Source organism: Gastrolobium bilobum, unplaced genomic scaffold (assembly GCF_033153095.1).
Source record: "Gastrolobium bilobum isolate Gb01-03AN ecotype WA unplaced genomic scaffold, APGP_CSIRO_Gbil_v1 utg33541, whole genome shotgun sequence".
NCBI lineage: Eukaryota > Viridiplantae > Streptophyta > Magnoliopsida > Fabales > Fabaceae > Gastrolobium > Gastrolobium bilobum.
In genome coordinates, this window is record NW_026899266.1 from 642 (window position 1) to 72,730 (window position 72,089).

The 72,089-nt window shown below is 35.9% G+C and overlaps 3 protein-coding genes, 1 non-coding gene and 1 pseudogene across 4 annotated transcripts; 3 read left to right on the top strand and 2 right to left on the bottom strand.

Annotated features, from left to right (window-relative positions):
• The first annotated feature begins 1,243 nt into the window (after window positions 1-1,243).
• LOC133289017 (small nucleolar RNA R71) lies at window positions 1,244-1,350 on the top strand. Its single transcript, XR_009748438.1, has one exon. It is a non-coding gene; the product is annotated as a small nucleolar RNA R71 (small nucleolar RNA).
• Window positions 1,351-15,336: 13,986 nt separating this feature from the next.
• On the bottom strand, window positions 15,337-15,588 carry LOC133289015 (uncharacterized). Its single transcript, XM_061486864.1, has one exon. It carries the CDS (start codon window positions 15,573-15,575, stop codon window positions 15,342-15,344), a length of 234 nt encoding a protein of 77 aa, XP_061342848.1. The 5' UTR covers window positions 15,576-15,588; the 3' UTR covers window positions 15,337-15,341.
• Window positions 15,589-21,192: 5,604 nt separating this feature from the next.
• On the top strand, window positions 21,193-31,603 carry LOC133289012 (beta-amyrin 11-oxidase-like; annotated as a pseudogene).
• A 12,479-nt stretch (window positions 31,604-44,082) lies between these two features.
• LOC133289016 (uncharacterized) lies at window positions 44,083-44,808 on the bottom strand. Its single transcript, XM_061486866.1, has 2 exons — window positions 44,524-44,808; window positions 44,083-44,442 (listed from the first exon to the last, which is right to left on the bottom strand). Exons 1-2 carry the CDS (start codon window positions 44,806-44,808, stop codon window positions 44,083-44,085), a joined length of 645 nt encoding a protein of 214 aa, XP_061342850.1.
• Window positions 44,809-55,241: 10,433 nt separating this feature from the next.
• LOC133289014 (uncharacterized) lies at window positions 55,242-56,165 on the top strand. The gene is made up of 2 exons (XM_061486863.1): window positions 55,242-55,806; window positions 55,895-56,165. Exons 1-2 carry the CDS (start codon window positions 55,645-55,647, stop codon window positions 55,997-55,999), a joined length of 267 nt encoding a protein of 88 aa, XP_061342847.1. The 5' UTR covers window positions 55,242-55,644; the 3' UTR covers window positions 56,000-56,165.
• Window positions 56,166-72,089: the final 15,924 nt, after the last annotated feature.

The window sequence follows — 72,089 nt, forward strand, 5'->3', positions numbered from 1 at the left end:
GGAGTCTGCCTAAGTATTGGCAACTCTCTTGTGTCATTTTTACAGTCTTATATTTCGTTATTCCTCTTTTTTTTAGAGGACATCTTTCATGAATTTTACGTACCTGGGCATCTGTTCTAGTGTGTCCACCAGAGGAATGTTGATGTGAAGTTGTTTTAAAATGTCCAGGAACTTTCCAAAGTGTTTATCCTCCTGTTGCTTTTTTGTTCTTTGAGGGAACGGAATTTTTGTTGATATTTGCTTGCTTTGAGTTGGACTGATTGGTTGGTTGTTGGCTTCCTTTTCAGGTTCCGGGTTCTGTTCATCTGTGACTGGTAATTGTTGCTGTGCTTTTGGGGCTGCTTCAGGTGTTTCAGTTTGTTCCTTTTCCTTTGGTTGAACTGTGGGCTGTGCTGTGGCTTTCCCACTTCTTAAGGTTACAACCTTGATTTGCTCTGAAGGGGAGATAGGTGTAAATTTTGGCGAGGTTGTTGAAGGAACGTCAGTATTCCCTGCTAATGATCCTTGTGTTCTGGTTTGAAGGTTGGCAGCAATCTTCCCCAGATGGGACTCAATGTTCCTGACCACTGCATCATTCCTGGTGACATATTCCTTGACATAATTTTCCAGGGTGTTGATGCGTTGGTCATCTCTGTGGAACGGAACGTAGTTGTTTCTTCTTTGTTCAAACGTTCCACTACTGCTACCTTGCTGATACTGCTGCTGATTGTTGTTGAATGGTCTCTGGTTAATGGGTGGCCTCCATTGGGTGTTGTGGTTCTGATCCTTAATGATAGTTCCTCCAGGGCTTGAATGTGTATTTCGTCGTGCTTGTTGATTGTCTCTGGTGAAGTTCCTATTGCCAAAATTTTCTGTATAACACACCAATGCAGTGGATGGGTAGTCTGTTGAGTCATGAAGGTCACCACAGGCTGAGCATGGTTCTGTTTCAGTTGCTGTGAGTTCTAAGACTTCCATCCTTGGTGCTGCTTGGTCAGCTTTCAGGTTCTTCACTTCATTCATGAGTGATGCCAGCTGGGCTTCCATGGCTGTTTGTTTATCCAGTTCTAGCATGCCTGGCTTCCTCACTGGGCTCACTCTGTCTATTGGCCATTGGAGACATCTTTCAGAAGTCCCTTCTATGATTTCGTATCTTGATTCAAGTGTTCCTTTAAAGAAATATCCTCCTGCAACAAAATCTAGGTGAGATTGAGAAGTATGGTCAAGTCCTTTATAGAAAGATTGTAGCACTCCCCAACTCTCTACCCCATGGTTTGGATATTTTCTTATGATGTCCTTGTATCTCTCCCATGCTTCATAGAGATTTTCTCTATGAAACATTCTGAAGTTAGAGATTTCAGCTCTAACATCAGCTTGTCGAGACATTTGGAGCAACTTCTCTATGAACTTGTTAGAGAGTTCTTCCCATGTGTGAATTGATCCAGGGGTGAGAGTTTTCATCCATGTTTTAGCTTTTAAACCCAAGGAGTGAGGGAACAACCTCATTCTCATGCTCTCCTCTGTTACACCCTCAGCTTTAAAATTATCACAAATATCTTGGAATGTTGTGAGGTGTGTGTAAGGGTCTTCTGCAGGGAGTCCATTGAAGACCCCTGCTTCCCTAATCATGTGGAACATGATAGGTTTTAGTTCAAAATTTGGTGCTACAGGGGGAAGGATTACTCCCCTATCTGGTCTGTTCCTGAAAGGAACAACCAAAGTTCTGAAGTTCTGTTAAGCGGAAACCTCTTCATTGTTATTATTGTGATCAGCCATGTTTTCAGGAAATCTTTCCCCGAGGTTTCTTCTTCTCCTACGGAGTGTACGTTCTGGCTCAGAATCAAAGAGAAACTTAGGTACTTCAATGAAGTGGTTGGAGTCTATTTCAAACTCTTCACTCATAAACCAATAGCACAGGGTATATATATGCACAGCAGATTCAGTGATAAAGAAAAAAAAATATAAAAGTAAAGGCAGATATACAGTATATGTGTTAGAAAACAATGATAAGAACAAAAGTTAGTGTTTCTATCCCCGACAACGGCGCCAAAAACTTGTTGGGTGGTTTGCTGATGGTGGAAAAATATAAGTTCTGATAGGGGACGTTCTTCTGTTCTTGCAGAACACAGATTCTTCCCTCAGTTCCAACCCAAGTGCGCAAGTGCACGCATCAAGTAATAAAAGGAGTATTAATGCCCAAATTATCGTTCCCACGAGGATAGAGTGCTAATTATTGTTTTATCACTGTTTATAAAGAGTAAAAATGAGAAGAAAAGTTAGTAAATGAACTGTCTGGTAAAACATTCCCTATTGTCTTGACTATGTTCCTCAGGAACAGTAGGTTCAACCTGATGGCAAAATGTTGCTCGCTGCGTTATGTATGTGATCCTTCCCGTTTAGAAGAAGGTGAGATAACAATCATTGGAGTTTTTATAAGTACTAAATAAAATAAAATAAAATTACTAAAACAGAAATAACTATAATCAAGAGACAACAGGGTGGTGGTTAAACAATTTAACAGAAGGAACGGATTCACTGCTTCACTCTTAAAGGGGCTGTTTTCTCTGCTCAAGACTTAGCACCTTTTGGCTTTGTCCCAGTTTCTTTGCCTGCCAACTCTGATTACTCAGCTCATGGTCTAGATGGCTCACAAGTTTCCATATTCCTATGGCTCCCTTGACTACAACAGGTACTTAGTTCAGAACCTTAAAATGGACGAGTTGGCCCCTTATTCCTAAGGTGACGAGTAGCATTTTTGCTATGACATCTACCTTCCCCCAATGGCTAAGTTGTCTGAAATCTTTTCCTTATGGAAGTTCCTTTCTCAGTATGTACCCAATTTCCATTGGCGCACAATGAATATAGCTTACTTAGCCAAAGGAATACAAAAAGCTTCGGTCAAGAGTTTTGAAAACAGTTCTTTAAGAGTTTCACAGTTTACCCGTTCCACAGATAGTTCAGCTCATGGCTGATAGTTTAAACATAATTATTCTCAACTGAGATCACATAGACCCGAGATTCAGTCAAGAGATAACGATTGGAACGAAGAGAAAAACACTTATATTAATTTAAAAGAGAGTTTACAAAAAGAAACAGAAATTGGAGAAAGATGGGTATTTGCTCGTGAGGAGTCTTGATGGTTGTTTACAGAGAAGGGAAGAGGGGTTGTCGCTTAACTATAGTTAGAATCGAAAATGAAACTAAGTTACTAACTACTACTAAGTGATCTCTTCCTTTCGGACTGCAAACCTTCCAGGATTCGATGATCTTTTTGTGAGGGAGGTTCTATTTATAGCTGGAAGAGGAATGGCAAGACTGTAATTCCCTTGGAGCTAGTTGCTTGAATGAGGGGACGGGACTGTGGCAGCAGAGTGCGAAGCTTGCGTGAATTGCTGAATAGAACAGGATTTGGTGATGATTAGCCGTTGTTTGCAGGCCTTCCCATGTTTTGCTTCTGTTTTCAGCCAATGAGAACTCTTGATTCTCTTCTCTTCACGTTTGCAGCTGCTCAGTTGGTGCACCACCTTGCTTTTTAGAAGTCTTTAACTCTACGTTACCTGCAAAGTGTACAGAAGCATTAAATGAATGGAGCAGGTGCATTAAATGCGTCTCAGTCTGTTCCCCTTGTAATATATTTTAAAGGAATACGTTACCATCCGTTCCCCCACTGTGTTTTTGTCACAAATGTGTAAAACAAGTGATTTTCATGCTGAAGTTGCTCATCGGATGAGGGAACGTATGGTATTTTGCCATTAAAATGGGCTTAGATGGGAACGAATTTACGTCCCATCACTTAGAATCACATGCAAGGCTCACTTAGGTAACTTAGATTATTTTTAACTCATCCAAGTCAAATATATGATTATTATAAGTTACTAAGGGTTCTCATAAGCCCACTTAGCTTAAATATCACTTTTTACGGTTTTCCCATAACTGTACATGCTTCTGTTTTCGTGTCACTGACCGCAACTCACTTGTTATAAAATTCTCATCTTTTATTATGTTAATATAGACTGAATTAAATTTCCAACAAGGTATCACATACCTCATTTGTAGTTTCCTTGCTCCGGTTATCACCATTTGAAGTTGGACAAGCAAAGCTGTTTGCCAGCTCCAAACAGAGCCCTAAACATCCTTTACCATTTTCGCGATTCTAGAAAATCCACTAAACCAATTGCTCTAAATATTTTATTTAGACAACTTGACACCTTTATCTTTAATTCGACATATTATGAGCCTAATTTTAGTAAGCATAGAGTGAGAAACAATTCGTGGGAGTTGAAGCCATGTACAGCCCCTACACATCACCCGCAAATAGATGGTCAGACAAAGAGGACCATTCAGAAACTGGAGGACATGCTGAGAGCATGTGTGCTAGAGCAGGATAATGTTTGGGACAAGTACCTACCACTGGTTGAGTTCTCCTATAACAACAGTTATCATGCTAGTTTGGGCATGGCTCCTTATGATGCCTTATATTGCCGTAGGTGTAGAGCACCTACTTGTTGGACGGAGATTGGAGAAAGACAGTTAATGGGGCCAGACTTGGTCCAAGAGACCACAGAGCAGATTGAGATGATTAGAGATAGGCTAAAGAAAGCCCAAAGCCGTCAGAAGAGTTACTACGATGCCAAGCACAGACCCCTCGAGTTTTCTGAAGGGGATCATGTATTCATTCGATTATCACCCACTACCGGTGCTGGGCGTGCCTTGGGAGTGAGAAAGTTGAGTCCACGGTTCATTGGTCCCTACCAGATAATAAAGAGGGTCGGACCGGTGGCGTATCAACTTGCTCTACCTCCACACTTGGCAAATTTACATGACATCTTCCATGAGAGTCAGCTTCGCAGATATATATCTGATGATTCACACATTATACAACATGATGACATAGAGGTTAAGAAGGATTTGAAGTTCGTTGTTGGACCTTCTAAGGTTCTTGCTCGAGATGAGAAACGCCTTCGCAATACAGTCATTCTCATGATCAAGATTCAATGGGAAGGATTGCCACCTGAGTATGCCACATGGGAGCGGGAGGATGATATTTTCCGGCGATATCCCGATTTTGATAACATGTATGATCTGATTTTGAGGACAAAATCTTTTTAAAAGGTGTGGTGAATATAATAACCCTAATTGCATCACTTTTAAATTAGAGGGTTATGATGAGGACATTATGGTCATAAATAGAATGAGAATGAAATTCTAAGAATTTAGATTCCCATATTGAAGGTATTCCAGTCAGGTGAATTTTCATCTGTTGTTTTTGACTGCTGACGCAGTAATAGACTGTAGAATAGCTCCAGTACAGTGAATTTAAGTTAGAGAGCTATCCTAATGATATAAATATCATAAATGATGTAAGCATAAGATTTAATGAAGTTTGATACCCATATTGGGGGTATTCTGAACAATTGAGTTTTCAGCTGTTGTTTTTGACTGCTGACATAGTAACAGTCTGTAGAATAGCTCCAATCTAGAAAATCTGAGTTAGAGAGCTAATCTAATGATATAAACATCATGAATGAGGTTAGTATATGAAATGGTGAAGATTGATACCCATATTGGAGTATTTTTGAAAAGTCACTTCTGCCGGATATTTTGTACTACTGTAGCAGCAGCCGGTAGAATCTCGGAACGGGAAAAAGATGAGAAATTGAGAATAAAGACCAATATATGCCTAACAATTCATAATTAGACCAAAAATGTTAAAGTTAATAAGATTATGAAATCCGGGTACAGTTAAGAACACCGGTAAAGACTACAGTGCAATTAAACAACTGTTAGTGGATCTGTGATCTACTAATCAAATTTTTAAGTTATGAACAAGATAATTAGAAAAAATTAATGTTAAGTACTTAAAGTTAGAGTCTCGGGGGTTTTCGGGTAAAAATTTGACAGCGATTCAGATAAAAATTAAACCGGGTCTCACTAAAGGACGAATGTCACTAAAGTGACATGTCACCCCTAATTAGAGCACCCTTCTCCTTTCCCCCCATTCTGAATCAGCAGCCCCTCTTCTCACTTCTCTCTCTAAAATTCAATTTTGAATTTGCTCTCACTTCTCTCTATGATTCCATCACGTAAACCTCTCCAACACACAAAATCTCTTTCATCAAAGTTGTTCCTCTCACTCTCCTTTTCATAACCATACCATTTTTATGGTGTGGAGCCAAAATTTAGTGCCCCTTATCATCCGAAACATCCACAAATTTTTGAAGATTTAAGGCGTTGGAGTTGTGTTCTTAAGCCCTCTTGAAGAATCACACTTGCTTGCTTGTTTCCCTTGATTTTTGGGTAAGTGTTCTTGAATGTTTCATGATAAATCTCATCTTTTCTTCTTGTGTTCTTGAGCCTAACTCATGAGCATGTTCATGAAGGTTTGTTCTTGCTTAAAGGAGGGTTCTTGGTGGAAAAAGGTGGAGACTTGAGATAAAGGAGGAAGCTTGAAGATGTAAGCCTCCATTTGAGAAATATGAACCAAAAAGTCTCTCTTTTCTTGTGTGTGTGCCACGGTTTTGTTATGTATTGGAGAAATATTTTTAAAAAATTTTAATGCCATGGTTTGATGATGATCCTTAAGGGTGAGTGTGTTTTGAACCATGAAATGATGGATTGGATGACTAAAGGGGCACCAAAAAGTCATGTAAAAAGATGACTATGAACCCTAATATGGACTATGTATGATTCATCCAAGTCAAGGATGGATAGGGTTTGATGACAAAAAATGTGTTTAAAGTTGTTAAGTGGGAAAAATGATTAGAAAGATTAACTAGGTGGGTTAACTCTAAATAAAACTCACTAATCATGATTAATAATGGCTAAAAACCCTAGTTAAAATAGCTCATCAAATCTGCCCCATAAAGTATATAAAGGTTTAGTTGTGTTAAAATTAAGGAGATGATGAATTAGGGGATTAATTAAGGGTAGGATTTAATTAACAAAAGTAATTAAGGATTTAACTCTAAAATTGGACTAAAGTAGGGTTTAGGTACACTAATTAAGTAATTAGTAAAATTTAAGTAGCATGACATAATGGGACTAAGGAGATTTCATAATGTGACTTAATAATAAAAAAAATCCAAGAATTAAAGTGAATTATAATTTATAAGCAAAAATAATTAAGGTTTGTTAAGTAAACACATTTAAGGCTAAGTAACCAATTTTTAGGCGAAATTGGGTAGAGCATATCTCCCTCCACATAGGTCATATAGGGTTGTGCCTTATATCAAATTTAATTTTGAGATGTTAGCTATGTGGTGTCAAAATTTGGTACCAGTTGAAGATGTATTCCATTCTGTATGTTCATTTTAGTGAGGACTGCCCAGGGAGGCCATGTGCAGGGGCTGTATATGGCTGCAACTTCCACGAATTGTTTTTGCCTATGTGCTTACTCAAATTAGGCTCATAATATGTCTAATTAAATCTATATGTGTCTAGTTGTCTTCATAAAATTTTTAGAGAAATTGGTTTAGTAGAGTTTCCAGAATCGCAGAAATGGTAACATATGTTTAGGGCCCTGTTCGGAGTTGGCAAACAACTTTGCTTGTCCAACTTCAAATGGTGATAACCGGAGCTAGGAATATCTAAAAGAGGCATGTGTTACCTTGTTGGAAAGGTAATTGAGTCTAGATTAACATACTAAAAGATGAGAATTTTATAACAAGTGAATCGCGCTCAATGACTAGAAAACAGAAGCATGTATAGTTTTGGGAAAACTGTAAAAGTGATATTTAAGCTAAGTGGGCTTATGGGAACCCTTAGTAACTTATAATAATCATAAATATGGCTTGGATGAGTTGAAAATAATCTAAGTTAACTAAGTGAGCCTTGCATGTGATTCTAAGCTATGTAGGTAATTGAAGATTAAAGTGGCTTGTAATAATGCATAAAAATGTGTAATAAGTAATAGATGGTCTAGACTTGTAATGGGCATATTATTGGTATATGAGTATGAAAAGTGGAATCATTAAATGATTAAGTCGTGGATATGACTTGATTAATTAATATGTAATTAATGATGTGAATGGTTCCTGCTCTAGGTTTGCCTAGAGAGCTTGGCACTTGAGAGTGTACTGGAGCATACGTATTGGACTGTTGGAGTTGGGCTGTTGATAAGCTCACTGAGGTAAGCTCCTAGTTCTAGTTGACTCCTCTCTCTTGTGGCCCCACCATGATTGGTTGTATTGTATGAAAGTATATGGTATGATGTATATGTGCATTCATTCACATTCATATAGATGTTATATGATCTTGATGTTATGATGATGCACTGATGATATATGTTATGAGGATCCTAGCCAGTGATCATGATATGTAGGCTGCCTATGACTTGACTCTGGGAGCTATTTCATACTGAGGTTGTGTTGACTCTCTATGGCTTGACCCTGAAAGTCACACATGTGTAACTGTCTATGGCTTTGACCCTGGGGTTACAGAAGAATGATATGATGATGCTATGTTTTTGTTGTATGTTTGTATTATATGCTTTATATCTGACTTGTCATGCAGGAAGTGGGCTCAGGGGTTAGAGGATCCTCTATGAACCTTGAGCTTACTGAGATGTGGTTATCTCACCCCGTTTTGGGACATCATTTCAGGTACCTAGAGTAGTGGTGATGCTTCTAGGGGTAAGGCCCCCGCATTGGAGTAGTGATGATGCAGTTGATGATTTTATGTTATGATTAGACTTGATGTTGGCATGTAGACTTGTTACCATGCTTAATTATTTTATGGAGATTATTGTATGTATTTATTTAGGCTCATGATTGTAGCCCCAAAGCCATGGATGATTTACTGATGCTTTTATAATTTGAATTAATATAGACTTGATGCATGTATTAACTTAATTTGGGTATGGAGTCTTATTGTTTGTATTGACCCATTGAGGGGATTGCAGTCCGTGTGAGACTTGCAAGCTGTCTGTTTAAATTATAATTAGCAAGTTAACTGCATGTGTGGGACCATGTTCTCAATTATCCGAAATACAGTCGTTATGCTGTCCGTGAGACTCTGTCAGGAATGACACGTGATGTTATATCCGGATAGTCAATGGCCACTAATACTGGCTAATGGGATTAATTAGTAGATGTATATTTTAGACTTACGCTTTCGCAGTATCTCACGTGAACATTTTTAGAAATATTTTAATAAAATGTTTTGGAAAAAAAATTTACTCGTATTTTTATAAGACGCTTTATTTCTTTTTCAAATAAAGTCTTTCGCTGTGTATGCGAAATATCATGTGTGTTAACAACCGAAGTACTATGGGGTATTACAGATCACATCTCTTTCCTTGAGCCTATCTCACGCATATTTTTTTCTTTCTTTTCGTGGAGTAGCCAAACCATGTTGGAGAACATGGACAAGAAAGTTCAAGGAGTTTTAGGCAAAACTAGCGAAAACACATTACATAAAGCTTGTAGCTTTTGATCTTGTGATCAAAACTCCTCTATTCTTTCTTCTTGGAGAGCTTTATATATTATGATATTCCCCTCCAAAGGTGACTTCCCCTATTCATGTAGTATAGAAAATCAAGTGTTCTTCAAGGTTCAAAGCTTGGAAAGTGTTGGTGAGGTGTTTAGGAAGCTATATAAGGTAAAAGGCCTAAACTTTGATGATTAAAAATGGATTTATGAAGTGGTTTATAAATGATTAGTGTTATACTTAAACATGATCCTAAGATGTTATTTTGAATGATTCAATGTTCTTTGTTGTTTGTTTGTGAGTTTGAAGTAAAACTATGCATGAAAGAGCTTAAAACAAAGCAAGGATGTTGGTTAATAAACCTAGGTTTAATCGGCCAAGTAAGAGTAAATTGATACACACCATGTGTTTGATCAAATACCTATGTGAAATTAGGGTTTCTAAGAGTTAAAAAGATGATTGGTTAAAAGGAAAAATCGAATGCAGTCAAAGGAAACAAGATTGAATTGATTAGAGTTGACAAACCCTAATGGAGTGCAATCTGGACTTTTTTTGTAAGATTTATAATCAGAGTTTCAGGACTCAAAATTTAGTATGGATTGTACCAAATTAAAGGTACAAAAGTCCACTTTAACATATTAAAATTTTAGAGGAATCCAATTAGAATTGAGAAATTCGTGGACAGATTAGTAAAGGTGGTTCAGGCTATGAAAAACTGTGTTTATGTTTTATCCCAAATTGGAAAAGGCATATCTCACTCATTTCTTAACAAAATATAACATGTGAGGTATCAATTTAAAGATTGAGGTGACTAGTTTCTTGTCAAAAAAGATGAGATTTTTCAGAGTGACAGATCGTGCTCAGTTTTTGTGATAATTGACAGTACTCGAAACTTCCCTATGTTGGCAGCACGTCACTTGGAGTTTGAAAATTCCATAACTCCTTCGTTCCTTAACCAAACTGGATGAATCCTATATGAAATTAAATCCCTAGATGTTTAGTATTTGGTATAAAAATATTAGAATAAAATGAGTGAGAAAACATTCTCAGAAAAATGAAAGAGTCTGCTGCCCTGTTATTCTAACGACTGGTTTAAGTAGTTTGCTTACAACGGAGATATCTTGAGTTGTACTTGTCAGAATGAGGTGTATGAGATACTGTTAGAAAACTTAAGATATCTAGATTAATATGGTAAAATGTTGTAATTTTTGGTGAAAGATTTCATGACCTCGTAAAGAATGTTAACTATATGAGTAGTTAATTAAAAAGCTATATTTTGATAATTGGATTTTGAAATTGGAGTAAACTAACTAGTGTTGGGATCAAATTATTAAATGTTGAATTAAATGAAAAAACTTATGGTATCGCATGAACTGTCAAGGTAAATAGAGTGGTCAAAGTGACTAATAGAATTACCTAGTTGGTAATTGAATTAACGTGTGATGTGATAGTTACTTGGATTTCAAGTAATATGTATTGATGGTATTTTATATATTGTACCAGACTATTAATTAGATGAAGTAATGGACGTAGAGTGTGCGGGTAACTTGGTTTACAAATAAATTACAAGGAGCTTTACAGGTAAGTTCTCGGTTTAGGAGTTTTCTTCTCCATGATTGTTCTGCCGTAATCAAGTGGGTTATGGTTTCTGATTGAAATAACTATTATGAATGTTAGGACTTAACATAGTTGCATTCATATAGGATCAATATATATAAAATTAATATAATATAAATTGCATGATCGTGTGTGAATTAAATCAATATGTTGTCATTAATAATGCCATGAATTATTGTGTGAGTAAATGTAAATGAATATGATTTGTTGTAATTAATTGTGATATGAACTGTTATGTGTACATTGATGTAATTGTATTTTATATGCTATGAGTAAATGCAAGGTGATTTAACATGTTGTTGTTGAGTGAAATATATTAAATGTGTTATGTCTGATTTAATATCTGTAATTAACATGTTATGTTTTATTAGATATCTGTGTGCAAAATATTATGTTTTATTTGATATATGTATGCAAAGTGTTATGTTTGATTTATTTTATAAAATTATGTGTTGTGTTTGAAATTCTATGTTGTGATGTGATTTTGTGTCGTGATTGAAATTCTGTATTGTGATAGGATTATGTGCCGTGATTGAAATTCTGTGTTGTGAGTGTTTAATATTTTGCTTCTAATTTGGTGTCAGCATATGAAATGTTGTGTTGTGGTTAATCCGATATAAGGATTAATGGATAGAGTATAGTTTATAGTACACTAAATATAAAAGGAGTGATATTCGAGAAAAAAGGTTTCCCGGACCTGATCATTGACATTCCGGAGTTGACGAACCCCTCTGTGAGTTTCTCTTCTACGGTTTTCTCCATCTTGGATCTGGTCTCCATCGTGTTCTGGAGTCCTTAGCAGCATCAGATGCCCCTCCATCTTTTGAAACCTCATGAGATCTTCCTGTCGCTGAAGATTGTTATGTTGCTCCATCTCCTCCATTCGCCTTAGAATTGCAGTAAACGTTGTCTGTGCAAGGCGGGTGTCAGTAACCACAGCTAGCGCAACACTGGCAGCCGCATCCGTAGGCTGATGATGAGGATCTATGGTTTGATTATGAGGAGTAGGTGTAGAGGTTGTGTCCGAGATGTCCTCACTCACGTGAATAGCATCAAAATCAATCTCGTTCTCTAGGTGATTCTATGGTTGATTTACTTCCTCTACAACAGGATTCAACGGTAGATTCGGATGTGGTGGCAATTGACCGCTACTCCTCGTATGAACCGCCATTCTTGATCGTGATTATGGGAATAAAAATTTAGTCTTCCCCACAGACGGCTCCAATGTTCTGTCCTGAGGATAGAGATATCTAGCCCAATGGACTAATTAATTGCTCTTGGATCTAGGTGCTCTCTCTAAAGTATCTATTAGTTAGATACGCTTGAGTTTAGCATATAACTATGCACAAAGAATATAGAACAGCTTTCGCCAAAGGGTTGGTGTGTGTGCGTAATGACAACATAACAGTAAGAGAGAATAATTATACATGTAGATTTTACCTCCTATTTATAGAGTTTACCTGTGGATATTGGATTCTGAACCTTCTGTGCCTCTTCTAGTAACCCAAGCCCATGCTTAATGTTGTCATATTAGGATTGATATCTTTGATGGATATCCTCCTTTAATTATGTCAGATTTATATTTAGATTGCTCCTTGTTGGGCGTGATAGTAAATAAGCATCATATATGAGTCTATAACAATTTGTTTATGTATTTGTGATCGCCCTCGTTATAAATAATAATAGTATATTTGTAAACATACATGAAGCATCTTATTTCTTTGTTGCATTCTATAAAGAAGAGATTCTTTCTAATTCTCCATGTCGCAACTGGATCGCGATGTGACGCCGAAAAGTTAAAAGTTTAAAAATAATGGAATCGCCACCAAGATTTATTTGGGAAAACATTGTACAAATCCTTTTTGTTTGAAAATTGGTCTTTGAAAATAGAAATGGATTCGGCAGTCGATTACGAGTAGGGAAGGTGTTAGCACCCTACACCGCCTGTTTTAAAAAAATGGTTACCTTATATTAATTGTGCATATTGTTGATAAAATTTTAAATATTTATTTCACCCCAAAGAATTGAAAAAAATTGATTAAAGAAAAGAAAACTATTTTTTTTATTTTTGTGCTTGACATGATGGATCCCGCTTTGACGTATCCCTTGATGCAATAAGAAACTCAAAGCTACACCGTTCTATAGAAAATATTTGTGTTTGTTGATTTTAGTTTTTGAAAATAACCTTAAGAAAAGATTATTAATTTTGAAAAGGAATCCATCATAGCTTGGAATTTAAGGTAGCACAGCTACACGTGATTTCTTACGAAAATTACAACACTTGAGGATGGAAGACTATACATCAACGTTGTACATCACTTTTAGGATATTGAGAATTTTAGAACAAAAATATTAGATAAATAAACTTTAATCTTTTTGATTGAAATATTGGAAGATAATATTTTAGGAAAATGAATCCACATTTGTACAAGATTTAAGATAACATGGCTATACGAAAACCCATATGATATATACAACACGTGAGGATGAAAAACCATACATCAACATTGTAAATCATTGCGTGGACTAAAACAAGAAAACATAGATATATTTTAATTTTGAAAAAAATTGGAAAATAAATCTACATTGCACAGAATCCAAGATAGCACGACTATATACGAGAACTCTTACGAAGCACATAACACTTAAGGATGACAAGCCATACAATCAACATTATAGATCGTTGCATGAATTAATTTTCTATAAAAAAACTAACTACATAATGAAAGATAATATATGTTTTTTTAAAATAAAATGACAACTAATAACTAACAATTAAGACAAAAAGAATAAATAAACAAGAAATAACAACATCTAATTTAAAATTCCAACATAAGAAAATTCATAATAAAATCGATAAAGAATATAAAAGCATAAAAAATAAAAAATATTAACTAAAAGAAAAGTTAAGGAAACTTACCTTAAAGATAACAAAACATGGTGTATGAAGCCAAATTATGGAGAGCCACTCCAATTTTCCTAAAAATGGGGGAAAATAAAAAATTAGTAACTAAGAAAATTACTATGACACTAGCTTGATTTTAATCTCAAGCCCAAGTGTCTTTTTTTGTGTTGGTTGTCTCCAAGTATGTGTTGGAAGGAAGGGGAATGAGCTCTTTATATAGAGGGAAAGGAGGAGGAAGGAATAAGAAGTGGGTAATGAGGGATTTCTTAGGAAAACTATATTTTTTTCCAACGTAGACAACTATTTTTCGACAATCATATCTCACACCAGAGGGCTTAGCTTGAAAATAAGTCCAATCAGATTGAAGTATCATATAAGAGGAATATATCGACTAAATTTGAGGAATATCCAACGGTCCAATTGAGAGAATAGCTCTTGGAAAACTGCTACCCAAAACGGTATGGTGGTCTCAAAAATGAACAACCCTCTTTTGAAACTTATATCTCACATTAGAGAACTCATTTCAGAAATCGGTCTGGTCAAATTGTAGTATCACATGATAGGAACACGCTGACAAAATTTGAGGACGACCCAACGGTTCATTTGGGAGAAATGACCCTCACAAAATTGCTGCTCGCTACAAAAAGGTCCAGGAGAATTGTTCCAGTTTTAAATTTTCTGAAAATGATATGGACATCCAATCAACAAATCCACCATTAGATGTGAATAACAATAGGTTGAGATCTTGATAAAATTTTTTTTAGCTCGATCGGATGGTGGATGAAGGAGATATCGCAGCCGGAGCAAGACATGCTCATTTCTAATTCATCCTTCAAATTTTCCCAAAAATACCTCTCTTTTCTTTCTTCCTTCCTTGATTTTTTTTGTTATTAACTACAAAATATAGGACAAAAATAGGTGTTGGCAGCTGCCCCTCTTTACTTATTTTGTACACAAGAATATAAATAATAATTTTTAGAGTAAATACTCTTTTTCGTCCCTGACAATTTTCACGAAGCCCCTTTTGGTCCCCAACAATAAAAAAGACTCATTTTGGTCCTTAAATTTTCAAAAATAGGGCCACATTTGTCCTTTTGTTAGTTGGCATCTAACAACCCAACTAACGGAGCACACGTGGAACGTTAGTTTGCTGAGTCACCGTTAAGTATGCCAGCGTGGAAGTAATACGACGCCGTTTTGAATATGCCTTATGTCTTCTTGGAGTTTTGGACAACTGACCCTAGCATCGAATGCCCTATTTGGTCCTTAACACTAAAAGAATGGACATGAACACAGAAGTTGCAAGGCATATTGCAGCAACCACCAACCACTGGCCCTTTCAATTGACATGATAACTCAATTTATATATTATACACACAAAAGAGTTTACAAGTTCCATGTCATTCCGTTCAAGTTATCCGCTGAACAGTTTCACTATAATAGTGATCATATTGATAAGTATAAAGGGAAGTCTCAAGAATTGACAGGCATATATGAGTCTTATCACTTGCCCTTTAAGCGAATTCCTCCTATGTCCTGTCATTTCTGCTAGTGTCCATCCTCTTGGAGCAAGGAAGCGCTCCTCATTCAATATTGCCAATGCATTTGCAAAGAGCAGAAAAGCTTCTAACAAAGTCCAGAAACCCATCTTCTGCCGGAAATAAAAAAGGGTGTAATCTTAGTACCCAGAGAAAAGCTTCACAAATTAGAGTCTTCGTCACATGTCACAGAAGATCAGTTAAAGAAATTAAAACATCAATAGGCATTGGAAATCGTCATGCACATCCTAAATATAAACATCTCATAAGCAAATCCAAAGGACAATGCTTTAGTTCCATGGGATATAGATCAATAAAGCCAAAATCAAACTTATCAAAGTAGTGCAATGCATCTCATATTTCCTATGCTGACTAGAATCAGCTAGATGGATATGCTAATGCAAATTAGTATAACATTCTACACAGAATTGACAATTGCATGTAAAATTTTGGAGAAAATACAAAGAGATGATGTCAAGATGTTCCTTCCCTTTACAATCCTATATGACTCTCAAATATGAGATGCAATGCATCTCATATTTTGCCTATCCTGACTAGGTTCAGCTAGATGGAAATGCAAACACAAACTAGTGATAACAGACTACAGTTCTTTACAAACAATTAAATGTAAGATATTAGAGAAAATACAAGGACATCCATAAATACTCCTATCTCAAAACCAACCTTCAAAGACTATTCTCTCTAGTAAATTACTTGCTAACCTGTACTCATTGTACAAAGAACCCAGAAAAGTTTGATCAAATGCAAGTTGTAATTCTTGGGTTTCGCAACTATCCCATCTGTTTGGAGCAACAAATTACAGTGGCTTTAACAATATCCATTCTTTACAAACAAATCACACTAAGAGATGGCCAAAAAAATAAGGAAAATGGGGGCAGGGGTAGAGGTTTACACTTTCAGATTATTACCTCAAATCACAAACAGAACAACAAAATTTCATATGCACAAACACATGCAAATTAACCTAAAAAACCAAATCATGGAGAATAGTATGAATCCCAGACAACAGAACTCCAAGCTAGATGGGAAGTTGCAAGGCATTGAAGTTGATTGATAGATTACACTACTTCAACAATACTTATCAATGAAGTCAATTAACAGAGAAGATTCGCAATGAATGAAGTAGATTGATAGATTATAAAGTTCTAGAAGCATTGAGGTTCCACTAAGTTGCTATCATATATTTAAAATAGGGCCATTGGATTGCTGCAATGGTGGTTTGAAAGGTTTGTGGTTGGTGGTTTGCTGCAATATGTCTTGCAACTTCTGTGTTTATGTCCACTTTTTTAGTGTTAAGGACCAAATAGGGCATCGATAAATTTGTCAGGGACCAAATAGGGCCTTCGATGCTAGGGTCAGCTGTCCAAAACTCCAAGAAGACGTAAGGCATGTGCAAAATGGCGTCGTATTACTTTCACGCTGGCATACTTAACGGTGACTCAGCAAACTAACGTTCCACGTGTGCTCCGTTAGTTGGGTCGTTAGATGCCAACTAACGGAAGGACAAACGTGGCCCTATTTTTGTAAAATTAAGGACCAAAATGAGCTTTTTTAATTGTTGGGGACCAAAAGGGGCTTCGTGAAAATTGTCAGGGACGAAAAATGGTATTTACTCTAATTTTTATATTATCACTGTAAAGAATAACTAAAGACGTGAACCCAATTTTTTGTTTGGGAAACATATGAGGTGATGGATATTAAGGTGTAAAGATAAACAATAATGAGCGCATGGGCACAAAAGGAAAACAAATGCAGGACTGAGATCCCGACTTAAATTTAAAATATAAAAAAGTGTGGGGCTATAATACCGATTTGAGCTCGAAATGTAAAAGGGTGCGGGGCTGGACCCGATTTGAGCTGGAAAAGTAAAAATACAAGCTTGGACCCAACTTTAGCTAGAAATTAAAAGTGCGGGCTTGGACCCAACGTGAGCTGAAAAAGCAAAGGTGCAGGCTTGGACCTAACTTTAACTAGAGAAGTAAAGGTGCGAGTTTGGACCCAACTTGACAGAAATTTAAAAGTGTGGGGTAATGGATCTGACTTGACAAGAATTTAAAGGTGCGAGGAAATTGACTCGACTTGAAAGAAATTTAAAGGTGCGGGAGAGTGGACTCAACTTTATAGAAATTTAAAGGTGCGGGGAATGGATCCTACTTGACAAAAATTTAAAGGTGCGGGACAATGGACCCAACTTATGAAAATTTAAAAGTGCGGGATAGTGGACTCGACTTGATGAAAATTTAAAGTTGCGGGAGAGTGCACCTGACTTGATAGAAATTTAAAGGTGCGAAGGAATGGACTCGACTTGACAAAAATTATAGGTGTGGGCTTGACCTAGCTTTAAGAAAATTTAAAGGTGCGGGAGAGGGACCTCACCTTAGACTTAAAATGAGAAGCCACGAAGGAGGAGATGAACCGATGAAGGAACGTAGCAGTGATTAACAGAGAACTCAAATTTGTGTGGACGAGTAGATAAACTGACGAAGCAAGGATCAGAACAAGGTTGGGATCTCGATGCTAGTCCGCTAGAGATTGGGGAGAATTTAGATATTAAAAGTGTTTGGGTTGATGGTAATGGTGAAACCGCAGAGTTTGAGTATTACTGGAGGATGAAAAGAGATTAGGCCAACTGAGCAATATTATTAAAATAAATAATTGGGCTAGCCTGGAGGCTCATGGCCCAGGTCTCTTACATTAAGATTCTGGCTCAATTATTAATTAAGCTTTTCAATTAGTCCAAGACTAGACTGTTAACCAAAAAGGCCGGGTCAGGTTAGGCTCGTAGTGGGTTACGCTTGAGGCCCTTGTAGGCCGGTCCGATCTAATTTCACCCTTACTAATGGTTTTCACTTTTGTATTTTCTAAACAAATTTCATAAAATCTGAATAAACTTAAAATTATTTTCTTAAGTTTGTAATTAATATGTATAAGTTATTTTTTATTTATATGTTTTTAAATTTCCAGTTAACTTTATAATTTTTCTTATAGAATTTATAGACTTGGAAAAAAGTTACAAATTTATGAAAAAATTACAATCTTACGGATTAAAGTTACAAATTCATTAAGTAAAAAAGTTACAGACTTGTTAAGGTAATATCAATTTTTCTTTTAGAGAGTACTTACGTGGATCCCAATACTAATATATAGAATATATAAGGGAAAAACGTTTGTCCTTTTTAATGATACAACTTGTATTATTTCACTCTCACAAAGAGGTAGGACCCATAATTTTATTTTTTTGTCCACTCTCTCACCTCCATGATCTATCTATTTTTCTCACTTAAAATGACACAACTTTACATCGTTTAAAATGATACACACTTTTTCCATAGAATAAAGATAGTAACTAAAAAATTATTTACTACTTAAACTAATCATCAACTAAATCATAATATTATCATTGAATGATTAATGTGACAATAACTTTTGGTTAGAAAACCAAAGTGATTATTACTATATAATCAGTGGGGAGCCGGAATTAGAGAGGAGGAGGGGCAAAAATTAATTTTTTTTTATCTTGTATAATATTAGTGTTTTCTCTACCTTTTGACCTTATGCTTTCATGGAACTCATTTAAGTAATTTCTTACCAAAATATTAACATTTAACAACATTTCAAAGACTTAAAAAATGAACTATTGGTCGGATCCAACAGACATAAAATGTATTTTAAAGCAATAATTAAAAAAAAGAGTGCATTCATTCAACATAACATTAACATTAATTAAAACAATGTTTTTAACTATAATTTAAAAAATAAAATTAAAAGACCGCAACTAAGTTACCCCAAAAGTGAATATTTTAAGATAGAGCAAACTCATTTTCTCTATATAAAACCACTACGTAAAGAGAAACACAATCATGCAAATATAAAGAGAGCAAAGCAAAAAAGGCAAAGCTTTCATTAAGCAAAACATAACAAATGAAAATAAAAAAGAAAATGCAGAAAACAATTCACATAATACACACATTAGGCAAAGAACTTGAATCTCAAACTAGAACTTTCAGAAGAAGCACAATTAACAGTAATAATAGTACCAGATATAGCTTTCAACTGCATTAATTCTTTTTGCAGGAGAAGGGTTGCGCTGCCCATCCTAACCTCCCCTAACTCCGCCCCTGTATATATTAAAAGAGGAATTATTTCTCCTCTAGTTGGATAACAGTTCATCCTTCTTGTAGAAACATCAAAATTGTAAAAAATGGGTAATGTAATTCTTCAGCAGGAGAATATATGAATTTCCTACTAACAGAAATTTTAGTGGGGCTCATTAAAAATTAAAACAGAAAATAAAAAAAAATGAAGAGTAAATACCCTTTTTGGTTTCTAACAAAAAACACGGTATCTATTTTAGTTTCTTACAAAAATAAATTAGTCAGTTAGTCCCTAACAAATTCAAAGCGGACTTATTTAGTTGAAATACAAAAAATACTTTTCAAAGTACATAATTATATTTGATGATAATAAAAAAATTTGTATAAATATTATACACCTTTGATAAAATTTAACATCAAAGTTCCAAATTTGTAACTTCTCTTCTTTTTTTATGATAAAATAATAAAGGAAAGACTCAAAGTTTTGTAATTGTCACCATGTAAAATTAAGTTTTTCTGGAGTTGCAGTAAATCCAATATGATGTTGTTTTGGGGAAAAATTATGGTTTTTTTTAATTTTAATTTATTTCAGAGTTATTATAGTCTTTATAATTATAATTATTTAATCTTTCAATCCCAAAACGACATTGTTTTGGAAGTAAATACAGATAACTTATCTGCATTAACTGTAGAAATATTTTTCTGTAAAATTAAATGCCATCATTTGGTGCGCAGTTATATTTTTTGGAGTATTTGATAGAGGGGATATTTTTTTTCATCAAGGAAAAAATATTTGCTGAGAACATGGTGGAAAAAATTTATTACTGAATAAGATAAGATAAGATGTTCGGTAGGCCAAAATTATTTGTCCGACAGGATAAGAAAATGTGTGTTGGCGTTCCCATGCTGTGGGCAAACTTTTTTACCATACTTTGAATGACAATGTTTCATAATAATATCATATGCAAAAGATGTTTCTAGGCAAAAAATTTTGCCACCCACTTTTTAACTTCATTCATATGAAACATGGCTAAATTATTTTCCTCACCCCACTCTTCAGGTTAATTTTTTTTTCTCCTATCAAACACTCCCTTAGGGTGATATTTTTGTTATATTATATAAGAAAAATATTATTTTCTATTCAAATAATAAATAGGAAAGATAAAAAAATCCGAAATAAGAGAATTTTTTTTTTATATAAACCATTTAAAAAATAAGAGCGTAAAAGATAATATTTTTATTATGTAACTTAAGAAAATTATTACCTATATTTTATGCGCTAAAAGACGTATCTCCCTTAAGGTAGGATATTTTGACTACTAATTTTTTCTACTACCACTCCACTACCACTTTAATTACCATTGGATTAAAAGTTATTTTTCTTTTCTCTCTCTTCATTCAACTTTTCCTCTAATTTAACGGTGATTAAAGTGATAGTGGAATGGTAGTAGAAAAAATTAGTAGTCAAAATATCCTAACCCTATCTCCGTTATGATAAATTAAGGGGAAAAAAAAGGCTACACATCAAGATTAATCAAGTTAAAAAGAGAGGGATCACTCCTACAAATAAAACAGAGAGAGGGATCAATTGAACAACGAAAGACATTCAAAAATGGATTTACATTGGGTTTGGATGAGTGCTATCACCATTTTGGGATGCTACCTTTTCGTACAGAAATTTGTAAGGAGGTTGAATGGGTGGTATTATGATCTGAAACTAAGAAACAAACAGTATCCACTGCCTCCTGGTGACATGGGATGGCCTCTGATTGGCAATCTGTTGCCCTTCTTGAAAGCTTTCAAATCTGGTCACCCTGATTCATTCATCAACAACCTTGTCTCAAAGTATCTTTCGTTTCTTCCCTATGTTTTTTTCCATTTTATATTTATATTATAAATGGATTTAATATTTTATTTTAAATTACCGAAGATAACTTTATCTCTTGTAACATATTTAGTCTCACCTTGTTTATATATGTTTTCAGATATGGACGAACTGGGATCTACAAGACTCACTTGTTTGGGAATCCAAGCATTATTGTTTGTGAGCCTCAGATGTGCTGGCGAGTGCTTACAGATGATGAGAACTTTAAGATTGGTTATCCAGAATCCGCTTTAAAGCTAATGGAAACTAAACGTTTGTATGATGCCTCGAGTGCACAACACAGGCGTTTTCGGCGCGTAGTCACTGCTCCCATCGTTGGTCATCATACATTAGAAATGTATATAGAACGTATCGAGGACATTGTGACCCATACGTTAGAAGAATTGTCCAGCATAAAACGCCCAGTTGAGTTCTTGGAAGAGATGAAGAAGGTTTCCTTCAAAGTCATCATTCACATTTTCATGAGCTCCGAGAATCAGTACATCAATACCAAAATAGGAGATTTGTTTAATGATATGCATAATGGTCTATTATCTTTGCCCATTAATGCACCCGGTTTCGCTTTCCACCAAGCACTCAAGGTTCGGGGTGCTAATTTTGATATTATTTTATGAGATAATTAATACTTACAACTTATTTTTTTTCTTATAATTTCTTCAAATCACTTTGTTACTCTTATATCAAAATTAAATCAACGGTTTTCATTTGATATATATCATTTTATTGATATTGGACCTCGTACTTAGGGGAGATGTTGAAAATATTCAAATACAAGTAGTGATATGAAATATCACATTGGCTAAATATAGATTAAATAAGGATCATGTAAGTGTAAAAGATCCCAAGACTTATATTTTTAAGGTTTTTTATTAAGACGTGATATTAGATCACTTATAGCGATTTATTATTTGGCTCATTAATAAAAAAATTCTTCTTGCAAGGGTTTTAGGCTTCCTTGTATCATTCCTAATATTTATGAAAAACATTGTTGTAAGAGGTATTAAATATAACTTCCCTCTTATTTTATTATTATTATTACTATTATTTTGTTAAGAATATGTTTGGGTGCTAATTTCACGTTTTTGGATGACTTTTGCGTCGTATATTAGGCAAGTAAGAAGCTCGTCCAAATAGTTCAATCTGTTCTGGACGAACGAAGGATGACGATAAAAAATGGTCAAATGGGAGACAAGAAAGATGTTATTGATATTCTTTTGCAAGTCAATGATGAGAAAGGTCAGAAATTGGAGGATGAGGATATCACTGCTTTATTGGTAGCATATTTATTTGCTGGTGAACATACCACAGCAACTGGTATGATGTGGTCAATTACGTATCTTACACAGCATCCGGATATCTTGAAAAAAGCCAAGGTAACGAAACTGAACTATGAAAAACACTAATCCCATTGTTTGATTATGATTTTTGTTATTACTATGATTTTCTGTACACTAAATTTAGGCACGTATTAGACTTGAAGCTCATTTTATTTCATATTTTTGTAAATTACTTTCTCAATATTTGTCACTGCAATAAGACCCTTCCCAGCCCACATCTTTTGTAGACGACTTTTCAAATAATCAAAAGAAACTTTCAAAGGGTATAGTATGTCAATCTAGAAATACTCTTAAATAGTAATAGTATCGATTAAGGCTCAGAGTTTCCCAGGTGTTGTATATCAAAGGTGAAAATGTGTGTAAATGGCTATAATAGCTCTAATTTTTGTAGAGTAACAACTCATGAATATAATAGAAGAAATGAGTATTTAGAAAGAAGAGGTCACTCTCCAAGCATGAGAGAAGGAATCAGGAGTGGGCCCAAAGCAATACCATTAAGACAAGGCATGCTGCGTCGATTGTCAAATATATAGCGAGCTGCAGTACAGGAATAAGTGATGAGCCTCTATATAACTTATAATTAAGTGTCCTTAAAAGATTCTAGATTGAGCTATTAATATTAGGCCCAACTTATCGAGTCTAAAAGGGCTGGCTAAGAGCCTGTTTGGATGTGCTTTTTTTTCTTTAAAAATTATTTTTTTAAGAAAAAAAAGCACTTCTCGAAAAAAGTTTGTTTAGATATCTGTTATTAAAAAAACAAAAGTCATAAAAAAAGTTAAAAACTTATTTTTTTCGAAAGCTAAAAATTTTAGCTTTTAAAAAAAGTTGAAATCAAAAGTTAAATATTTTTTTTCAAAAATCAAATATTTTTAAAATCTAAATAGCTATAACTTTTATAAAATGTTTTTTAAAATAAAAAAGTGATAAATTTTTTGTTTTTAAAAGTCAATACAAACGCTCCCTAAACACCTTACAAGGAGCTTCACAATCTGTGATTTGCCTCCATGCCCTTTGTTTGTAATTCTCTTGCGGCCTAAAGTACGTACCAATTTCGTTGACTCCCGCCTCAAGCATCCCAGCCAATATAGTTACAGTCAATAATATATTAAATAGTAATAATTTATGTTAAGTACAATAATTTTTTTTATAAATTAAAGTATTTTTCAATTTATTATTTTATAAAATAATCATAGGCTTTGATTATTTGAGGTTAAAGTTCGAATAACACTTCTGTTGGGCTTCCTCCTTCAATGCTAAGCCCAAGCCCATTTGAGGGGTTTCCTAAAAACCCTAAATCTAATTTTCACCTCCTCTATATATACTCATTAGTTGATGGTGGAGGCTAGGTCAGATTTGAGAGAAAAAATTTGAGAGAATTATTTGATTGTTTGAGCAAAAGCTTTATGCTTTGCATTTGAGAGATCTCTAGAGAGAGTTTGAGTGAAACATCTCTAGGGTAGTTTGATTATCACCATTGTTGGAGAGGTTGAGTTAACCACCACATTGGTGTATTTGATTATTTGTAACCATTATTTTCATAGTGGATTTTTGATCTGGACTAGGTCCCGTGGGTTTTTACTTCTTCATTGGAGAAGGTTTTCCCACGTTAAATCTGGTTGTGTTCTTCTTCTCTCTCTCCTGTTTTCGTTTTGATTTTCCGCTGCACTACCCGACCTGGTGAAGTTCAGGCCGAGGTATTGCCGAGATCCGAGATCAGGATCTTGTTGATTGACTTCCGCACTAAGGCTGCTTAGCCGAGCTTGAGGGAACCGATTTTTCCCAACAGTGGTATCAGAGCCCGAGTTCGACGGGTTTTGAAGGAGACAAGATGGAGACCAGTGGCATAACTCATGATGGAGATATGTTCAAGTTGACCGCAGATAATTTCACATATTGGAGACCGATGATGGAAGATCATCTCTACTGCAAAGATCTGCATGAGCCCATTATCCTTGATGAGAGACCGGCAGGCAAAACAGATAAGGAGTGGGAGATCCTGAGTCAGAAGGCGGTAGCCACGATCAGGAAATATATTGATAAAAGCCTCTTTGAGCACGTGTCCGAGTTCACGAACGCGTATGAGTTGTGGACGAAATTAGAGTCCATGATTCAGAAGAAGACTCCCAGGAACAAAGCACACCTGGTTCGCCGACTTGTTAAGCTTGAATACAAGGACGACATGAGCATGATTGAACACCTACAAAGGTATTGTGAATCAGCTGTCAAAGGCTGATATGAAAATTGATGAAGAATTGCAGGCATTGCTGCTGTTGAGCTCGCTGCCAGAAAGCTGGGACACTCTGGTGGGGACCCTGAATAACTTGACTTCAGATGGAAAATTGAAGATGGATGTCGTGACAGACAGCCTCCTGGGCGAAGAATCCAGGAGAAGAGAACGAGGTACTTCGAGAAAGGGAAATCTGACTCCCGTGATAGAAGTAAGAGCCGCGGTAGAGGTCGAGACAGACGAGACAAGTCCAGAGGTCGGTCAAAGCCGAAATATGAGTTGAAGTGTTTTTACTGTGGAAAGACAGGCCATAAGAAGCCAGACTGCTGGACCCTGCAGAATGATGAGAAGAACGACTCTGTGAAGCCGGATCAGATTATTCCCAAGAAGAGGGAAGACAAGAGCACCACTGCGGTGGCTGCAAACTCGAATGCCGAGATATTCCTCCTTGGTGAGGATAATTATTTGAATGTTGCATATGATGACTGCACCTGGATTGTTGACTCTGGTGTCTCCTTCCACGTTACTCCACACAAAGGTTTTTTCTCCTCTTATCGAGGTGGTGATTTTGGAGTCGTGAAGATGGGAAATCAGGTGACCAGCAAGATTGTTGGTGTCGGCGATGTAACTCTGACCACAGATGTCGGATGCCGACTTGTGTTAAAGGATGTGAGGCATGTACCTGACATGCGTTTGAACCTAATATCGGTAGGCAAACTTGATGATGCCGGGTTAGTGAACTACTTCGGTAGTGTGAGATGGAAGCTGGCCAAGGGAAACTTGGTCATGGCCCGAGGTAAGAAGGAAGGCTCCTTGTACGTGATGCAAGGAAAAATCAATGGCGGAGAAGTCAATTCTGTTCGAGATGAACCTAGCTTGGAGCTATGGCACAAGCGCCTCGACCACATGAGCGAGAAAGGGCTACAGATCCTGAACAAGAAAGGATTATTGACCGGGTTGAAAGGCCAAGCGTTGGAGAGTTGCACGCACTGCCTAGCTGGAAAGCAGCACTGGGTTTCTTTTGTGAGACCGGATCAACCAAGAAGACAAAGGAATATTCTTGACCTCGTCCATACTGATGTTTGCTCCATTTTGGAGAAATCTCTTGGAGGAGCTCAGTACTTTGTTTCATTTATTGATGACCATTCCCGCAAAGTGTGGGTATATTTGTTGAAGACTAAAGACTAGGTACTCCAATCCTTTAAAGAATTTCATGCTATGGTTGAAAGGGAGACTGGCAAGAAATTGAAGGTGGTCCGATCTGACAATGGTGGTGAGTATTGCAACCCATTTGATGCATACTGCAGAGCGGCCGGGATTCGACTTGAGAAGACGCCCCCCAAGACACCTCAGCTGAATGGACTGGCTGAGGATGAACAGAACAATTGAAGAGAAGGTACGAAGCATGATATCCAATGCCGGGTGACCAAAATCATTCTGGGGAGAAGCCGTCAAAACTGCTGTTGACTTGATCAACCTCTCACCATCACGGCCACTTGAAGGAGAAATTCCAGAAGAAGTCTGGACAGGTCGGAAAGCGGCCTACAATCAATTGAAGGTGTTTGGATGCCGAGCTTTCGTGCATATCCCTAAAGATGAAAGGGAAAAACTTGATGCGAAGACAAAAGAATGCATCTATCTCGGTTCACCAAAATCTGAGTTCGGGTTCCGACTTTGGGATCCAATCAATAAGAAGATAGTGAGAAGCCGAGATGTGATCTTTCATGAGCATGAGAACATTCATGACATCTCAAAGCCCAAAGTCTGGGTTACTGTCAGACGTGAAGAACCCATCCCTCCTGTCCGAGCTGAAGCAGGGGGGAGAAAATCAAGAAAATGAAGAAAATGATGATCAACAACAAGCTGAAGATGACCAAGACATTGAGGTCCGAGTTGATGATGAGATCTGGGATGAAAATGATGAACCGGGTTCTCAAGCTGAAGAACAGCCGAGATATCCAACTCGAGAAAGAAGACCCTCTACGAGATACCCATCTGATGAATACACCGTTGTTGCTGAAGACGGTGAGCCTCAGAGTTATGATGAGGCTATGATGAGCTCAGAGAAAGAAGAATGGGAAAAGGCAATGCAAGACGAGATGAAGTCTCTACACGAGAATCAAACTTATGAGCTGACTGAGTTGCCTAAAGGAAGACGAGTTTTGAAAAATAAATGGGTTTACAAGATTAAGAATGAAGAGAACGGGCAAAAGCCGAGATACAAAGCCCGAATTGTAGTGAAAGGCTGCAATCAGAAGAAAGGAGTAGATTTTGAGGAGATTTTTTCTCCTGTGGTGAAAATAACCTCGGTCCGAACCGTGTTAGCCATGGCGGCTTTGATGGACCTCGAGGTAGAACAAATGGACGTGAAGATGGCATTTCTTCACGGTGACTTAGAAGAAGAGATATATATGGAGCAACTTGAAGGATTCCAAGCTCCAGACCAAGAAGACTTGGTATGTCGATTGAAGAAGAGCCTCTATGGCTTGAAGCAAGCACCTCGGCAGTGGTACAAGAAATTTGAATCATTCATGACTGATCATAAGTTTGAAAAGACAGATGCCGACCACTGCGTATTTGTGAAGAGGTATGAGGCCGGAGATTTTCTGATTTTGTTGTTATATGTTAACGACATGCTTATTGTAGGGAAAGATAAATCGAGGATAGCCGCCCTGAAAAAGGCGTTGAGCTCGTCCTTCGCAATGAAGGACCTCGGCCCTGCAAAGCAGATTCTCGGAATCAAGATTATCCGAGATAGACAGAAGAAGCTACTGTGGCTGAGTCAAGATAAATATATTGAGAAGATTTTGAAGAGATTTAGCATGGACAAAGCCAAAACAGTGAGCACCCCCCTTGCCGGACACAAAAAGCTGAACCAGAAGCAATGTCCGAGATCTGATGAAGACAAAGATGAGATGATGAAGGTCCCGTACCAATCCGCCGTCGGAAGCTTGATGTATGCAATGGTTTGCACTAGACCCGACTTGGCGTATGTTGTTTGAATGGTAAGCCGGTATTTGTCAAACCCCGGCAAAGAGCACTGGGAAGCAGTGAAGTGGATCTTCAAGTACCTCAAAGGTACGACCGACCTATGTCTCCGATTTGGAGAAGGCAAAGCCGAGTTGCAAGGCTACTCGGATTCTGATTTAGGGGGAGACGCCGACTCGAGGAAGTCGACTACAAGATATTTGATGAGATTTGCCGGAGGAGCTGTCTCTTGGCAATCAAGACTTCAGAAATGTGTTGCACTATCTACAACTGAGGCTAAGTACATTGCCGCTACTGAGGCAAGCAAAGAGATGCTGTGGATGAAGAAGTTCCTCATGGAACTCGGCCATGATCAAGACAAGTACGAGCTGGGTTGTGACAATCAAAGCGCAATCCATCTTGCAAAGAATTCAACCTATCACTCCTGCACTAAGCATATTGATGTGAGGTATCACTGGATCCGGGATGTGGTGGAAGGTGGTGAGCTCGAACTCGTCAAGGTGCACACTGACCAAAATTGGTCCGACATGATGACAAAGCCGGTTCCAGCAAGAAAATTTGAAGACTGCTGTGAAGGAGCCGGGTTGATGCTGAAGCCGACGCATTGAAGTTGGAGGGGGAGATTTGTTAGGCTTCCTCCTTCAATGCTAAGCCCAAGCCCATTTGAAGGGTTTCCTAAAAACCCTAAACCTAATTTCCACCTCCTCTATATATACTCATTAGTTGAGGGTGGAGGCTAGGTCAGATTTGAGAGAGAAAATTTGAGAGAATTATTTGATTGTTTGAGCAAAAGCTTTATGCTTTGCATTTGAGAGATCTCTAGAGAGAGTTTGAGTGAAACATCTCTAGGGTAGTTTGATTATCACCATTGTTGGAGAGGTTGAGTTAACCACCACATTGGTGTATTTGATTATTTGTAACCATTATTTTCATAGTGGATTTCTGATCTGGACTAGGTCCCGTGGGTTTTTACTTCTTCATTGGAGAAGGTTTTCCCATGTTAAATCTGGTTGTGTTCTTCTTCTCTCTCTCCTGTTTTCGTTTTGATTTTCCGCTGCGCTACCCGACCTGGTGAAGTTCAGGCCGAGGTATTGCCGAGATCCGAGATTAGGATCTTGTTGATTGACTTCCGCACTAAGGCTGCTTAGCCGAGCTTGAGGGAACCGATTTTTCCCAACAACTTCAACTTGAAATTTGGTTCAATTATCTACCATCAGTCCATCCAGTATCCACTGATCCTAATTTTTTTTAACTATTGAAGTATATTGAATTCAAACAATGCTTGTTTTATTTCATGTTTTCTAATAGCTAATATCCTGTATACTAGGTAGATGCATACATATAAAATTCGTCGAAATATGATTTTGTTCTTCATATTTGAAATATGGATTGATATTTGATATGTTAAACAGTCGATCATATATTTATTTATGGGTTCGCTTTTTCTGCAGTGATTGCATATAAATTATCTGCAGTAAGTTCAATATGACGTCGTTTTGGAACAGAAATCATGGTGTTTTTGTAATTTTAATTTATATCAGTGTTATTATAGTCTTTATAATTATAATTTTTTAATATTTCAATTTCAAAACAACGTCATTTTGAAAGTAAATGCAGACAGCTTGTAACTGCAAAAAAATTTGTCCGTATATATTATTATGAAATTAAAGAAGGCTCATATAAGCATACAATTATCCACGTGACCCCATACAAATGAAATTCATTTGTTGTGACTCATGCATACGGAGAATAAAGTTAAAATTATCAACTATAGAGAATGCATAATTACATTTCGGCAATATCAATTAAATCATTGAAATCATTTAAAACAACCGTAAAATAAAACAGTTCGGATAATCTATTATGATGGAGAAAAACATTTAATTGCAAATATACATTGGAAAAAAACTGATAGCTAGAGCCGAAGAAAGAATTTAACAAAAATGAAACGTGCAGGTGCCAATACAGTACGCAGATTGAGCAAGACTCTGATTAATTAAAGGATAGTAAATCTAAGTTTATTTAATTATTCTTACTAGTAGTTTTCTTATAGAATTTGATATTTCAAACAATGGCGGCGGAGCAAGGCAAAAACTTTAGCCAATGCTAAAAGATTTTAATCCAAAATTTTAGCCCGTGCCAAGGTTCATGTTTTACAGCTCTCCCATATTATCTTGCCTATAGTGTCTTCTAAAATTTTTCGAAAATTTATTTCCAAGAATTTTTTTAAAAAAAATTAGCCAGTGTCTTGGCACTAGTTATAGCCAACATGGCTCCGACACTGATAACAAATATATTTTCCTATTAGAAATTGTGTTTGGGTTAAATTATGCACTATGCTTACTAGGGACATATGTGTTACATGGATAGTTACTGCAAAATCATTCTTAATTCTTATATATAATAGATAATCGATCTTGGTTTATATCTTGTAGGAAGAGCAGGAAGAAATCGCGAAGAGACCCTCGCAGAAACAATTAGCTCTTAGGAAATCAAGCAAATGGTTTTAATTTCTTTCTCAGGTATAGTACGAAGTGACACTTACACTTATAATACATTGCAAAGAAGAACTAATTTAGAACTGAAAAGAAAATATCAAAGAAGTGAGAAGATAATGGATCTTGTTATGCTTTGCAGATAATTGATGAAATGTTGCGTCGTGCCAATATTGTCTTTTCAACTTTTCGGGCTGCAACTTCTGACGTGAACATCAATGGTTGTTCATATTTGTTAGCAACAAATAAACTCTTTAGCTATCTTAAATTATTCATGGAGAATAAAAACATTTATATGTCAGATGTGCAATATTTTCAGGTTATATTATACCGAAAGGATGGAGAGTGTTGAATTGGGCAAGTACTGTTCATATGGATCCTAAATATTACCCAAATCCTGAAGAATTTAATCCATCGAGATGGGATGTAAGTTACATCAATATATAAACTATGGGAAAACATTTTCTCCAGGAGAAATTTTTTCTTTTTTTCTTCTATTAGTGACTCATAGTATAAGTGAGTCCCATCTTGAATTTTTTTTTTCTTCACTATTTTGTAAACCTCATTTATACTATGAGTCACTAGTAGGAGAAAAATTTTCTCTTTTAAAAAGAGAAAATGTTTTCTCATAAACTATTATTGGATCATCATCTTGGATAATCTATAAGCTATTTTTTCTTGTGTCAATAATTAAATGTGCAGGATTACAACGCCAAAGCAGGAACATTTCTTCCTTTCGGAGCAGGAAGTAGACTCTGTCCTGGAAGTGACCTAGCCAAACTTGAAATTTCCATATTTCTACATTATTTCCTCCTTAATTACAAGTTAGCACGATTTCTTTGTCACTTTTCTCAAATTACTCTACATATTAAGTGTCCCTATGTTGAGAAGGATATTGATGGGAATATTTTCATTTATTTTTCTTTAGCGATTTTTTCGGAATGGTTTGAAATTATTCTTTGTTATTCTTACTAATTTACTTATTTTACAGGTTGGAGCGAATAAATCCAAATTGTCCTATTACTAACTGGCCAGGACCTAAGCCTATAGACAACTGTCTCGCTAAGGTGATAAAGGTTTCTGGTGCTTAGTTGTGCAAAATCAAATTTCTAAGGGCACTTGTTTGCAAATCAACCTTTGCTTGAGAGTTATTATTGGTTTGTTTATGTATGTGTTGTGATCGCCCTGGTTGAAAATAATAATAGTATGTTTGTAAACATACGTGAAGCATCTTATTGCTTTTTTGCATTCTATAAAGAAGGGATTCTTTCTAATTCTCCATTATGCATTTTTCTAATTCTACAAGAAGAGCACTACAGTGCAAGTATACGCAATGCAATGTAGGGTTCAAGAGCCTCAGATTTCATGCTCACAATGTAGGGTTCAAGAGCCTCAGATTTCATCCAAGATAAAAATGGTTTTCTGTAGCGAGTCAGTTCTAGAATTAGGAAGGGAAAAAAGGAGGGGGAAAGGATAGAGAGAATTGAGAGAGAATTTTGGAATTTTCTGATATCATTATTCAAAAGGGAACCTACTACTTATAGTCTTCTAACATTATTCAAAAGGAAATATTAAGGGCTTGAATATAAACTAAATATTAAGGGCTTGAATATAAACTAACAATGATATAAAACTAGACCCAATAATCTTGGAACCTCTTAGGTAGCTGACTAACTCGTTTGGGCCGCATGGGCCGCGCTACATTATTCCCCTCATCAAGTTCGGCCTTGTCCTCAAGGCCCATTGGAACCAAGCCCACATGCTGATGATCACCAGGGTCTAAGGGTGTATGTAACGGTTGAATTGGGAGCAAAGGTTGGTGAGGTGGCATAGCATTTAATGGCACATGGGGTGGCGTCAGTGTAGTAAATGGAGCCTGTGATAGTGGTTGGGAAGAGATAAGAGGCGTGTTGGGATTCAGAGGGTGAGGTGGAGCTTAGGTACATCAAGCAGGATGTAAAACCGTCATGGGAAGCCAACTTAGATAGTTGAGCTGGTGTAATGGCACTTGGTGCAATGGATGTGTCACCCTGTAAAACTATAGCAATGTTAGAGCGGTGGAATGACATAGTCATAGATGCATAATCGGTGAGCACAGGACCCAATGTGGCTAACCACTGTATGCCCAATACCACATCTTCTCCTTTTAGGTCCAAAAGGAATAATTCCATGGAAAATAAGTGGGATTGCATGAGCAGAGGAACTGCTGTACAAACAGCCTGACAACGCATAGAATCACCATTCCCAATCTGGACGTGAAAAGCAGAAATGGAATGTAGTGTAAGTGACAAATGTGAAGCCATACGATCAGAGATAAAATTATGAGTACTCCCCGAATCAATTAGAACCTGTACATTCTGCCCATGGATAGAACCTTTCAAATGAAACGAACGAGAGGAGTGATGCCCAAACATAGCATTTAGGCTAATTTCAGGTGTAATTTCGGTGGGTATATCTTGTTGGGTTAGTGGTATTTCAGGTTGTTCTCGGTCTCTGATATCATCATCCTCAGTACCAGCTAAATATAATAGTGTTGCCTTGCCTTTGCACTTGTGACCGAATGTATAACGTTTATCACAGTTATAACAGAGATTTCGGTCTCTCCTAGCTTGCATTTCAGCAGGGGTCAATTTCTTGATATGAATGGTAGGTATGGGATCTGGAGGTTTTGGTTTAGGAGGTAATAGTGTAGAAGGAGGGGGAAGGTTTGTAGGTAAGGGTGATTTTGTCACCCAGGGACGAGTAGACCGTTCCTCTGCAAATTGTTCTTCAAATAAACGTGCCAAAGCAAAAGATCCATGTAAATCTACTGGTCTCATGGTCAATACAGAACGCCTAATTCGCGGTTTCAGTCCGCTAATAAACATGCTCTTAAGAAGTACTGGTGTAATATCAGGAACTTTACTAGCAAGGTCCTCAAAACTGGCCTGATAGTCATTTACAGTGCCAATCTGAGTAAGATTGGTTAACATGCCAGCAGAATCTTCAAAATCTGTAGGTCCAAAACGTTGCTGCAATGCAACTGTAAAAACACGCCACGAAGTACAAAGGCTATCTCGATTCAGCCCCTGAAACCAACGAGCAGCAGGAGAATCTAGGTGAAACGAAGCAAGTAACAATCGTTCACCATCTGGAATGTCATGATAGAGACAGTAACGATCCACAGCAAAAAGCCAATCTGTGGGATCGCCTGAAGCAAATCGCGGAAAAGCTAGCCGTGGCCGCTGTGCGCGAGGTTGCTGTGTTGCAGCAGAATTGGAAGATGCAGTTATACCAGGTCCAGATCCAAGAATACCAGAAGAAGATAGTCGGACAGATTCAACCAGATTCGTCACTTCAGATTGCAGATCAGCGCGCAGACCTTGGATCTGTTCTCTAATCAGATCTGGAATCTGGAGCTGTTGTTGTTGCAGTTCGTGCAACTGATTTTGCAGATCTTTGTAACGTGTTTCAGCCATGATCAACGTTTGAGTAGCATGAACTCAATGAAGGAACCAATGTAGCGAGTCAGTTCTAGAATTAGGAAGGGAAAAAAGAAGGGGGAAAGGATAGAGAGAATTGAGAGAGAATTTTGGAATTTTCTGATATCATTATTCAAAAGGGAACCTACTACTTATAGTCTTCTAACATTATTCAAAAGGAAATATTAAGGGCTTGAATATAAACTAACAATGATATAAAACTAGGCCCAATAATCTTGGAACCTCTTAGGTAGCTGACTAACTCGTTTGGGCCGCATGGGCCGCGCTACATTTTCTGATAGATTGTAGATTCTGGACTGGTCATCTTCTTCTGTTGTCTTCCTTGATATTAAAAGCTCGACCGTATGATAGTTTTCCCTTTTCTTTTGTTCCCTTCCTTATCCATATGGCAAACACGAACTATGGACCCGTTTAAATTGTGTTTACGAAAATAGTTTTTTATTTTCGAATAAAATTAAAAAAATATGTCCGATAAGTCCTATTTTGTAAAAATAATTCTAAAAATTATAGTTATTTTTTAATTTTTATAATCAAATTTTAATAACAATTCTAAGTTGTTTTACTTTTGTGTTTTGACTTTTAATTTTCAAAACACAAAAAATATAGAAAAAACATTTATTTCATTAACTATTCTACAAAACAGTTTGAATAACAAAAAAATTAAAATTAAAATTATTTTTAATAATCAAATTTAGAGAACATGTCTAAGTTATTTTTGTTTTGTGTCTTGACTTTTATTTTTTAAAACACAAAAAACATAAAAAGAAACACTTATTTCATTAACTATTCTATAAAACAATTTAAAGAAAAAAAAATTATAATACAATGTGTTATGAATGCACACCTTATGTCACCAAAACACATGGAGGGAGGACTTTCTTCTCTAAATGCCCCCTCATAGGGGTGTGCATGGAGCGGTTCATAACTGGTTTAACAAGAATTGAACCGAACCAGTTTTCAATGGTTTGGTTTTCAAATCGAATCGATTTTCTTTTTTTAAAATCGGTTTTTAATTTTCTAACCGGTTCCAAAATCAGTTTATGGTTTATAAATGATTTTGATTTAAAACTGGTTTTAAATCGGTTTTAATTCAAAACCGATTTTAAATCAAAATCGGTCATGAATCATAAACCGGTTATCAAGTTCAAAATCATTTTTTTAACAAATTCAAAATCGGTTTTTGATGGATTGTGCTATTTTTATAAGTAGTCATTTGTTTCTCCTGGTTATAGGTAGTTGACCAACTATTTCTTGCAAGAATCTTCATTGTTTTGGAACTCTCCGGACGAAATGATTCTAATAGAAATTATTTCACGTTGTTTTGAGAGTGATTGGTAGAATAACAGTTGAATTATTTTAAAATTATAAAAAAAAAAATTAATCTTCGTTTTCTCAAGATTTATGTTACTAAGAGTTTCATTTGAATTGATGGAGGAAAGTATGGGTCGGGGTGTTCAAAATGTCTAAAAGAACTAAATCAATCCATAACCAAACTGCTCCACATTTTAAAAATCGGTTATTTTTAAAAATTGGTTTTATATGAAACTGTATTTTATTTTTATAAACTGGTTATTTACTAAACCATAAAAATAATTGGTTATTTATAACCAAACTGGTCTATAATTAAAGAATAAATAAGTAAATCGTTGTGAGTTGTCCTTTTAACGGTGCTCTCAGAGATGTTAAGCCAATTGATTAATTTCGTTATCATTTTCGTTATGATTTTTTAACTTCATCTTTGTCATTTCAAAGCCTTCGCCTTTATCATTTTTTTTGGGTAAAAAAAGTTGTTACATTACGTTAGAAGTGCTTTTTTAGGATGCGACCTTTCAATTTATGTGTAATTTTTTTTAAATAAATGTTTTCTACTTGAGCTGCTTAACTTTTTTTGCTAGTTTATTGTTTGGAAGTTAGATAGTTTATTGTTTGGAAGTTAGAGTCAATTGACTAATACAATAGGCATGATAAAAAAATAATACTTATTTATTCTTTAATTGTAGAGTAGTTTGGTTATGGATAACCATGGATAACCAATTATTTTTATGGTTTGGTAAATAACTAGTTTATAAAATAAAATGCAGTTTCATATGAATCCGATTTTTAAAAATAACTGGTTTTTAACATGTGGAGCAGTTTGGTTATGTATCGGTTTGGTTCTTCTGGATATTTTGAACATCCCTACTCACATATAGAGGGAGGATCTTCTTCTTCCCCTTCTACATTAGGTATTACTCTGGCCAATGGCAGAGTCATCTTTGTCATACACACGCCCCCTTATGAGCATCCCTATATTAACATACTTCTCTCTCTATGGAACACATCTATGTACCCCGCGGTGCACAATGAAAAAGATATTATCTTTGCTTCGTTCAAACAGGCCCAAAAACAATTTTTTTCTTTCGTTCAAATACTTTTGGGTACTTTCATAGTTATATCTGAGAGAACTAAAGTAAACTAGCAACTGAAAATGAAACCATTCTATTGTTCTTTTTCATCTGGCTTTTACAAGGCTCAACAACTGACACCACTGTTGTGCACATTTTAGTTCTAGACAAAGTGAATTCATAGAATTTTTTAAAATGCACTCATGCAATTTAGATTGTACTGTTTTCGCTGTGAAGCCTGTACCGTTGGGTCTATAAGCCCACTATGTTCCCTTTGGGGATGGAGTCACTGTATGGGTAATACCTCTAGCAAAGGTTGCGACCAAGCTAGGAGGTACTGTTCCAAGTATAATGCAAGCAGTTGACAATGGAGGTTGGGTGTGTGTATGTGTGACTCAAAGTAAATGGGCAGAATAACGATACATAAGATACCCTTCCTTATGTGAGGAAGGAGCGTATTTATAGGGAAAAGGAAATGCTCTTCCCCTGTGGATTGGTGAGGAGGGGGTCAACCCTCCTTGGGATCAGCTGAGGGATGGCTGCATCACTGCTATGATAGCAGTAATACAATCCCTATGCCTGGCGATATGCCTGGCGATGTCAGCATATGACGCTAGGGTAGTTTCCACTTATAGTATATGGGGCAGTCTCCCAGGGAGTTGGAATCCCAAGGTGAGACATTTTCGTGTCTCACCTAGGGAGTGCAATCGCCTTGGGGTAGAGGAGCTGGAAGACCGGTACGGCTGACGTGGATAAGGGTGAAAGGTTTTGGGCTTGGGCCATTGGGTCACTGTGGCGTTAGGCCATCCGGAACAGGAGCCCTCCAGCTTGGAAGCAAGCGCAGGTTGGTGCCAAGATGAATTGTCTTGGGCGTCCTGGGGACATATGACGGGTTGGCTAGCTACTAGTGAGTATTTTTTCTGGACACTGTTGGAGCATTAGGGCTTTTGGCGACTTGAATGAGACTTTGGGAGTCTAGGCGACTTGGGTGAGGTTCCTTGTCTGGCGGTCTTTGGTCGTTTGGCGGGACTTGTGGCTTGTGTAGGACTCTTTAGCTTGGCCACGTGTTTCCAACTGGAAAAGTGGCTTCCCAGTTTTCGAGGTTTGTAATGATGGGTGGCTCCATCATTGCCATTTACTGCAGGCAGCCTAACATCGCGAATCGTGGTGCATTAATGCGACATGAAGGATATCTTGTCTCCCTGTAATTAACATAAGGCCCTTAATTTGAGCCGCTTATCGTCTGACGGTTATCCTCATCTCGCGGTCATCGTTATGAGACACTACGTGTGTACATCACACTTGAGGGCTGTCTTGTCTTCGTGTAATTACTATAGGGTCCTTCATCTGAACCGCTCATTGTCTGACGGTTAATCAAATCTCATGGTCACAATTGTGAGGCGTTACGTATGTACGTGACCCTTTACTCCCCCTTCTCTATTTAAAAGTGGTTTTTCCCTTTCTGTAATCAAAGTTTAAGCGCCTGACTCTGGAGAAGGATGACTTGTCGAAGTTAATGGACAAGTCTGCGGCAGAGAAGAACAGTCTCCAATCGGCGAAAGATACTTTATCAGTCGAGTTGGCCTCCGTGTATGGGAACCTTCACCCCGCCCAAAAAGACTTCAAAAAGTCAGTTGGGAGAGTGCAAGAATTGGAAAGTGCCTTGGCCAGCCTTTTGTATGAGTCTTTCAACAATGCGCTCCAGCAAGTCTGCGTTCGTCACCCTGAGCTAGACATCACTGGTTTTAGCCCTGAATATGAGGTGGAGGGAAATCGGATACTTCATCAGATTTCGGATGGGGAGGTGGTGGTGATTGAGGAGGGTCCCGAAACTGAAGAAGATGATGACACACAAGGGGACCCTCCTGTTGGCGACGCAATCGATGAGGGCCATCCTGTTAGCGATGAAACCGGGCAGGATTTATTGATGGAGCTTGCTGGCATCACTTTATCTGGCCCAGGCGTGGAGGGTGATGGTGGGAATACTGTTGTCGCCGATGCGATTGAACAAGCCTCTATAGTTGGAGAGGAAGTGGTCCCCATGGAAGACCGCCAAATTTGATTTTGTTTATTTATAGCTTTCCCTGTTTTCCATGGTTGGTATGTCAACCATGGACCTGTATTCTTTTTTGCATTAATGAAGTTTACTCCACCTTTGCTCTTTAACTTTTCCATTCATGCCTGCTGCACATTCTATAATAAATGGTAACTCTCAATTAACTAATGGCAACCTTAATAAAGTTTGACGGGGTGAGAACCATCCCGTTCCAACGCTTGGCGGGGGTGAAAACTATCCCATAACTTGCATGTTGTCTGGAGATGAGAACCGTCCCAGTCCAACGCTTGGCGGGGATGAAAACCATCTCGTAACTTGTATGTTGGCTGGGGGTGAGAACCGTCCCAGTCCAATAATTGGCGGGGGTGAAAACCATCTCGTAACTTGTATGTTGACTGGGGGTGAAGACCATTCCAGTTCAATGCTTGGTGGGGGTGAGAACCATCCCGCTACTTGTACGTTGGCTGGGGGTGAGAATCGTCCCAGTCGAACGATTGACGGGGGTGAAAACCATCTCGTAGGTTGTATGTTGGCTGGGGGTGAGAACAGTCCCAGTCCAACGCTTGGCGGGAGTGAAAACTATCCCGTAACTTGTATGTTGACTGGGGGTGAGAACTGTCCCAGTTCAACGTTTGGCGATGGTGAAAACCATCCCGTAACAAGATTGTGGAAATCAAACAGGATGAGTTGTGGAGTCAACACGAGTTTATTGATTAAAAACGAAGTCCTGCCTCATTAAAAACCTTCCCAAGCAAAACCCATTGGGATAAAAACTTGGAAAATAAAAGCGTGCAGTAAAAGGTTACATAGTGGCTCAATTATAATATCTTCTGAGCTTGTCAGCATTCCACGCCCTAGGGATTGCTTTTCCTTCTAATGTCTCAAGAGAATAAGCTCCTCCTCCCAACTTGTTGGCTGTTTGGTAGGGCCCTTCCCATTTTAGGGCGAGCTTTCCTTCTCAGGTGTTCTTGTTTCCTACGTCTGCCCGTCTGAGAACTAAATCTTTTTCAGCAAACTTCCTTGGAACGACCTTTTTGTTGTAACGGGTGGCTGATCTTTCTTTGCATTGGTGTTCAGACTAAGAGGCATGTTCTCGGAGTTCGTCTAACAGGTCTAATGCTTCTCTGAGGTTTTGGTTGTTGGTCACCTCGGTAATGTAATCTCTCCTCTAAGAGGGTTCTCTGGCTTCCACGGGAATCATCGCCTCAGCACCGTAGGTAATCTGAAGGGCGTTTCTGTGGTGCTGGATTGGGCAGTTGTCCTATATCCCCACAGAATATTTTCCAAGTTTTCGACCCACGCGCCTTTATGTGCCTCTAATTTCTTCTTGATTCCTTTGGAGAGCATTTTGTTGGCTGACTCTACTAGCCTATTGGATTGAGGGTGTTCTACTGTGGCGAAGTGATGTCGGATCTGCAAATTGTTCATTAACTCTCGGAACTTGGCGTCGGTGAACTGAGTACCATTGTCTGTAATGCCTTCACCCGGGATGCCGAAACGGTAAACAATACTGCTCCAGAAAAACTTCCTCACCTTTTGGGATGTAATAGTGGCTACAGGTTCAGCTTCTACCCATTTGGTAAAATAATCAATGGCGACGATCAACCATTAGACCCGGCCAGCCGCTATAGGGAATGGGCCTAGTATGTCCATTTCCCACTTGTAGAAGGGCCAGGGGGAGGTGATTGACGTCAATTCTTCATGTGGGGCTTTATGTACGTCAGCAAACCTCTGGCATTTCTCACATTTTTTAACATGCTCATGGGCGTCTCACTCCATGGTCGGCCAATAGAAGCCAGCTCTAAGTGTTTTCCTTGCCAATGAGTTCCCGCCTATGTGATGGCCATTAATCCCTTCGTGGATTTCTTCAATAACGTACTCAACGTCGCTGGGGTTCAGGCACTTCAGAAGTGGAGTTGAGCATCCTCTTTTATACAGGCGTCCTTGTACCATGCAGAAATGGCGCTTCTTCGTACTATCTTCTTAGCTTCCCTTTGGTCAGAAGGGAGGGTTCCTTCAGACAAGTAATTGACGATGGGCGTGATCCAAGTCTCTTCAGCGACTTCGGTCGTCACGTCTGAAATATTCATGACGATGCATGGGTTAGGCAAATTATGTTGGATTACGGAGCGGTTGTTACCTGGGCTCTTTGTGCTTGCTAACTTGGCGAGGATGTCTGCCCGGGTATTCTCTGATCTCCTGATGTGTTCTACTTCAACTGCCTCGAAGGTTTGCATTAACTCCTTCACTTTCTCCAAGTATTTGCACATTAATGGGCCCTTGGCCTGATATTCCTCAGATATTTGAAAAGTTACCAATTGAGAATCGCTAAAAACTTTGAGGCGTTGAGCTCCTAACTTTTGGCTTAGATTAGCCCGGCTATCATGGCCTCGTATTCGGCTTGATTGTTAGTGGTATTAAAACTGAAGGACATGGAATGTTCAATCGCCAACCCATCTGAGTTTTCTATTATCATGCTAGCGCCAGAACCTTTGGCATTGGAGGAACCGTCAACATACAACTTCCACACTGCTAGCGGCGGGGCTTCTGTGATATGATCGTCTGGTTGCGGGCCTTGTGTCATTTCAGCTATAAAGTCGGCGAGGGCCTGAGCTTTAATGGCGGTCCTCGGCTCATAGCTAATTTGGTATTCTGACAGTTCAATCGCCCATGACATCATTCTTCTGGCGAGATCTGGCTTGGGTAGGACCTGTCAGATAGGTTGGTTGGTCCTGACGACAATTAGGTGGCACTGGAAGTATGGTCTTAATCTTCGGGCGGCGAAGATGAGTGTGAGTGTGACCTTCTCCACTTGTTGATATCGGAGTTCATCACCTTGCAAAACTTTGCTGACGAAGTAAATTGGTCTCTGCCCTTCATTCTTGTTTTCTATGATTAAAACTGCACTAATAGCTTTTGCACCTACGGCGAGATAAAGGAAAAGGGTCTCGTCGTTCTCTGGCTTGGTAAGGACTGGCGGGCATGACAAGGCTCTTTTAAATTCTTGGAAATCCTTTTCACACTCTTCAGTCCATTGGAAGGTTGTGCCTTTCTTGAATAAGTTGAACAAGGGGAGGGACTTATACGCCGAGTTTGCCAGAAAATGGGTGAGAGCTACTATCTGACCGGTTAGTTGTTGCACTTCTTTGACTGTTTGTGGACTCTTCATTTCTATCACTTCCCTACATTTTTCAGGATTTACTTCGATGCCTCTCTCAGTGAGCATGAATCCTAGAAATTTTCCTGCTGGAACTCCAAAAGCGCACTTGCCGGGGTTCAACCTCATGTTGTATTCTCTTAACTTGTCAAACATTCTTTGGAGGTGTAGCAGATGTTGTTCAGGTGACTGTGATTTGGTGATCATGTCATCAATGTAAACATCAATGATGTCGCCAATCAACTCTTTGAATACCTTGTTCATCATCCTCTAATAAGTGGCTCCAGCATTCTTTAGTCCAAACGGCATCATGGTGTAACAATAGTTGGCGTTCTGGGTGATGAACGACGTTTTATCTTGGTCTTCCTCCAACAACGAGATCTGATTGTAACCAGAGTATGCATCCATGAAGGAAAGCATTTTGAAACCAGATGCATTATTTACCAGCTGGTCGATACTAGGGAAAGGGTAGGCATCCTTAGGGCACACTTTGTTCAGATCAGTGTAGTCTACACACATTCTCCATGCTCCATTAGGCTTTTTAACCAACACCGAATTAGAGAACCAGGTTGTGTAGATGATTTCTCTGATGAAACCAGCGACTAGGAGTCTCTTAACCTCTTCATCGATGATCTTTTGGCGATCGGGGCCAAACTTCCTTTTTTCTGGGCGACGAGTTTCGCTTTAGGGTCTATGGACAGTCTATGGCAACATATTTCAGGGTCAATCCCTGGCATGTCAGATGGTTTCCATGCGAATAGGTCTTTGTTATCTTGCAGCAGCTTGATCAATTTGTTTTTCACATCTGGGCTATGGTCGCCCCGATGGTTGTCGTTTGGTGGTCAACATCGCCTAGAACAACATGTTCTAATGCTCCATCAGGGGTAGGTCTGGAGTGTTTCATCCGAGGGTCATCTTATAACACCTCGCATTTCTAAAACATATATTAATATATTAAATATGGATTAAAGGGTAGGATTAGTGAAAATCTTGAACTTAAGGTCAAAATACAAATGAAGGGTAAAACGGTAATTAGCCAAACACATAACCCTAGGAAGGTAAAGTTGATTAGGAGGTCTCAAATGAGAAAACTAACCCTGGAAATAGATTCAGAACGAAAAGTTGAGTGGTTAGGCAAGTTTCTGAAAATTTGGTGAATAATATTTTTTTCGGGTAAAAATACCGCAGTACAGTTGCACCGTAAAGCGCGCCAAATGAATTTTGAGCTCTAGGTTTTGATATAAGTTATAAATTGTACATAGTACTAGGAAATATGATTTTTGGTAAAAATTGATGGAAATTAGTGTGTTTGGGGAAGCGTGCCCACGACGTGCATAATAGCTTAAAACTGTGATTTCTCCGAACGATCGAAAAACTTCGGATTCATCTGATCAAGGGTAATTAAAGGACAACGGTTATTGTTAAAAATTAGAGTTTCTAAATAGTTTATGAAATTATGTACGTTTAGTAGAATAGGCGGGAGATTTGAATCAGTTTGAATCGCGTGAGGTGGCAGTGGGACCCACCCCGATTAAGTCATAAGATGACAACTAAGCTAAGGTCACTATTCACTCATCCCTTCCCCCTTCTCTCTCCGTAACCCGCAGACAATCCCCCCCCCCCATGGCCAAGTTTCTTTGATTTTTCTTTCTCTCCTAACTCACTTAATACTACCTCAAATCAAGCAAAGTTTGTCACCAATGTTGTTAGAAATCATCATCCAAACATAACCATGGTATTATTGAGCCTTGAAGCTCACTAAATTTGGAGAAAATCCACCCCAAACCCGTGGCCAAAGTGTGGAGATTGGTGTTCTTGGAGTTGTTTGATCCTCCAATGCTTTAGTATGTTGTGGAGGAGTCCTAGACCAAGCTTTTGAGTAAGTTTTAACACTTTCTAATGGTTGAATCATAAGTTTTAATTTTGGTGACCTAGAATGGAGTGTATGAATTGATGTAGTTAGAGAGCTCAAAATGAAATTGTGTATTAGACAAATGTGGCTTAGAATGATGTTTTAGAGTGATGGATGTCATAAAAATTATTGATGAAATTTGGATTATAAGTTAGGAAAATTTGGGTTGAATGCCATGACTTTGTGGAATTGAGAGGTTGTGTGCTTGTGTAATTGAGTAGTGGAATAGTTGTATGAGTTAAGAGTAGGATTGTATGATGTGTGGAAATGTTGAATTGGATTGAATAACCTTTGGTTTATGAGCATGATGATTTCGGCCATGGAAGGATGTGTGGGGTGTGAGATCATGTTTATTACACCATGTTTGATGACAGCTGAGTCTTCCTCATCTTCTTCCCGTCTTCCTCTGGTGTTTGGACCGGTCTACTCCCTATGGCTTCTTGGAGAGTATTCTCTTTGATTGCGTTCACGACGCGGCCTGTAATCAGCTTGGTTGGTTCTCCTCCTTTCAGGTGACCTGCTACGCTCTGGGCGACGTCTGGCTGGACCAACTTCGCGTGTTGAGTTATTGTATTTCCTCTAGGCTCCTCCTTTGATTAGCTCATCAATATCCTCTTTAAGGGATCTGCATTCTTCGGTGCTATGGTCGTTGCTGCGGTGGAATTTGCAGTACACGACAGTCTCCCTTGTCGGCTCTTGGCGTTGTGAGTTAGTTTTACGCTCTTCTTTATATTCAGTTTGTAGGACGTTGTGTGATTGGCGTCCTGAGGGGCCACGCCCCAAAGGGCGGCTGATATATCTAGAGGACTTGTGAATTTTCCTGTCCTCATCAACTTGATCTTTACTTTTACTTGCTTTCTTCTTTTGGTTGTGGGAATCGTCAGCTCTGCTCCCTTTATATTCTTCAATTCGCATGAACTCTTGAGCTTTTTTCTTGATCTCTTATAGGTCAGTTATTTCGTGGCGGGCTAGTTCATAAGCGAACGCCCCTTGTCTTAAGCATGATAAGAGTATGTGTACCTGCATCTTAAGGTCTAGGCCCTGAACTTGCAAAGCATCTTTATCAAATAGGTCTAGAAAGGATCTGAGGGACTCCCCTGATTGTTGGCGAATTTTTTCCAGAGAATGGACAGACTTGGGCACAGGGAGACCTGTTGCGAAATGAGTTTGAAACTTGTTCGCCAAATCATCCCAGGACGCAATACTCCTAGTTGGCAAAGTGGTGTACCACGTCAATGCTCTCCTCCCCAGAAGTGTGGGGAAGGTCCTGCACATGAGGAGATCAGTCTCGCCATGAAGGGTCATTGCCGCTTCGAACTTCTGGATCCATTCGAAAGGGTCGGTATCACCAACATATGTGGTAATATTGGAAGGACCTTTGAAACCCAAAGGTGTAGGGGTTAGGCGTAGGTTGTCGGTTAGAGGTTTGTTGCGTTCGGAAGTGTTGGCGGGTGTGACTCGCACGTTCAGGTTATGCGCGTGTAGGTCTGGCAGTGGGTGGGGTGCTTGAGGGGCTTCCACATAGAATGAGAGGGTTGGGGCGTGATGGATGCCGTGTTGGGGTGGGGGCAGTATCATATATGATCCTTGAGGTTGTGGGGCGATTGCGTTATGCGGTGGTACCGCGTAACCATGGAATGGAAAATCGGCGGCGAATGGCGACACGGGGTAAGGGGCACCTGCGTGATGGGTGTAAGGTCCAGGGGCATATCTGGTGACTACTGGTACTCTGTGTTCATTGTACACAGCTACAAGTTGGCTTCGGGTCGGCTGCTGATACAAGGGGGTGGAGCTGTTTATGGGACTGTAGTAGGGAAAGGCATTCCATAATGGACATCAAGTGGTGGGGGTTGAGTTGGGACTACGTTCTCTGCTTGAACTTCATGTATGGCTACGCGACGATTCAATTGTGCTATCCTAGCGTTGTCTACCGGCATCTGTGCACCAACAGATTGCAGCACTGGGGGAGAGTTTCAACAGCTGCTTGCTCAGCTGGAGCTGACTGTATGGACGACGGGGAGTTTGAGTGGATTGTTTGTGCATGACCTTCGGGGGTGGTGGCTCTACTCTGCTCTTCTCTTCTCGTAGTGACAACCATACTTCGCTAAAGGGATAGGAACTGCCTTCTATGGATCTTTGGTAAGAGAATGGGAATATAAGTTTATAGTTCCCCACAGAGGGCGGTAATGTACCGTTGGGGACTATAAGCCCACTATGTTCCCTTTGGGGATGGAGTCACTATATGGGTAATACCTCTAGCAAAGGTAGCGACCAAGCTAGGAGGTACTGTTCCAAGTATAATGCAAGCAGTTGACAATGGGGGTTGGGTGTGTGTATGTGTGACTCAAAGTAAATGGGCAGAATAATGATACATAAGATACCCTTTCTTATGTGAGGAAGGGGCGTATTTATAGGGAAAATGAGATGCTCTTCCCCTGTGGGTTGGTGAGGAGGGGGTCGACCCTCATTAGGATCAGCTGAGGGGTGGTTGCATCACTACTATGATAGCAGTGATACAGTCCCTATTCCTGGCGATATGCCTGACGATGTTAGCATATGACACTAAGGTAGTTTCCACTTATAGTATCTGGGGCGGTCTCCCAGGGAATTGGAATCCCAAGGTGAGACATTTTCGTGTCTCACCTAGAGAGTGCAATCGCCTTGGGGGTAGAGGAGCTGGAAGATCGGTAGGGCTGACATGGATAAGGGTGAAAGGTTTTGGGCTTGGGCCATTGGGCCATTGTGGCGTTAGGCCATCCGGAACAAAGCCCAAATTTAATCTTATAGGTTGCAGTAATTCCTAAATCAACCATGCAACAAAATAACTCTAAAACGTTGCTTCTTTTTTTTTTTTTTTTAAGATAATTCCATCGTAGGACTTTCATCAATTCCCTAGCATCAGTACTAGGTTGAGGCATTGACAACAAAAGTTTTCCTTTTATACATTTTTTACTGGGGATTAATACTCTTTGCTACAACATGGAGTTTTAATTGTTAAGAGCAGCATTTATGAGGGTACAAAGTACCAACAACCAAATTCTCAAGAAGCAATAAACGAAATTGTCAATAGCAATAGAAAATCATTTACCTAATCCATATTTCCTTATTACATCCAGTTGAGCAACTCAATAACATTGAACTCCATTTTTAAAGTTAGGTCATCAATTTTTAAATCTCAATAGAATTAAATTCATCAATTAACAAGAGCATTAAATTCAGTAATTCCATTCAAAGACAGCATAACCAAAAGTTTATCATCGCGATCCAGTTTTCATGCCATATTTCAAAAGTTTTCAATTTAACATAGTCAACTTTTCATAAATCTCATTTCTTAGCAAAAGTAGTTCCCTAAACAATGAGTACATAATTCTTAAAAGTTTTAGAACATCATAGCAATATCATGACATCCGCACTTACTACAGAGTACAGAGTATCAACTACCTATTTTTGTCAGAATAACCTAACAATATATTAAAACAATCTTAATTATCAAATCAGAATATCCTAATTCAACAAAACTGTAGACAACGATGTAACGATCCAAGAATTACATTAAACAAATGGAGTTACTGCCAATTTAAATTGAGCTAAGGAAAAATTGGAAAAACATGTTTCTTTTGCAAACTGGTCTTTAATAATGTAGATCAAGGTTCAAGAATCTAATTATGTACACAAAGTGAAAATTAGTTAATTGTGTAACTTATTTAAAGTAGTTAATTCACTTTCTGTGCATAATTAGGTTCTTAATTCCACTTCACCCCTACTAAATAAACTCAAAAAATGGTTATTTTAAGTTAATTGTGTAACGTATTTAAAAATTTTAAAAAAAATTCCTTAGCCTACAAAATAATAATAATAATAATTATAAGGACTAAATTATGTGGAAAATTTCCGCTTCGATGTATCCCCTAGTGCAATAGAAACTTCAAACTACGTCGTTAATAAAATAATAGATTATTATTTTAAAAGATTCATAGAGTTTGGCACTTTAAGTTAGCGAGTCATCATGGCTAAACCACTCCTTTAGAATAAATTGATGTCGTTACGTATTTTTAATTAATATAATTATGATAAATTTGAACATGTCATAGATTATCAAGCTATCTCAAAGTACCAAATAGCTTGATAATAATTCAAGATAGTAGTCAAACATACCTAAATTTGAGAATAGAAATTCCAAGGTTACTCTTTTTCACCTAATTAACCAAGTTACTCAACTTTTTTTAATTAACCCAATTAAGTTATTTTATCTTCACCTAATTGACCCGCATAATACAACAAGGGTCTGGATTTGGAAATCTCTCTATCCCAACCTACTCAATATCATATATGTATCTTTTGACATGCACACGTGAATAAAAATAAATAAACTTGTTGAATAACTAATTAAACATTCATAAAAATAAAGTTTATGCATCCATCACAGTGTTATAACATGGGTACTCTATCACCTAACTTAAGGAGCAATTTAGCTCACAATGGAATAAAATAAAACAGAGAAAAAGAAGAAAAAATTCATGGAAAATAGAAGAAAAAACTAAAACACACTATTGTAAAATTCTATCAGAGTCTTGCTCCAGCAGCTCTTCTTCCTCCAAGAATCTCTCTCTTTCTAGGGTTCTTCCCTATTGGGCTTGAACCCTTCCATTATCTCTCGATTAGTAGGGAAAACTAACTTATAAACTTGGTAACTTTGGTTGATTCATTGGTGTTTCATGAGCGCCTTTATTTTTAAGCTTGAGTGACTTGGGCTCCAAGTTTGGACTTTAATTTGAATATCTAGTGCTGCAGCTCGATCTTCTAGTTTAGTTTTATAAGAAATCTTGTTAATCTGATCTTCTTGGCTATTTTTTGGGTTTTTCTCTTTCACTAAAGTCCAAGTAAGTCTAGTGTGTAAAAAGAGCCCAAGAAACCTAGAGCTCATTTAGCGTAGGCCTAGGATTTCTTGCAACCTATATATATTCTACACTTATAGTCATCAGCCTCTCTGGTCTTCACTTTGTGGTTATAGAGGCTGAGGTAACGTCATCTTCGTAATAGTGAGAGAGTGCCCACACATCAGTCTTATCCCTCTTGAGAGATAGTCTGAAAGATCTACCACTAGCCAGGCTCAAGGAGATTGTTTGTGCAGAGGAGAGCAATTCATGAAGAGCAATCAAACATGAGGAAATACTGCATAGATATGCGCAAGAAGAGGTAAATTAAAAAGATGATGATCTGTTACATCATAAACCACAACAGCCTAAACGCTTCCGCAAATCCAATTGCACCTACGCATGGTATCAGAGCCAGGTTGCATGTTTGGATGTGGATCTAGTTTTTTATTTACAATTTTTCATGTAATTAGTTTTGCTTTATGAAATATGGCACCTAGGGTTTAATGTTTATATGGTATGTGTTTCGCATGTGTATCCTTATAATTATTTTCATTAAAAATCGATGCTTTATTTGGTTTTTGGCTTTAATCAATGGTAGAGAATTCTTTGTATTTTCTTTGATTGTAACAAGGAGGCTAATCCCATATGATTAAGTTTCCTCTTTATTTTTATTTCAGTTTTTATACATTTTTTTGTATTACAAAATTATAATGAAAATAAGATCCAAGAAGTCGAAAACAAGGATATCCATATCTATTAGGATATATCTGTGACTTTATGGTGACCAATCTGAGAAACCAACAATATAGAAGACAAAAAACTTAACAAGAAGACGATCAGATCGGACTGAAAAAAGCCTCCATGCGCCGCCACATGTGGCTTCCCGTGGGCACCTCACATAGGTGAAGATGGAGCGTGTGTGAGGTCCAATCAGGGTGGTTCTGGTGGCGTGGAATTCTTCTCTTCAAGGTGGTCATGAACCTAGAGTTTCGTGCTAATACGACTTAATTTGAAGGTGCAGTTGATACGACGACTATGGTTCTTGAAAGTGGAATTAGGTTTTCTTGCCAAAGTTTAGTATTTTGGGCTCGTGGTTACCTTAAAGGGGCTTGGACTAGATCCCTATGGACTAAAAGGAAGGAGGATACACGCTAAAGAGTTTTTTTGTTTCATTTTTCTTTCTTTTTCTCTAGAGAACCATGGATTAAAGTCTAATGCATAATTGCTTTATTTTTATGAATGAATGCATTGTATGGTTTGATATCTTGATTAATGTGACAACATGACATATAGAATGTGGTGTCATATTATTGCATAACTTGATTACATGAGTATGATGACTGCTATGTTTGAACGACTAGATTAATAGTCGTTATGGAAATTAATTCATATTTGAAAGTTTGAATGTAATGGTTGTTACATTTGATAGGCTAGAATAATGGTCATTATGACATAACGAATTAAATGATTAATGATCGTTATGGCAATTATTTTGATTTCAAATTATCCTTATAAATGACAATTAATATGATTCCTAAAATCTAGATTAATAATTAAGTCAACTATTTAGGATAATTTAAATCTACATAAATAATTGAGAAAAATTCCCAAGAGAACTGTTGATTTTGTGAGTAAATGTGGTTCTTCTAAAATGGTCATGTGTTAAACACACGCTGCATACCACAATCATGTATCATGATTGTGTGAGGCACACGCTGCCTATCATGACCGGATTTTAGGTCATTAATGATTTCAAAATTCCGATAAGCTCAATGATGCACATTCATCGGCGCACTTGCTTACATAGTTTTTGAAATCAAACAAAAGTTACTCTCAATTGCAAAATTCTAGGAAATTAGAAAATTTCTTGTGTTGAATATGAGGAAATTTAAATTAAGAAATTAATTTAACCTCCAGACGCATTGTATCCCATTGATAATGTTGAGATATATAGTCCCACATTGGTTGTATGTGCAACTAATGTGGAGTTTATAAGGCCTTGGGCACTCCCACCCTTTGAGCTAGCTTTTGGGGTGGTGTATCCCAAGGTTCTTTACATGGTATCAGAGCCTCACCGCCCCCCGCTTTCTCTTGTGGCGTTTCTTAGCACAGGTAGGCTGGGCCTGTTGCATTATCCACTCTTCAAGCCCAATAGGCTCTTGTGTGAGGGGGCGTGTTGAGATATATAGTCCCACATTGGTTGTATGTGCAACTAATGTGGAGTTTATAAGGCCTTGGAAACTCCCACCCTTTGAGCTAGCTTTTGGGGTGGTGTATCCCAAGGTTCTTTACAGATAAAATAATCATGCGAAGTCCCATCGGATAAGAATGATTGAATTTTATTATATTAGACCTAAATAATTGTGGGAAGAGATTTAAATTAAGAAATTAATTTAATCTTCAGGCGCGTTGTAGGCCTATTAATAAAATAATGCCCCAAACACGGGGTGAGATATACGAATATATCTCAGTAACCCAGAGGTTCTTGAGATCACTCCGCCTAATGGCTCACTCAAATGTAAAATCAACAATGCATCATAATAGCCAAAACGGGATAAAGTAAGGAATTTAGTGAAGTAGGGATGCATAGGGAGTACACATAAGTTGAAGCTGGAATGGTCAAGCCAAAACCATGCAACATTGGGCCTATTGGCCTCAGCATATAGCCTACGGGCTCTCATCCAAGGATGTGTTCCCAGAACATCAACCAAGGCACCCATCATCCATATACATCCGAGACATTCCTAGAGTGCTCCTCAACGGATAACAGTTCTATGGCCCCAAGCCAACTGGAACTCCCTCACGGAGACCTATCCAGTGGAAGTTCGTAATGCCCGAAGAAAACTATCTACTGGCCAGAGATACGGTACATCCTATGTACCCAATATACACACAAATGCATGACCATGTTATGACTACATTCCTGACATACAACCTCCAACCACCACCCCTAAGGGGCATGGTGGAGCACACACGGGATTAACCCCAGTACAAATGATTACCTTATTGAAGCTCCCAAGCTAGGTAGCTCCAATGCAAGTTACATAATAACTCTGTTCACCCAGAAATGCCTACACAAGGTCATTCTCACGTTCATTAGAACCACATAAAGACCACTCACTTGGTCATTCAAGCATTCACACAATTTTGACATAAATACTTACCATAATCCTTTTAGTCAAGGACCAAAGGAAATCCACCAAGCTCAATTCTCAAGGATCACGTTCGTTGGAGGCAACCTACAACGATCGCACAAAGGATCATCAATTCAATTGTGCATCAAATTGCAATGCAACACAATGAACTCACACAAACCCAATAACCCCATTTCGGCCATTAGGCCTAAATTACCAAATCATGTTGTTAATTTTATTCCAACGTTCCTATGACTTTCTAAGTCCATGACAACACCAATTCAAGTCCACAACATCATTGAATCACAACTCACACTATTTTTCCTAAACTTCCTCTTCTAGGCCGAAATCACAACCCACACACATCCAATGATTTTGCTTCCAATTCACATGCTTCACACCATCACACAACTTATTTAAACTTGGTTCAAATCCTCACAACACCCATTACATCAAATTCACACCATCCTTCCTTATTTTCACCTACATGGCCAAATTGTACAAGCATGCATACCAAGGGACATTCAATCCAATTCCACACTTCAAACACATCATACAACCTATAATTAACCAATATAACTACTCCACAACTCAATTATCCAATCACACCACAATCTCAATTCACAAAGTCTTGTTCATGAACACAAAATTTGCTTAAGTTAAATTATTTTTCCTCAATGAATTTTATGAGCTCAATCATCATAAAACATCATTCTAAGACATATTTATCTAATATAGAAAGTCATTTTGAGATCTCCAACTACCCAAACTCACCAACACATATTCAAATTTCATACCTATTTTCAAATCATCAACAAAACTCAATGGGATTGAGAATACTTACCACAAATGGACTCACAAGCCTCCAAGGAGTGATATTCAAGCACCAATTCAACTCAAACCACCATCATTGACCCCCAAATTCTTCAAAAAGGTCACCTTTTTGGCCAAGAATCTCTCTCCATAATAATCCCCACTCGAAATTAAGGTTAGTAACGTGTTCTTCTCAAGATTTTACACAAGTTTGATTTTAGAATCACTCAAATCCATGCCCTAGAACTCAAGTTATGTTGGTTTGAAGTTTTCAAGCTTTTCTTTTTCACTAACAATGGAGGGCCACAAATTTGGGGCTGTTTGGAAGAGGAAGAAGACGTCAAAATTCTGATTTTACATGTGCTCATAAGTCACTTAAGTGGGATGAGTCCCACAAGTGCCACCTCCCTTAAACTCACCTAATCTCACCACTAATCTTCAATTAATTCATGAACTATCCATTAAATAAAAAATTTAACATTCACCAAGGTCCTTTAACTACCCTTGAACAGATGAATCCGAAATTTCCGGTCATTCGGTGAAATTGCAATTTTAACTCGATATGTTCACTGTTGGCACGTTTCCTCAAAAACTCTAGTTTTCATCAAATTTTATCAATAATCATAATTCTTATTCCTATGTATCTTTTCCAACTTATTTTTACACCTAGAGCTCAAATTTCACTCGGCATGTTTTTCGGTGCAAATGTACTGCTATAAAAACATTATTCATCAAATTTCCAAAAACTTGCCTAATCACTCAATTTTTTGTTCTGAATTCATTTCTAGGGTTAGTTTTTCCATTTGAAACCTTCTACGAACATTTCACTGTTTAGGGTTACGTATTTGTCAAATTACAGTTTTACCTTTTTTACGTATTTTGACCCAGAACTCAGGATTTTCACTAATCCTATCCTTTAATCTTTATTTTAATTATAATTAAGTGTTTTAAAACTATGAGGTGATCTAAGAATCGTATTTTTTGTTAGGAACCCAAAAGTAACTTTATTCAAATTTATATTGCCTCATTTACTTTGATAGTTAAATTTCAACACAAGAGTACTGTAATACACTCAACATAGAATGACAAAAAAAAAAAAAAATTGACTTAACAAAAATAGTAAACGATTATTACTATTTTTTATTATTACTATTTATGTATATATCATGCATCATTTTTTCCGATTAATATCATATTTGGCATAAAAAAGCATTTATTACATTTTATTTATATATCATGCTTCATTTTTTAATCAATGCATACTTTTTTTGATAAATATAGCGTCTACCAAAAAAGAAGAAGACACAATATAGCAAGTAAATAGCAGTCCTGATAAATCATCAGCACAAGCAGAAAAATAAAATAAAAAAATAAAAACTTCAATGAAACATCTTACTCTACATTTTTTTTCCTTTTATAAAGCGTAAGTTGCATCACAACTACAGATCTTTTTAATTATCAATTTTTTTTGGTAGACTATTATCAAAAATTTTATTACATGTTATTATGATGTTAAATATTCCTCATTTTTTTTAATCTTCGGAATTTTTGTTTCATATCTTTTGGATAAAAATTAATCTTTTCTCATTGTTTTCTCCTGAAGTGTTTCTCTTAACACTGAAAAGTTCTGCTTTTTTCGTTCATTTAGTAACTTTTAGCCCTTTAGTATTATGGGGCTAAATTGGATGTTGTTTTATAATTTTCCATTTTCCAACAATTTTTTTTATTCTTTATACTAAAACTTATTTATTTATCTTTTATCATTAACTTCATCCAAATATCTATAAAAAATGCAATGCACTCTTATTTATTAAATAAAAACAAATTTATTTTTAAAAGTTAATTAATTTCTTATTATACTCCAACCTAAAGAATGATATATGCCATTCTTAATTTTACTTTTTTTTTCAAAGAATGTTATATAATATTTTAATTTCTGAAAAAAAATTCTTTCAACTAATTATTTTCTTAATTTACATTTCTTTAAAATATCTAGTTAAATTTAGAAGAATACGTGTGATATCTGTAATTCTCACCAGTTAAAAGTTAACCGGTAAAAAGAAAAAGAAAAAAACAAAGATAGCAAATGTCAATGGATTATAAGATAATCAAATTGCAAAATGAAGAAGAAAAAAAAAAGAAAGACAGGGCGATATTATTTGTTTTGGCACTAAACCAAATTAGTATATTTCCTTCTAATAACAGCAAAGAGAGCAGTTGAGGACTACAAATTTAGTCAACTTTGGAGGTGTGCGTGCATCTAGAAGATAAACCCGAACTGGTGGGGCACACTTAAATCACGATGCAATTAATTTTTCTGAGTAAATATATTTTTGGGTAGCTAACAAAAAAATACTTTCCTCACTTTAGTCCTTTACAACAAAAATTAATCGGCTGATTTCTGTGAAATTTAAAGTGGATCAATTTTAGTCTTTTTGAGAAACTAATGTGGAGCTTTTTTGAATTTATAAGGGACCACGATTTCAACTAAATGGATTCACTTTTTGACTTTATATTAGTTGATTTAAGAGTAAATATCCTTTTTGGTCATCAGCAAATTTCACAATGCCCGTTTTAGTCCCTAGCAAATAAAAAGGTCCATCGTGGTCCCTAAAAAATTCAAAATAGACCCATTTTAGTCTTTTTAGAGACTAATATGGATCTTTTTTGAATTTATGAGGGATCACAATTTTAACTAAATAGATCCATTTTGAATTTTTTAGGGACCACGATAGATCTTTTTATTTGCTAGGAACTAAAATGGGCTTTATAAAATTTGCTAGGACCAAAAAGGATATTTACTCTTCATTTAATTAACATAACTAATATAAATAAAATCTACCCAAAGTATAGGCTTATAGCTCTGCAACTGCGCAATACATAATTCTGTTTTTAATTTTAGTCACCATTTCATCAAAGGCCAAGCCAAAAAAGTTGACCTAATATGCAAATTGCAACGCATACAACTGGTGAAGCAACCATTTGACAATGTAAACAACTTTCATTTACAAGCAAAATAAACCCCAAAGTCGCAAAGTGGTTGTTGAGAATTTTCTTTTTCAGACAAAACAAACAAGGAACAACTCAACGTGCTGGTTCTGGTATCTCTTTAGAGATCCTCTCGCTTTACCCATTTTTCTTTATCTTCTTCTCAAGGAAAAAAAAAATTAAACCCAACCCATCATTCTCGTACACTTGTTCTTCCGTGGGGTGTCATCAATTTTCTCTCTTTCCAACTTCCATTTCTGAAAAATCATACCTTGAATTTTCCCATTTTTCTGTTTTTTTTCTTTCTTGGGTTTGTGTTTTTGTGAGAGATGTGCCCTTTAAGGTTCATCTTGGTGTTCTTCTCCGCCGTGCTGGCAGGCTATTTTGCGTGGAGGACGGTGCGTTCCTCGCCGGAGAACGACTTGGCTTCCGATGACTCAACCATGGAAGACACTTCTTCCTCCAAGAAGGAAGATTTTGATTTCAAAAAGGTACCCTCAAAAACATGGTTTTCTTTTTCTTTTTATCTTTGTTTTTGTTTTTGTGTTTTTTTGACAAGATTGTTAATTGGGTTTTCAGATGATTCAAAATGGATTCTGGGTTTTTGTTGACATGGCTAGCGGGAGGTATCTATGGAGGAATTTGAGGCCCACCAATAATGATGTTGAATTGAAGAACTCTTAGTGACTCCCTTTTCTTCAATCTTGAGCCTTTGTTTTCATCCCCAATGATTGTGTTGTGGAAACGTGTAACTTCTTGTATTCCAACTTTTCTTTTTTCCCATGTTTGTGAGTTCAGGAATATTTGATAGATAAACAGGGCTAAAGAACTCGTTCTACAATTCTAATTATTCTGCATATTTTGTTTTCCAAAGCCTTATGCTTCATCTCTATTTTAAGATTTTCTTTTTCTTTTTCACCTTCAATGCTAATACCTGCAAATAATCTTTCTCAATTGTGCATAATCTGTGGCGATATCAAAATTAATATATGTACAATAACATGAATAGGGTCTTTATATTTGGTCAGATTTAGCTTAATTGACATGCTCACACGTTCCATACTACTACTGATTTTCCCATAAACCCAACAAATGACAATCACAATGTTAGCAATATCTCACTCAAAAAAAAGAAAAAATCACCAAAACATTCATGTTAAATTTTGACTAGCTAGATAGGGGTGAGGGACAACCGTTATATGTATTCTTATACTTGTATATTTATAAAAAGAGGTTATTTCCTATTTTTGAACTTATGACCTTTCAATTATAAAGGAGTGATGATGATCCTAATGTATGAAACAACAATAGTGTCATGAACGCAGATTTTAGAACTTCAATATTATAGGAGCCTCTCTCTTCAAATTCAGTGCTGTCTGTGAGAAAGTTGAAGTGTTTGATCTTACAGAATTCTTATTCCTTCATTGGATAGTACCTGTTTAAGGATGAAAGAGTCAATGGATTTTTTTAAAATAACATATGCCACAAAGCACAAGGAAACTGAAAATCTTATATTTGAGAAGAAAAAAGTTATTTGCATTTGTTTTATTTTCAGTTTTGTTGTCCTTTTTTTTTCTGTCAATGCATTTTCAAGAACAAATGTCAATCATTGTTAGCTTTAAGTTTTCCCCTATAACAACAAACTATGTAGTTGTGGAAGCTGAAGAACTTGGAAACATTCAGACCCCATGAAAAAGTGTGAAACTTATCAAATTTTATTCCCCGTTTAATAATTTTTTTCTATATTGCAAGAAAAATTAAATGACTATTTTTCATAAACACAATGGACACTATTGAACAATTCAATGGTGGGGAATCCTTGCTAATATCAATACATCATTATATCAAGATGATATTGCACACACAACAGCATTGCATCGACTACAAATCACCCCACGTTTGGGTGATATGCAAGATATTTAGAGAGAGAAAAATTCAAAATTAAATATAAATGGAGAATTTTATTTTACTCTTCACAAGTTTTATACCTCAAGTAATGTTGATGTTTGAAGAATTCAAGGCCACGCACTTACTTACATAGAGATCCACTTATGCTCTCAAAAGTTTTAAAATCACACATTTATTTACGCATTGGTGTAGATTATGTGACCCAATATTAAAAATAAAGGTGCCTTGAGTTTGAACTTTGAAGTACATAACACACCCACACAAGGTCTCACGTGAGAGAAAATCGAGAGAAAAGAAAGATGATTGATAATTCTGCTTGTTGAATGAAAGTGGTGGATTAAACATGGGAAATATTACTCTCATGTGACATGAGCGAATTTTTCTCTCATGCACTCACAAATCAAGGGTGGGAGGTCCACTGTTTATTTTTATTTTTTTTTCTCTTCTAGTCTCTCTCCTCTAAGTAGTGAGTGCATGAGAGAAAAATTCTCTTATATCACATAAAAGTAATATTCTCCGTTAAATATTCTCCATCTTGGTTATGATTGCCCCACATGACATGGTCATGTTAATTAGCACATGAGAGAATCCACTCCCTACAAGATATGATAAGGATAGATAAGAGTAGAGGGAATTAGATTTCGCTAAAAATATCCTATATAAATTGACAAAAATACCCTATATAATAGATTTTCATATAATTCTAATTTGAATTTAATTTTTTTTAATTTATAAATAAAGTCCTATTTTAAATTATTTAGCAAATTTTGAAATTCATTATTTAAAATAAAATATATTAAAAATGCATAAAATAACTTATATTATTTTTTATTTTAAAAAATTATATCTCTGCAAATTATAATGCAACAAATACAAATATAGATGTTTCAAATCTTTATAAGAAATACATAAACAAAAAAAGAGAGTAAAATTACAAATGAAGAACACTAAAATCAATTTATATGTGTATTAGCTAGCTATTCATTTGACATTTATGTTGCTAAATGTTACCTCCAAGCATATCATAGATCACTGGCCTCAATTATATTGGTATATTCACCATCATCGGCGGACCTACACTATTGCAAGTGCAAACACAAATTTTTTGAGAAATTTTTTTTGCGAAGAACTGCAGGCTAAGTAATGAGTTGATGCTTATATAGAAGGGGAAAACCATATATACGATGGCTATTACAAGTGGTTTGGGATATATGGATAGCCAGAGGTTTTTTTTGTCACTTACGGTGGAGCCATATCTCTTGTCTTTATTAACTCACTTTTGTCTTCATATAATTGACACTAAGTGGACGTTTGGTATAAGAGAATTTTTTTTTTATCCAAGAATCACAATTACTGGGAATATGGTGGGAATTTTTTTTTTCGTAAATGTTACTAAAAAGCAGTTTTGTAGGTCAAAATATTACCATGAATATTGGCTAAAGGTTCCTGAGCATATGTTTGATTGATGATAAAATATTACCTAAAATATGAGGAGAATTTACGAAAATACTTTTTTTTGAAACACGATTAGAAAGCACGGTTGAATACAGTACTTTTGTTGAATACAATAGAAAGCAATAGTACAAATACCTACTTTTTTACACGGAATTTTATAAAGTGAGCCCAGACCATGTTTTTTTAGGTGATCCTCTCTTATTTTTGGAAAATTTTGTTTCCCTCCCAATCCCTCACTTTTTAAAAAATTCCCTCCCACTCCCTATTCTTTACTAATTCTGGTAGCGGACCATATGTACCCGGCCCATCAAAATAAAGCTCTTTTTACACAGAGGACGATGAAAAGGCGCATGTTGTTTTTTCCTATCATTGTTTTAGTGCCTGGGGCTAACGCATGTTGCTCCAATACAAGCAAATATTAGCTCATGTTGCGCTAGTGGCTTAGTCTACTACTGCACCTGGGTCTTGAAAAAGAAGAACTTGGCAATGGTGGAAACTACTACTACTACTTAGGAGTTGATGCTATGTTACAAATCGATTTTTTCACACAAACAACGATATGTTTCTGTGGCTCAGGGTATTTTGGTCAGAAAAATATGTTTTCACTTTCCCACCACCTAGGAAAAAATACTATGTCTTCCATGGTATTTGCAAATGGAAAATGGTAGTATAAAATCAAATGATAGGAAAAAAAAATTCAGGAAATATTTTCATTCTTCCTCCTACCAAATGTGAAAAAATAATTTTTCCCACCCCACTTTCCCAGGATTTCAAAAAAAAATCTGCCTACCATATAGCACCTGAAGGTGGTCGAGTTTGGATTTTAATTATTGCTACATAGGCTTTTGGGCAACACGTGGTTTTGCCAACAAGACCATAATATTACTAATTTATATATACCCGTAGTTTAGGAGTGATACCATTGTTTACAGATATTATTAAAATTATATTATAAAATTATTAAAATGGCATTCAGTTAATATTTTTAAATTTTAGCTCATATGATTGTTTTTCATATTATTAGAGTCTCCGTGATTATTGGATCATGAGTTTGATCCTCATTGCCCCTTACTTGTGATATATAATTATATTTTATATCAAAATAATAATAGAAAATGAGGCAAGATCATTTTGCTTTGCTATAAGAATAAAAATTTTAACAAATAATTATTGCCTGAAATTGTGATAGCTTAGTTGACTCTTGATTATTATTTTTTGATGTTAAATTGAGGTTTTCTTTTCTTTTCTTGTTTATATTCTTTTATTTTTTAATGCATTTAAAACTTTCTTTAAAAAAAGTCTGGGGCATCCCCTGTCACTAAGTGTGCAGACATAAATATAATTTCTTGGGTCCGCCACTGAACACCATCACCACATGCAACTTCTTCGTTGAGTATTTGTGTTTCCAATTCTGCATCTAATTGTACTTCCATTGGGTTGATAGACATTTTTCTTCTAATAAAATTGTGAAGAAGGAAACCAGTAATTATTACATGGTTTTGGATTTCGATTGCATAAAAAGATCGACTTCTAGGTATTGCCCAATGCATTTTTAACAATCCAAAAGTTCTCTCTATCACATTTATTGCCATAGAAAGCTCATTTTGAAGAGTTCTTCCTTATATGTTGGTGTATACTCACGTCTCCATTCACTACAATTGTACCGATGACCTCTGTATGAAGCAAGAAATCCCTCACAATTTATATACCCAACATCCACAAAATAATAGTATCCTATAATAAAAAATAATAGTTGATTCAGATACCCTATTCTCATTAATTAATATTATAATATTTGTACCATATAATCATTTTTAATTTGTTGGAACTATTAAATCATTCCTCCTAGAAATGACATATTGCCATACCCTTGAATCTGATGTTGATCATTCCCATCCAGATAATACATATATATATATATATATATACTTCATATCCATGGAACTTATGCTTAGCACATTCTTATATGTATCTTATTTTTTATTACAATATCAGGGTTTATCAACTAATGACACATTAACTCCAATATGCGTTTCGTCTAATGCCCCAAGACAATTCTATAAACATATCCAAAAAGTATCAAAAATATAAAACACAACTAATAAAAATAGAATAGATGTAAAAGCACACAACATCACCATACCTTAAACAATTTCCATCTTTCATCTAAGTAATCTTTTGGGACATGATCTGGTGCTCTAAGAAGTGTTTCTTGCAGTTGTAAGACAACATTCAACACTAAATTAAAGTATCTACTAGCTACTTCTCTAGACAGTCTAAACACAAATCTAATAACATGATTCTTAGAATGATGTGCCAATATATGTAAGAACATTTTCACTTGTTATTCAACACTTACTAGTCCATCCTCTTTTAATCTACCATTATTTTGAAGGAGAACACAAAATAAACGAAGTTACCTAATATCCATGCAAAGTTGATTAACACAAGTTTAATCGTCTTGGTTCATCAAATTATAACAACCCTAATTCTCAAACTAAGTGAAATTCAGAGTTAACAGAGGCAGTGTGTGAATTTTACAACTGTTAAGAGAATTCTAACATTTGAATCATGAAACTATCATGATAATGGATGTGGGGATAAAATTCATGTCTAACAAGTCAATTAGAATATACAATGAACATAAGTTGTGTTTAGAGACAAAAATACAGAAATTGTGTTAACGAGTTTATTTTGGTAATTTTGCAAACTAGGTCTGAACTGAGTTCTGATAGTCTAGTTAAATTCTCTGATGAATTCTAAGGGTTATATATGTGTCTAATTTAATTAAATGATGTGTATAATAATTTAAATAATTAGGTCAAAGATTGATTAATTAAAAAGTCAACTAGGTTAAAAAGTAAGCTTTAACTTTACATATAGGCTTAATCTTTGGTCAAACATTAATGTATTGCTTTGTTTGCTATTTGTGAGGTGTAATTATGTTATTGTGTGATTGGTTGGTCAAAAGTTCAAGTGTATGATGTGTACAGTGATAACCAATGAGAATTAAGTTACTTTATACATGAAAAAAGTAAAAAATGGTGTGTTATCCTATCCTTGCAAGAACAATTCGGTTTGTATCTCTTTTGGCCTTATTTTCACGCACAAAAATCTGATGGGAAGAGTGGGAGTCTTGTCTTTGAAGCTTGGTTAAAGTTGGATAAAAATATCTAAGTTAAAAAGTGAAAAAGTAATGAAAACTTAACCATTAAGCCTTTGAATTTCAAACCACCTGTCATGATGGATGGTTAAATGGAATGCTGATTGGTGTTGTAAAAGCATGAAAATATGTGTGAATTGGTATGTTAGGTTTTTGACATGTTGGTTTTAATATGGTTGGAATTATAGTTAATTAATAATTAAATCCTAGAAACCTAAATGAAATGGGTTCAAGTGAGTAGGGCTGGCAATATGGGCCAGCCCGCCCCGGCCCGCCCCGGCCCGCCACTAGCCCGCCCAAAATGGGTTGGCCCGCCCCGGCCCGTTTTGACAAAATGGGTTGAAAGGAGTAACCCGGCCCGTTTTATGAGTGGGCTGGCGGGCTACGGGCCAGCCCGCCTAAAATAAAAAAAATATAAAAAAAAATACAAAAACTTAAATTCTGCATAAAATCACATAAAAAAATCTGCAGAAAAACATACAAAAATCTGCATAAAATCCTAATGTGCTTATGAAACCAAGAAGATCAGTGTTTAATAATCTGCATATAAATATGCATCTTTCATTCCAAAAATAATAATAAAAAAATAAAATCATATCAGGATAAAATAGAGTAACAAAACAAGTAACAAAGTGTTGTATGAGCAGTCCACAACAATTCAAAAAAGCCACTTGCATGCAGAGAAATCTAAGATACGGAGCTACATAACAATTGGGTAACTAAAAAAAAAAAAAAAAAAGGACTTGGCGGGCTGACCCATATGGGCTGGCGGGTTTGGCGGGCTGGTGGGTTGAAAAACTCAACCCAGCCCACCCCATTTGGCAGGCGGGGCGGGCCAGCCCGGCGGGCTCAGCCCATTTTGCCAGCCGTACAAGTGAGTTTGAAGGGTTAAGTCTCTAATTGATAGAGTTAATTCTTATAGGTTTAACAATGGGTGACTAAATGTTAAAGAATGAGTGTTTAGATCTAATTTGTGGTATGGGCATGACTTGTCAAGAATGAAATGCGGAGTTGACAAGATAAAAGTTTTGTGATACAATTGGATGTGTGATAGTCAAATATGATAAATATTTGGATAACAGGTGTGAATTAGGATATAGTGATTTCTGATCAAAGCTCTGAGGATTTGACATAGATGCTTGTGTCTCAAGTAAGCATGCTATAGGAGCTTCAAAAAGTAAGTTCTTGGTTTAGGAGGATTTTCCTCTATGTTGTTCCACCAGGGTCTAAAAGAACCATGGTTGCAATATCTGTGTGTTTATCTATTGGATTCTGTTAGATACTTAGTGTAGTTGAATTCATATAAGTGATGACATGTGATTGGATATCTGAGATAACATGATAAATTAATAGGCTTATATAATGTATGCTATGCTATATGTATCTGACCTTACATGCATGAAGTGAACTAATTGGTGGAGACTACTCCATAAATCCTGAGTTTATGTGATTTATTTATCACCCCGTGTTACAGGGATATATTTCAGGTGTTCCAATAGCAGCAGAAGAGCCCTCTCAGGACAAGAGGCCTGTGCAGGGTGGCTAAACAATCAGCTCGAGTAGAGACATAGTAGTTCTAGATTATTGTATCTGTGTGTTTTAAGGCATGAATAGTAATCGAGCATTTGAATAATTGTTATTATTTTGAGAGGCATGTGTAGCCTTAGGTTATGATGTTATGCGGTATTTATATATAGATGACGATGTTGTTGGCATGGAGCCATTGTTAGTCCACTATGTTGGTTAGTTTGAGGTATTTATAGATGGTCTGGACTTTTCTGTATTTCAGGTACAAGATAATTATGAGAATTAATCCTTGGTTAAGTCAAATTTACAGCCATTATGCTGTCCGTAAGACACTGTTCAGAATGGTACAAGATATCATATCCGGATAGTATTTTTGACTGTCAAAGACGGTTATCGAAAAATAATTGGGAGTTTTGTGCAAGTATGAGATTGTACAGATAATAACAGTAATTATAATAACAATAATTTGGAAAACGAAATATGCATGGCAATACGTAAAGATAATTTAAAAGAAAAATTTAAATCACTTAGTTACGAGAATAACAGTGATACTTTTATAGGTTAAGTCTTCCGCTTAAGCATTTAATTATGCAGCATTTTTGTATCATATGCATGTTAACTAGCCGGTTGTTAACTGGGGTGTTACACAAACTATCTAGAATTTCTTCCTTAAGCCCCTTTTTCTAATCATTGGTTGTTGCCCAAGATTATAATTTTCATACCATCATAGTACAAAATCACTCATTTCCATTAAAATTGTTACAAGCACCAACCATATGAAAAAAGCATTTACCCTAAAATTAAATATGACATAATGTCAAGATACTCCTCTGAATCCACGTCAACCTGTGTATAGAAGACAAACAAGATTATGTAAAGTCGATGTTGATATGTAAGATGCAAAGTGAAAAATTCCAAGAAATAGTGTATACCCACTTGTTGATTATGAATACGACATGCAAGATGCAAAGTCAAAAATTCTGAGAAATAATGTTATTAACGTTTAAATTTTTTTCATGCCTTTGTTTCTCATCATATATAAATTTTTGGCTATGATCTTCACTAAAGAATTTTTGAAAAACCACATGGATAATCTTTCTTCAATAGTCATTTCTAATTCACCACATGGTTGGGTATGTTGAACTACGAAATTGTCTTCTAAAATGTGTCATAAATAGCTATTTTCTTGTTGATAATTAGTATTAACAAAATCTAGATGTGTTTTTCTTATGAGTTATTATCTATTTTGCTTAAGTTAGTGACTAATATGAAAGCTTTTAGTATAATGGGAAAGATGAATACAAAGGCATTTTCATAGATGAGCAAAAAAACTATAGATGAAATACATATTTTACATTATATAAGAAGTGCTCTCATTGTTTCGCTCCATATTTTTGGATAATGTTAATGATTAGTTGCGATATGTTTTTATAGTAATATGATAATTGAATGCATTTCCCAAACTTGCATGCCCATCACCCTAGAGTATCAGCTACATCTATATATTAATAGGGAATGCCATTCTTTGGCAAGTTTGCTGACTCGTAGCTCTCTCCTTCACTTTTAAGTTTGTGTTTGCATTAGAAACCATTTAAAATCTTTCCTCCTTTAGTAAATTTTCACAATTTGAAATTTAAACTTTATTAGGTGGGAAATAAGTTCAACATTAATTGTTGGCAGACATCTATATTAATATCCCACTACTTTTTTAAAATTTGAATTTTAAACTTGATATAGGTGGGAATGGGAAAAGAGTTGAACATTTTTTTGTGGCAGACACATCATTTAATATCTCATTACTTTCTACATTGGAATTGTTAAGTTTATTATTGGAATTGGAAAGTGTATTATTATATTAAAAAAAAAACCTTTAAGAAAACCTTTAATTACGTGTATAATTAGGTTCATACATGGCACACATGTGTTCCATATTTTCATTTTGTTGTTTTTGCAAATTAGTTCTTTCTGCATATTTTCTTTGTCTTTTCATTCGATATGTTCTGAAAATATGATTTTAAAAAAGATCTTAATCCTACCAAGGAGGAGTGGAGGATTTAGGTTAGGGTGGTTAGGACTTGGAAGGTTCCTAATTTTTATCTTAAAGATTTTGACGACAATGTTGAGATGGTTCTATTAGATGAACAAGTAATGTTTTTCATTTTTTTACTTTTTAATCTCTTAATCTTAATATTAATGAACGCGTGATAATTTGGAGTTAGATTAAATAGTGATAATTTCAGGCCAACCAAACATGATTATCGTCTCTCTTTCAACTTGAGAATGGATGTTAAATCGACTGTTGATGTTTATCTATCTGACAATGGATTTGATTTTGTTGATTTTGACATCATTGAGAAAGAATCAGCTGACTACCCTTTTATTTCTATGAAGGCTTTGCAATTTGCTTTAATGGCTGAAAGAACATGAAAAAATAATTGGGAATTTCTTTTCTTTTATTTATTTATTTACTTTTCACTCGGGGTGATATGAAGGCAAAATTCTTTTGTTCGTCTGTAAAGTTTTGAAGTAGAACCATTGTTTTATTTGATGTTTTTGTTAGTTGTTCGTTCGCTCTCATGTATTTTAGTATTTTTTTCTTTCTCATTCTCCCTGTACAATATACATCAAAATACTAAATATTATGGAATAAGATATTATGTGTAAGTTTTCCTTTTTATGTATATTCTATTTACTTATCTCCAACACTGTTTGATTACAATCTCAACTGACCTTTATCCTTTGACTCACTCCTCTTGAAATTATAATATAACGATATTATAACACTTCGTAGATTTAAACATATAATTATAGTTAAAATAAGGATTAAAGGGTAGGATTAGTGAAAATCTTAAGTTCTGGGTCAAAATACGTCAAACTGGTAAAAAGATAATTTGATAAACACGTAGCCCTAAATAGTAAAATGTTAGTAGAAGGTCTCAAATGGAAAAAATAACCCTGGAAATGGATTCAAAATGAAAAATTGAGTGGTTAGACAAGTTTCTGGAAATTTGATGAATAGTGTTTTTATCGGGTAAAAATACAGCGGTACAGTTGCATCGAAAAATGTGTTGAGTGAAATTTTAGCTATAGGTTTGAAAATAAGTTGGAAAAGGTACATAAGACTACGAATTATGATTATTGGTGAAAATTGATGAAAATTAGAGTTTTTGGGGAAACGTGCCAACGGTGAATATATTAGCTTAAAACTGTAATTTCACCAAATGACCGAAAAACTCCGTATTTATCTGACCAAGTATAATTAAAGGACTTTGGTGAATGTTAAATTTTGGATTTTATAAATAGGTTGTGAATTAATTGAAGATTAATGGTGAGATTAAGTGAGTTTAAGTGAAGTGGCACTTGTGAGACTTACCCCTACTTAAATGACCATTTAAGCACACGTGGAAATCAAAATTTGAAACTCATCCCTTTTCTTTACAGCTGCAAATTTGTGGGTCACCATTGTTAGGGTATTTGAAAACTTCAAATAATTGTAACTTGAGTTCTAGGCCACCAAATTGAGTGGTTCCAAAGCCTAACTCACTTAAAATTTCGCAAGGAATCCAATTTTGTCCTTATTTTTGAGTTTGATTCAGTGTAGAGAGAGATACCACCCCTTTTTAATTGCAAAAATATTGAAGTTTTTGGGGATTTTGGTGGATTGGAGCTCATGGGAGCTTAAAGAGCTTCTTCCTTTTCATTATTGGGTTGTTGGTGGTAAGTAATCCCACTCTTTTATTGAGTTTTCATATGGATTGAAAAATGGGTATATTCTTGGATGATGTGTATGTGGGTTGAGGTAGTTAGAGGCATTGGATGACTATGTGGCTTTGATGATTATTTCTTGGAATGATGTCTTGTGTAGGAAAATGCAATAAAATTTTAAGGCTTTTGGAAATTTTAACTTGGACAAAATTTGGATGGATGAACATAGTTCTTGGAAAAATAAGTTGTTGGAAAATTGTGTAAATGAGTTGTTGGTGGTTTGAACCATTGATAGTAAGGTTATATGAGAGTTTATTGTTTACGAATTGAGAGAAAAATTCTTTGGCCATTGGTAGATGAGAATTCGGCCATGTAAGGAATTTTGAGGGAAATAATGCAAAGTCCTATTTTAACTTGGTAAAGTGATGTGGTGAGTGTTTTAAACCAATTAATATGGACTTATTTAGGTGCTTAGAATCTTGAAAATGGAATGAAAATTCCTTAGTCCCTTGTATGTGATGCCACGACCTTATAGGTCTAAATGAGGGAAAATTATACTAAGTGATGATTTAATGTAATTCTGAGTTGGTATGGTGTTGTAAGTGGCTAAGGAACTATAAGAATGATTGAATAAAATTAACAACAAAACATAGGCATTTGGGCCTTGATGGCCGAAGCTTAGGGAGTGGAGTAGAGGTTGTTGTATTATGATATTGCTTGTGACTTATTGGACAAGTGATTGTCGATCATGTGTGTATGATCATTGTAGGTTGCCTCTCTTGGACATAATCGTAGAGGACTGACTCTTGAAACATTTTGGAATGCCTTTGGTCCTTGACCAAAAGGATTTGGGTAAGTACTTGTGTCATAATTGCATGAATGCTTGAATGACCAAGTGAGCAGTCTTTATGGTACTAATGTATATGAGAATGACGTGTTGTGTAGGCATTTCTGGTTGGACGAAGTTACTGTATAACTTTCATTGAAGCAACTTAGTTTGGGAGCTTCAAGAAGGTAATCTCTTGGTAATGAGGTTAATCTCCGTGTGTGCTCCACCATGCATATGTATATATATTGGGTACATAGGATGTACCGTATCTCTGGTCAGTAGATAGATTGTCTTATGGCGTTACGGACTTCCACTGGATAGGTCTCCGTGAGGGAGTTTCAGTTGGCCTGGGACCATGAAGATGTTATCCGTTGAGGAGCACTCCAGGAATGTTATCCGTTACAAAGACTTTTGATAATAAAAGTTATATTAGAATAATTAATTTTTCTTTTCGTAATAAACAGATTGCTTCGTAATAAAAGCTTTACCCCATCAGTGCTTCTGTTCTAGCAACTTTCATTAAGGTTTTAATAATGACTTTTCTATTGGTGGCAACTGCAATTAAAATGTACATAAATTAAGTTTAATACGAAAATTCAGTAAATTACGAAAAGTCTTTTAATAGTATGATGTCTATTAGGATTCTTATAACCATTAATGAAAATACCAATAATCATTATACCTATTAGGAATGAGTGCTTTACCGTGTGTAAAAATGAAACGACACAATGTAAATCTTTTAAAAAACATTCAATATTTATAAGTGCTGCAGTTACCAATCCTCCTATTGGAATTGCCACCGTTAATTCAATATGCAATATGCACACAAAAGAACAGTCAAATGAAAATATATGGAGAGTATTATTAGTTTCATTATAAAATATTGTTTTTTTTTAATTTAATATTGTTAGAATTCAATATGTAATATATAAAGTGACAAGAATAGCACTTCTGTGATGGGTACAAACAGGCTTCCTTGCATTTTACCAAAATAATGTTTTAATGCTATTTATGATTACATGTTTCCAACTCAGTGAGTAGTGAGCTTTAAAAACGTGTTTTTTTTAAAGCCACTTTAATACTCATAATCAATGTTTAGAAGCTTATAATAATTAAATAATTTCTTAAAAAATTAAAACCTAAAAAAAACATCTTTAATATTTTCTAAAAAGCTTAAAAAATAACTTCTAATTTTTTAACTTTCAATTGTTTGAAAAAAGGAGCAATATTTAATTTTAAGAAATATAAATAATTTAGAGTGTTGAAAAAGGCCACAAATTTTTGCAAAAAATAATTTATTATTATTATTATTATTATTATTATTATTATGAATTACTTAATTAATATGAATGATCATTCAGTGACCAATGATCATCCAACTTCTGCATAGTAAAAAGATATTTCTCATTAAATATTTTACAAACTATTTTAATATTTTTCACTATTTTCTGCATGAGATTTTGTTAAGCCTATAATATTTATTATTATATCTATTGAGTGGAAAATATTTAATATTTAAAATTCAAACTTTTTAAATTTGAATTTTGAACTTGTTATGTGGGAAAAGGGTTCAGAATTCAATGTTTCTCACTACTTTCTGTATAGGAAATTGTTAAGCATATTAATAATATTTATTATTATGTCTATTGGACTTAATTATTATTCTTATTAGAATTAATTAATTTTGCTGCTGCAAAAACAAACCAGATATTATTTTGTTAGAAGCTTTAAAAATAATTTTTACCGAAATAATGTTTTAACGCTATTTATGATAACATATTTCCAACCCATTGAGTAGTCGGCTTTAAAAAATATGTTTTTTAATTAATAAATATGTTTAGAAGATTATAATAATTACATAATTTTTCATAAAAACTAAAATATTAGCTTTAATATTTTCTAAAAAGTTTAAAAAATAACTTCTAATCATTTGAAAAAACAAGTAATATTCAATTTGAAGAAACATAAATAATTTAAATTGTTAAAAAAGTCACAAATCTTTGCAAAAAATAATTATTTATTATTATTGATAACTAAATTAAAATAAATGACCATTCAGTCACCAGTGACATCTATCTTTAGCATCGTAAAACGATGTTTGCCATTAAATATTTTACAGACTATGTTAAAGTTTCCCACTACTTTCTGCATACGAAATTGTAAAGCTTATTAATAATGTTTATTATTATGTCTATTGAGTGGAAAAATATTTAATATTTAAACTTTAAACTTTTTTAAATTTTAATTCTGAACTTGATAGGTGAGAAAAGAGTATAAAGCAAATAAATGATTACACATACAAAATAGTTAATTTATAATAAAAAATTTAAGATGCTAAAATTAAAATTTAATTAACCTAGGTATAAAGGAAATAAATTTCAGATGTACTACTGATTAAATGTTACGTTACATTTTATATATATATATATATATATATATATATATATATATAGAGGTACATTTAATAATTTATAATATTATTTATGAACGTCTAAATAAATTGGTTAAAATAAATGAAAAAAAAAGATAAAAATATTTATTTTGTTTTAAAAATATAATTATATTTAAAAAAAATTAAAACTATATGCGGCTCTAAAATATAAACCACGCATAACTTATTATTTTTAACTTCTTTAATATTTTAATTAAGTATAACAAAATAATATTAGTGAATAAATTATAGTATTGAACTATTGATTTTTTTGAAAATTAAAATATATAATGTTTATTTTAATTTTTGTCCAAAACAAATGGAAGGAGTTTTTCCTTTTCTTTTTTGTAACTGGTGTTTTTATTATGCTTACAAATTACAATCAAAAGAATTAGTCATGATATCGAATTGTGGAGTAATATCAGCTAATTCTTTGGAAAGTAAAACCAAAAAATTGAATACAAATACCTAAAACTAAAGTAAAATTACACTTATAATTATATTTTAATATTTAAAAAATTAAATGTGACTTTAAAATATAAATCAGGCATAACTTATTTTTTTTACATATAAAAATCTATTACATGCAGATATAAAATGTTAACAGTAAAAGCGACAAAATTGGCTCGGCCCGGAGGACCAACCCACCCCGCCCGCCAACATATTTTTCCCCTTTATATTTATTGTCTAACAAAGTCATCATTATGTGACTAAGTGTTTGCTATATTAAACATAATAACTCAAATATTTGTCAACGCTTCATCTAATATATATGTCATAAATACACACACTTCAGAAAGTAGATTTAGAGGCAACTATAGTAAATATAAATAGATAGTAATCTAGACGCAATTATAAGGGTGTGTTTGGTACAAGTTTTTGTCTAAAATACCTAGGTAAATGGAAGTGATATTTTTATATGTCTATGTTTGGTACCATGTTTTAAAAAAATTTACTAGGAAAATTATTTGCCTAGTATTTGCTTTGTGTGTGTAAAAAATATTGTTGAATAAAACCACCTACAAGGTGGTATTTACTGATAGATGGGGAAATTCAAAAAGGACTGCAAGCAAGGAGACCAAAATGGGAATAGTGACCATTTTGCCACTGTTCATCATATTATTTACCAGAATGCCACGCGTACAGTAAAAATTCCCAGAATGCCACGCGGGCTAATTCGCTACACAGTGTAGCGAATTATGCCTGCTGATGTGTCACCTCCCCAATGACCACGTAATTTGCTACACAGTGTAGCAAAATACGTGGAGAAATGGTCAAACTGCACAGTCAACATGATGGACACGTGACAGTCCTGTTGGACACATAATTCGCTACCCTGTGTAGTGAATTATGTGTCAGATGGGTCAGTTCATGTCCAGTCAAAGTCAGGCCACGTGTCAAAATCCCAGGTAATTCGATGTACCATGTAGCGAATTATGGGACTATACTTGCTGTGACTCATAGTGAATTACCAACGTATCTGACACATCAGAGCCAAGTGTCATCTCCCTTGTAATTCGCTAGGGGGCATAGCGAATTATGAGCAGTAATTTGCTACGCCACATAGCGAATTATGCACTATAAATACTTCTATTTCAGGTGTGAACCACCAAGTGCAAAAAATTTCCTTTTATGTAAGCTTTACTACTTTTTGTGTTGTTGTTGAATCTGAGTTTTTTTCTACTTTTGTAGGATGAGTGAGGGTAGGAATAATTTAATATAGCTACTGTGGGCAATCGTAGTAGATGATGCACAT

Excerpts from the sequence above, each read along its gene's own strand:
- LOC133289016 (XM_061486866.1), bottom strand. The coding sequence starts at position 44,808 with ATGACCCTTCATGGCGAGACTGATCTCCTCATGTGCAGGACCTTCCCC. Across the intron at positions 44,443-44,523 it reads GCCTAGACCTTAAGATGCAG|ATCAAGAAAAAAGCTCAAGA; the intron begins GTACACATACTC and ends GACCTATAAGAG.
- LOC133289015 (XM_061486864.1), bottom strand. The coding sequence starts at position 15,575 with ATGGGTTTCTGGACTTTGTTAGAAGCTTTTCTGCTCTTTGCAAATGCA.
- LOC133289014 (XM_061486863.1), top strand. The coding sequence starts at position 55,645 with ATGTGCCCTTTAAGGTTCATCTTGGTGTTCTTCTCCGCCGTGCTGGCA. Across the intron at positions 55,807-55,894 it reads AAGATTTTGATTTCAAAAAG|ATGATTCAAAATGGATTCTG; the intron begins GTACCCTCAAAA and ends TTGGGTTTTCAG.